General features: G+C 38.7%; 1 protein-coding gene across 1 annotated transcript; it reads left to right on the forward strand.

Moving 5' to 3' along the window:
- Positions 1–18,809: 18,809 nt before the first annotated feature.
- Positions 18,810–19,705, forward strand: LOC145813297 (uncharacterized). The gene is made up of 2 exons (XM_082908589.1): positions 18,810–19,036; positions 19,105–19,705. The coding sequence occupies exons 1-2, from the start codon at positions 18,810–18,812 to the stop codon at positions 19,703–19,705; spliced, it is 828 nt and encodes a 275-aa protein (XP_082764715.1).
- Positions 19,706–72,089: the final 52,384 nt, after the last annotated feature.

Genomic DNA, 72,089 nt, shown 5'->3' on the forward strand with positions numbered 1-72,089 from the left:
TGCCATGTGATTATTTGGATGGTGTTATTATGGACAGATAGGTTAGAGTGAAAATTAAACGGGTCTGATTCGTTAACTTTAACAAGTTAGAATTAAGAATTTGGATAGGAATTAGAGCCTAATTCACCTTAGTATAATTTAATCCCATGTTTGTAGATGATAGCTTATTATTAAGTTATTTCTGACTAATTCTTCTCATTTCCTTCTCTGTAATTTAATTCAATTCAAGCCTTCTTTATTCTTCTGAACTTATCGTTGTTTTCCACTTTGCCAGTAACCACCCAACTTTAGTCCCGCATCTTCTGTAAGACCTCAAGTTAGGCAGTAAACAGATATAAGGGTTCCCAGAAAGGGTATGAGTGAACACATAGTATGTGCAAATATGTTAAGTCATCTAAGAATTTAGAATTTCAAATTACTCTATAGAATCATAATAAGTCGATTATTCCGAAATAACTTGTCAGTTAGCTCTAGATCTACAACTTTAGCTCCCATACCCGATACAGTCATAAACAGAGAAGAACATGAATTTCAAGATTTAAAAATGTATTTAAGTTGGAATATCCCAAAAATGCCAATTAAGGAAATTTATAAAACCAATTTTTTAAAGTCATCTTTTAACATTGATTTACGTATTAAAACTATTGAACAAGTTTATGCTTTAACCAAAATCCAAGAAACATGTCACTTACTTAGTAAAGAATCAATTAGAAAACATACATCTACTGGACATAATTTTATTCATATAGGATTAATCCAAGTTGGAATCAAACCTTTAACTCCAGCAAATCGTAATTCTTCTGTTTTATTGTGTTTACAAGATGCTCGATTCATCAATTATCATGTTAGTCTAATGGGAATGATGGAATCTGGACTTCATAAAGGGCATGTCCATTTTAATTGTTTTCCTGATTTTACTTTAAGTTTATGAGTGTAGACGCGCCCGCGTGAGGCCTTCGTGCTACAGTTCGGACTCAATTTGTGTCACGGTTCTAAATCTGAATGAAAGAGTCCAAATCTGGCAAATCGTTTTGAGAAAACAAATTTTGAAAAGAAGTGCCAAACATGGACTGCTTTCCCAGATACAGAGTCGCCACCTAAATATTTTATTTTTGGGAAATTTAGGAAACCCTGACTCAGTGCCAAAGGCCACGTGTCCGTCATCACCAAAGTTGCCTCGGCTCGGGAGTTTGGGTACGATTGGGGAAGGTCAGCTATGAGCACCCCCTCTCGCCCGATCCGAAGATCGGCCTCTACTAATTATGATATCCAGTTTTGAAAATGTTATGCGTTCTTATACCGATTATTAGCCTAGAATTACTATGTTATGCGCACAGCAAACAAGTATAGACCAAATCGCTTAAATTAGAACAAAACATTACATGTTTGTTTTGAAAATGGTTTGCTACTCGCAAGTAGGCTAAAATGCAAGTTTTGCCACCCTCAAGTAGGCTTTAGAAAAGATGGTTTTTGCCACTGTCTAGTGGGCTTAAAACTCACAGTTTTAATGCATTATTCCAATTTAGGTAATTCAACCTCCATCCACAGGCATTCAAGCAGTTATATCACATAAGCAGCTAGCCTCATGGTAATCATGCTGTCCTGGCAACACTCACACGCATGCAAGGATGCTAAAGCATAGAACTTACAGAGTACTCTAAGCCAAAACAGAAACTAGTTAGTAATCACATGCATGATCCTAGTTCATGTTAAAAATGGCTAGTGCAACACATGCAAAGATGCAATCTAGACAGGCTCGGCTATTCTAAGATGGCATATGATGATGATACAACTAACACGTATTCCACTTGGAATTGAAATACAATGCAGTTAGTATGATGCGCCGAGCCCGATACATGCAAGAAAAATGTATGGATGCACGCATGCATAGCATAAGGTATGCTAAATTAAATATGCCCTAATACTAACCATCGAAAGCAGGTAAGTAAAAGGGAGAAAGAAGTGGGGATTGGAAGACATGCACACACGCACCCACACTTATTACAAATTCGCCCTCGCTCGGAGGGACCAAAAGAATAATACAATTAATTAACTACGAGCTAGCTAATTATTATAGTCTGTTAACTAGTTAAGCAAATTAACTAATCTAGGAAAGCAGTAAACAGCCTTGGGAAGAGGGCCCCATGCAATGTATGCATGGTTTCGCTCGGAAAGTCGCAGCCATGCACAAGTTGCCTCTACTTTGACTGTTATCCTCCTCTGGAGACTGCACAAGTCCCAGGGTTGCTTCTCTGAATGCTTCGGAACATCACTGGCTAAGGGGATTTGCCACCGGCCATGGAGAAAGACCATCGGCCTTTGATTGAGATATCGGCCATGGATGGATGGCCGGTCAGCACTGCATATGGCCGGTTGGCCAAATCTTCCTGCAGAACCTGTTTTGACAGCAACAGAGGGCAAAACATGGCATGGCAATGCATTTCAAGCAATGTTTGCACTAACCACACTCTTTATCATGTTTATGGCTCAAAGGAGCATGGTACTTGATTCTCGGACCACCAATCGTGCATTTCAATGCGTGATGGCCCAACGAACCAAAGTGTGCAATTTCAATGTGGAATGAAATGCACATAAACAAACAATGAACTCAACCTCTATCATACTCAATTCAAGAGGCAAAGTATGCATGCCAATGTAATGCAACCTAGGCATGTGAGCTAAGTGTGCAACATGATCATGCAAACAACAAAACCATGTGTAATGGGCCATGAACTAAACAAGTAAGCATGCAAGGCATATAACATCAATGTTAATGACACACATGCAACAACATGAAAGGCATAACACATGTAAATATGCAAAGCAACTCAACACAAGAAGCATGCCAAATGTAATGGCACTTAAACATACAACATGTTAATAGACTAAGTACCTAAACATACAAACATGTATAGCATGCAACAACATGCCAAAGGGATGGTCTTAAACTAATTTGGATAGCTCTCTACTAGGTCCAAAACAGTGGCCACAATGATGCAAGTGAGGCAACAAAATACATGGAATGCATGCACAATGCATTAACCAAGCTTAAGGCACAAAAATGCAACTCTACCAAAGCATGGCAAGGAGGAAATATGGCATACAATGGTGCATGTTCCAGATCTGAAATGGCATACCAAATGACTCCAAAATGACCCCAAAACATGAAAACACTACCATTTAAGCATGCAAGAAGCTTCAAAACTTAAAGCTAGGCATGGGCATTGCACTACAAGCATGCATAACAAGCGTTATTCGACCATGAGGCATGAAAACAGTGCTAAGGCAGTCCAAAACATTCATGAAATCAGTTCAAGGCAGGGCCAAAAAGTGCTAACATGAAGGGCCAAAACAACATGCAACATAGGCTAGTAAACATGGTTTACACTACATGTCTATGAAGCACAAGAGAGGTCACCAAACCAGCTCAAAACAGTAACATGGTATGTCAAATAAGCCCCAAAAACCCATGGAAACAAGGTCCACACATGCTAGAATAGGGTGTTCCTTTGAAAGGCCAACAAGAGGGTTACTCTACACATGCAAAAAGGACATTCAACAAGACCAAACCAATTCTGGAAATGGCTTATGGGGGTCCTAAAATCCACTGAAAAATTCTTGAAACAAGGCTTGGAAGCATGCAAATAGGAGCCCCTTTGGAAGGCCAAAAAGGGCAACGAACAAGGCAACAAGGGAGAGGGTCACCCCTCTCCTTCTTAGGACCTCAAACCACTATCCTCACCACTGAAATCCCTCAAGATTTCAGTGGTGAGGAGGCCCAAACAAGGTGGTCCCGGAGCTCACCAAAATCACACAAAAATGGGGCCAAACAAGGCCTAAGAGGGGATAAACGACCCCAAACACAAAAGTAATCTTAAACAAACTTCAAAAGGAGCTCAAAATAAGACTTTTTTCAGTTTATGACAAAGCCCAAAACAGCTTGCAAGACAGGCTAAAAGTGTGTGCAAAAACGGAGAATAAAGAGGGTAAGAAGTTACCTTTGAAGACCAGCAAGAACCAGCAGCCTTTAGGTCTCAAAAACCAGTCCCTTGGCCTCTGAAAATGAGCTCCAAGAACCTCCAAGTGATGATGGAAGTGTGTGGCTATGAAGTGGTGTGCAATTGGCCAAGAACAAGACCCTTTTGGACCCTCTAACCCACCCAAATGTAGAGAGAGAGGGAGATATATAGAGAGAGTGATATATATATATCTTATATATCAGATTTTCTAACCCTCTAAAGGAGAGGAGAGGCCCTCTTTTTATAGAGAAACCAAGGGGGCAAAGCTTCTCTTAGAAGCTTTGAGCAAAAAGGCCAAGCTTCTCTTAGAAGCGTGGAGCAAAAAGGCTAAGCTTCTTGGAGAAGCTAGACAAAGGGGTCAAGAGGTTCAAGCTTCTTCAAGAAGCTAAAAAAAAAGGGGTCAAGCTTCTTGGAGAAGCTAAAAAAGGGTCAAGCTTCTTGGAGAAGCTAAAAAGGTTCAAGCTTCCTCAAGAAGGTAAAAAAAAGGTTCAAAAGGGTCAAGCTCCCTCAAGAAAAGGTCTCGACCAGGAAAAGTGGCCGATTGATCAAAAACAGTGGCCGGCCGACCAAACACAATGCAGACCGACCATCAATAGTGCCGACCGGCCATCACCAATGGCCGGTGGCAAGGAAACAAGGCCGGTGGCCTCAAGCCATGGCCGGTGAGGTGTGGGGATGGCCTACAAGCTATTTCCCACCCTCAGAAGCAAAACAATAAGTGTTTGATGTAAGACCAAACACAAAACAAACAAGTCGAGAGGTCTTGAGGCAAGGCGCGTAGCCGAAACCTCTGAGAACTCAAGACGAACACGAATAGGGATGATCATCAAGTGTTCAAACGATGACGTCCAAGTCTTGAGGACGGTCAAAAATGGGGTGTCTACAATGAGATCCTCACATATTAAAAGATTTAACATTAAATATACAAGTCTCTGGTGAATTTACCAAAATGTTACGTGGTGCACATTCTATAGTTTTAATTTATCGTCTTTATTACAAATGTATTAAAACCAATCTTAATGTTCATGCTTTAGTAAAAAGTCCAAAAGATAAAACCTTACTCACCCAAGGCAGTACTAGTGAAACCAACATCGAAGTCCCTAAAACCATTTGCTGGGATGAAATCACTTTTCGTGATAATTGGGTTATAGTTAATGAAAATTATATCCATCCACACCAATCCGATAGTAATGATGTCTGACAAATCCAACAACATGATGATGGCTCTGTTCACATACGTTTTAATCACCCAAGTTATAGTCAATCCTCCAGACATAGTATCTCTAGTATCCCTACTAATGACGATAAAATTTTTAGTACCCCTTTATTTACTTGCAAAGATCGAAAACTTCTTATTGGTCAACCCCCACATACTGCTAATAGTAAATTAAAAGGAATCGATAATTCCTCTACATCTCAAATTAGTAAACCAGTTTATTCAACACGCACACATCTTCATGAAGAAGATACCACATCTCAAGATTCACCCACTGAAACAGACTTTGAAGTTATTCCTGCTGTTAATCCACAATTATTAACCCTTAGTAAACCTTTTACTCCATATCTTAATAAACTTAATTCTAAATTTAAATCTAAAGAAAATAAATTCAAATGACAAATTTATAGGAATACTTATAGTGAACGACAACAATCCAAAATAATTAAGACATGGTATAAATTTATGAATGAAATCAGTACTGAAGTCAATTTCTTTGATTATCTTGAAAATTATTATCAAAAATTAAATACTATTACAAAAACTAAATGGAAAACTTCCCCTAATACTACTATTTATTCTAGTCATCCTCCTTTAGAAACCATCCTCATTGAATATAAAGGATCGCTTGTACATGTTTCTCCTTTTAAACTTTCTAGTGATAAATCTAAAATTAAAAAAGTAATTGAACAAAATAATTATACAAATCAATGTTTAAAAACTATTGGTAAACAATTAGATAAAATTGAAACTTATTTTGATGATTACTCAATTAGCCATACACATCAACTAGTAAACCTTTAAACAAACCTCTTATTAATCTTCCTAGCACTAGGAAAATGTTAAGTCTAGTTACTCAAGATACTAATACAATTGAAGCTATTGAACATTTATTTACTAAGTTGTCTACCCATTCTAACAAAAAAGGAATTATTGTCTTAACACAACAGTCACCTTTAGAATTTACTAGTGACTCCGATACATCTACTAATGAAATTAGTCAATTAACACAACAATTTCAAACCACTCATCTTAATCGAATCGTACATCCGAAAGTTAATCCTATTACTCTTACAAAAAATTGGTATAATAAACCAACCCCACCTGATCTTCAATTTGAATAAACCAATATAAGTAATCAATTTTCTATTTCTGACAAAAAATTATATGAATGGAATATAGATGGTCTTAGTGAAAATCAAATTCTTCAAAAGTTAAATCACATGTCTGTGGTAGCTAATAGTTATTTTAGTAATTATCCAGACTACACTCAACCTGAAATAGTCTCTTTACTTACCTCTGGTTTTACTAGTATGCTTAAATCTTGGTGGGACAAATATCTCACTCAGGATATGCGTGAAGACATTAAAATGCAGTCCAAGTTGATGAAAACGACTTCCCCATATTTGATGAAGACATAAGAACAAGTAAACCTGATGGTATTAATACTTTAATATTTACCATAATCAAACATTTTATTGGAACACCTACTAATATTTATTCTCTCATCCATGGTTAACTTAGAAATTTAACTTGCCTTACATTGAGTGATTTTCGTTGGTATAAAGATGTCTTTACTTCTAGAGTTATGCTTAGAGATGATTGTACTAAATCATTTTGGAAAAAAAAAATTTATTAATGGGTTACCTAGTCTTTTTGCCCATAAAATTAGGAATGTCCTTAGTCAACCTACTGGTATTATTGAATATGATAACCTAACTTATGGCTATTCAGAAGGAAGGATTAAATATGTGTATTGACATAAAACTTAGTCAAAAAGCAGCTAGAGATAAACATAAGGCTACATATGTATTAGGTAACTTCTATGAACAATATGGTCTGCCCCCTATAGTACCATCGCGTAAAAAACATAAGAAAAATAAAACTTTCCCCCGAACCATATAAGAAATATCGTAAAAAACATTCATCCTCTAAATCACCTGATCAATATTATACTAAACCTCACAAGAAATATCACCAGAAAACTAAAAACTTTAAAAAGTCAAAATCTACTCAAGATGTTACTTGTTACAATTGTGGTAAAAATGGCCATTATTCTAACAAATGTAAAGCTAAAGCCAACCTAAAGGACAAACTTAACCAATTACACATTACTGAAGAAAATCAACGTCAAATATTTGAAATATTCAACTTAAATAATACCCCGAATCACTCTTCTCTTCTATCTAGTACCTCATCAAGTGATCCTAATCTATCTTGTAGTACTTCTGACTATTATTCTCCCACTGATAATACTGATGATGATCCAATTGAACTAGGATATAAAGATACCTGCTGTAAACAAATCATTATACTTAGTAAATCCCAGTAAGAAGAAGATTCATTAATTGAATTAATTAGTAAGCTAGACAATCCTGACTTAAAAAGAAAATATACTAATAAATTAAAATCTTTACTAATGATCAAAGATAAAAAAAAAAACCTCATCAAGATAAACCAATTATCAGTTTAACTTCTACTTTAGAAAGATTAAAAAAAGCTCACTATAAAGAAGTCACCTTACAAGATTTACAGAAAGAAATTAACCAAATTAAATTAACAATTAAAGAATTACAAACTAAAGACAAATCATTAGAAGATTAAATTGCAATATTAAAAGTCAATAAAAGTCTTAATTATTTCCAAAATAATAACGATACTTCCTCTGATAAATCTAGTTTTAGTCACGATCCCAACCGTGTCGCCTTTGGTAATCGATCAACTAAATCTGATCATGACAATGATAATCACGACGACAGTAATCGTTTAAATATTATTAATAGAATTAATATTCAAAAATGACATTCGAAAGTCAAATTAGTTGTTAATGATTTTGAGATAGAAGTCATAGCCCTAATTGATACCGGCGCTGATTTAAATTGTATCCAAGAAGGTTTAATCCCCACAAAATATTATCATAAAACTAGTGAACAATTAAGTTCTGCTAATGGAAGTCAAATGTCTATTAAATATAAATTACCTAAAGTATATATTTGTCAAAATAATATTTGTTTTAAAACATCATTTGTTTTAGTTCGAAATATGACAGATAAAGTAATTTTAGGAACTCCATTTATCTTTTTATTATACCCATTCACCACCACTAATCATGGAATAACAACACAAGCTTTTGGTCAAATAGTAACCTTTAAATTCTTATCTCCTTCTGAAATCAAAGAATTAAATCAATTAAAAGAATGTTCCATATCCCAATCTATCTACCGATTAACAAAACAACTTAAGTTTCTTAAGGAAGAAGTCAAATATAAAAGAGTTGAATTTCAATTAACAAATCTCATTCTTGTTTCTAAAATTGAACAATTCCAAACCCATTTAGAAACTACTGTCTACTCTACTTTACCTAGTACTTTCTGGCATAGGAAAAAACATGTAGGTATACTTCCTTATATTAAAATTTTTGATGAAAGGCAAATTCCTACTAAATCTCATCCAATTCAAATGAATAATGAATTAGTCGAAACGTGTAAAAAAGAAATCAATGAATTATTTAAAAATAATATCATTAATAAAAGTAAGTCATCTTAGTCTTGTCTTACTTTTTATGTTAATAAAAATGCTTAACTTGAATGCGGTGTTCCACGATTAATCATCAATTATAAACCTTTAAATAAAGTTTTAGAATAGATACGTTATCCATTTGTAATAAAAAAGATTTAATTAAACGTCTTAGTCAAGTCGTCATTTTTAGTAAATTTGATCTTAAAAGTAGATTTTGGCAAATACAATTTCACCCTAAAGATAGGTATACAACTGCTTTAACTACACCCTTTGGTCATTACGAATGGAATGTTATGCCTTTTGGTTTAAGAAATACACGTAGTGAATTTCAAAACATCATGAATGAAATATTCAATCCCTTTAGTCAAATTTTCTATCGTTTATATTGATGACATTATTATTTTCTCTAAATCCATAGATGAATATTGGAAACATTTTCACCCTTTCCTCCAGATTATTAAACATAATGGTTTAGTCATATTTGCCTCTAAAATTAAGTTATTTCAAACCAAAGTCAGATTTTTAGATTATGATATATATCGAAGTACTATTCTTCCAATTAGCCGATTGATGTAGGCTGAAAGGTACCACATTGAGGTCGCTTAAGTTACATTTATAGTTTTTTAATTATGTTTATTTGGCGGAGATGATGTGTTCGTGCACTTGTATAGATTTGACAGGAAATATGAAAACAGATTCTCCATGCGAGAAGTGAAAAATCTGAGCCAGCCATCTCATCGCACGTGCGGCCCAGCTCCACCGCACGTGCGGGCCCACCACTGCTCGAGCAGCCCACATAGGCGCTCAAGTGGCCCACCTAGGAACGGGTGTGCAGAATTTTGGGTGTGTTCTACTGAGAATAAAGGAAGGAAGAATAGGCTTACCTAGGGTTCGAAATTTATTCTAAGAAAAGGGAGGCTAGGGTTTAGAGAAGGTGATTTTTCCTTACGCTTGAGAAGCAATTTTTATGGGTGCTTCCATCTCTTCCAACTTTTCCCACTCCTCCATGAGTGGCTAGGTTATTCTTTTTTAGGGTTTTGATGAAACCCTAGCCATGTAATAGGATTTTTCATAAGCTTTGATTGTGATTCGGTTTGAATCAATGTATGGATGATTTAGAAGTTTTTAATAATTGTTCCATTCACCTCTTCAAGTATTTTACTATCTGTGATTATTTAATGCTTTCCATACATTAGTTTTCTTTGTGTTTGTGTTCAAAGTATGAAACGAGTCATGCTACGAGAGATGGGTTGTGTTGCTACCATAGTTTATAGCAAACGCCTCGTGCTACTCGGGATGATTTGTGCCTGTACGTTGAATGTAACAACCCTCTTGATCAATATTTCAAACTTATAGTTGTGAAATATTGGCTATTTCAAATCGGATTGCAATTATTGGCCGATATTAAATCTCATTTATATGGTTAGTGGTGAATTCTTTGCCCTAGGATTTTTCTCAAAAATTAATATCTCGAACCCCAATTTTAATTGCCAATTTAATTATTCAATTTCATTTAATTCTTGTTCAGTCATAATATCCATCAATCTTTTTAATCAAAATTAATTTAGGAATCTAGTAATTAAATTAGTTTAATCTCACAATTATTTCTGTAAATTGATACTTGGACTTACTATTATTCTAAAGAATTTGGTATAGTTTAATATTTATTTTTAGTGTGTGAAACGACCCATCAAATTTTGGCGCCGCTCCATTTTGAATTCGCCTCTAAGTTTCCTGATGAAATTTTAGGAAAATCTGTCAACCACTTTTTGATCGGTTGAAGGATAATCCTCCTCCATGGCCCCTAGTCATACTGCTAATGTGCAACAAGTCAAAAAATATATCAAAACTTTGCCTTGTCTTGGTATTCCTACTAAAAATTCATTCAAAATTATTTAAACTGATGTCTCTGATGTTGGTTATGGTGGCGTTTTCCTTCAGAAGATCACTCATAAGTCATCTGAACAAATTGTTCGTTTTCATTCTGGTGTTTGGAACAAAGCACAAAAAAATTATAGTACTATTAAAAAAGAAATTTTATCTATTGTATTACGTATTACTAAATTTCAAGATGATATTTTAAATCAAAAATTTTTTTATTACGAGTTGATTGTAAAAGTGCTAAATATGTTTTACAAAAAGATGTTCAAAATTTGTTAATAAACATATTTTTTCCCGTTGACAATCTATTTTAAGTATCTTTGATTTTGATATTGAATATATTCCTAGTAGTCAAAATTCTATCCCTAATTTTTTTACCCGATAATTTTTACAGGAGGGATAGTGCGCATCATGCCTACTCCTTATTGTTCTACACACAAGTTAGTAGTCACTCGATATCGCAAATTGATTTGTTGTTGTTCCTTCAAATAACTTGTTTAAAAATGATTGACCAAGATCCTTATTTACAATTCCAACAAATTCGCAGTCAACACAATTTGATTTCCCGTTACACTAATCTTCTTAATTCCCATATTGATAAGCTATATCTTATTAGTAGATGCTAATCAACTTCTATTTGTTCAACTATAGATGTTAAGTCAAAAGCTTCCTTCTAAACTTGCCATTGTTCCAACCAGTCAACCTATTGTTGCTCCTCCAATTGATCTAGTCAACAGATACCAAATGCTTGCTAACATTCTTAAACCTAGTTACACTTCTGCCCTTGCTTCAGATCCCTTTACTTGTCAGTCCAATACTCCAATGCCTCCTAATAATCCATACAGATTTACAAGAACAAATTATGTTCTTACACCCCCAACAGTCTATCTTTTCTACAAAGAACCAGTTTATAAAAATATTCACAATGTCAATGAACTAGTTACATCCTATTTCCCTTCTGGATGGCATTTCATTCCTTCCCATCCAAAAAAGTCAATTACTTTTTATAAAGACATCATTTTTCATCACTAGTCTATTGTCATCAAACCCATCTATGACCGTGTCAATGCTAGTAAAATTGTTCACCATTCTTTATACATACACAATATTGTATACATGGATGAATGGGGTCTCCCTTTTCTTCTTCGTGACCTTCCCAATCATAAGATACAATATAGTTACTATGATCATATTAATATCTGGTTTAAGATCCTTTTCTACCAAAATGAGTCATACAGTCACTCCTGATTTTTCTCTTTTGACCATAAATTCAAGTCAAAATTTCTTTCATGGTTTCTGAGATGGTGGTCTCAACATGGTGCTATCCCAAAAATTATTCCTACTAATTTAATGGAACAAGTCAATTATTTCTCTTCAGTTTATAAATTGAGTCAACATAAAAGTCAATTTCCTATATTGCTCCATTTTATGTCCAAATATAAAGTCCCCTAGATAGTTAAATGGCAATACAATATTTCCAATAACCTAGTCAGTAGCTAGCATTTTGTCAAATGGTGGGATGCTTTCAAAGCCCAACGCATTATTGAACAAGTCCAGTAAGAATTTCCAATCAATATTTATGCTCTTACTCCTGCAATGGTTAAATCTTCTCAGTAGAACCCAATTACTTCAGTCATTCTAGGAAGCCCACTTCCTCTTAGCACAGTCAGACTTGGGAGCCCAATAGCTAGTTCTGGGCCTTCAAAATCCAAGTCAAAGCCCAAGTCTAAGACCAGTAATGAAGAACTTATTCAGATTGCAAAGTTACTATTGGCCCAAGCCAAGTCACAAGATGAAGATGATGCTTTAGATGGATTAGCCTCATCCGAAGCCTCTACTAGCCATGATCCATATGGTCCACAATTCCAAGATGCTCAGGACACATATGCCTAAAAATAGTCATTAGATTTCATATATACATCAGCTTCAGTTACTACTCTTATTTTGAGAAAAGTTGCTGATATATATATTGATTCCCCATCAGTCAATTGTGTTATTGATTCCCCATCAGTCAACTGTGCAGGTAATTTAATTATTGTATAAAAGAATAGTTAGGAATTTTATTTTTTCAGTTAATTCTGTTAAATAAAAATTTTTAACAAAGGAATATTTGTAATTTTTCCAGCTATAGGGGTAATCTTTATTTTAAACAAATCTCAAGAGGTGCATTTCTAATTTATCTTATAATATTATAACAAGTGTATTGAATTTGTTATAAAATGTGTTCATAACTCTATTATTAAGGGTGTGTTTGGTAACGTTTACGTTTTCAGTTTATATTTACAAAAATTTTATAAACTGGTTTTTGTTTATTTTTTGTTTATTTTTAGAAAAACATAAACTACAAGCGCGTTTGGTAATTGACAAAATGTTTAAAAAAATTTAAAAATATAAAAAAGAGTGAGAAATAGCAAGTGGCGGCGGAAGACGATGGTGGAAAGTGGTGACGGTGGGTGGTGGGTAACTGTTGGTGGTAGGTGGTGGCGGGCGGGCGGGTGGGTGGGTGGTGGTAGGTGGGTGGGTGACGGTGGCGAGTGGTGGGTGGTAGCAAGTGGGTGGTGGTGGTGGCAGGTGGATGGCGGATGGCGAATAGCGGGTGGTGGTGGCGGGTGGGTGGTGGTGGCGGATAGGTGGCGGGTGGTGGTGGTGGGTGGGTGGATGGGTGGGTGATAGCGAGTAGGTGGTGGTGACGGGTGGTGGGTGGTGGTGGCGGGTGGATGGCGGATGGCTAGTGGTGATGGGTGGTGGCGGGTAGGTGGTGGGTGGTGATGGTGGGTGGGTAGGTGGGTGACGGTGACGGGTGGTGGGTGGTAGCGAGTGGGTGGTCGTGGTGGTGGTGGCAGGTGGGTGGCGGATTGCGGGTGGTGGCAGGTGGTGGCGGGTGGTGGCGGGTAGGTAGCGGGTGGTGGTGGTGGTGGGTAAGTGGGTGACGGTGGCTGGTGATAGGTAGTAACAAGTGGGTAGTGATGAGTGGTGGCGGATAGGTAGGGGGTGGTGGTGGGTGGGTGGGTAGGTGGGTGGGTGACGGTGGCGGGTAGTAGGTGGTAGCAAGTGAGTGGTGGTGGTGGTAGTGCATGGTGGTGGCAGGTGGGTGGTTGGTGGTGGTGGGTGGCTAAGGTGGCAGGTGGTGGCAGGTGGGTGGTAAGTGGTGGTGGCAAGTAGGTGACGGATGGTGGTGGTGGTGGGCAGTGGATGGTAGTGGCGGGTGGTGAGTGGTAGCGGGTGGATGGCAGGTGGTTGGTGGTAGTGGTAGCGAGGGGTAGATGGTGGTGGCGAGTGGCTGGTGGTGGGTGGTAGGTGGTGGTGGCGGAAGGCGGTGGTGAAAAATGGTGGCGGGTAGTGGCTAGTGTTGGGTGGTAAAAAAAAAACTGAAAACTGAAAATGGAAACACATTTTTGTATTTTCATTTTTTGGCCAAATTTATAAACTGAGACCATTGATTTATAAATCAAAAATTTTAACAAACAAGTTTTTATTTGAGTTTTTAAAATTTTTGTAAATATAAATAGAAAATTAAAAACGTAAGTGTTACCAAACGACACCTAACCTTTTGTAACTCCAACATTAAAACTCATTATTTATAATAACAATAGAATTAAATTATACTTTTATTTTCCACATTCAAATCATATTTCAAAACTCACAAACTCAAAATACAACTCTATTATCAAATTATAATTCTAAAATTCTACCAAAGCAACCTATATATATACACATAGATTATAAATATATATATATTTTCTGGAAGAAACATAGGTTTAAGAAAAACGAAAATGGGCTTAGATGTGAATTGACAATATTTCATAGTGTTTTGAATTTGATTTAATGCTATACGAACCCCAGTCCAGCCCAGCACCAATTAGTGAAAAATTGACTATTGGATTTACTATTGGGCTTATTTAGACAGTCAGGTTTCTCTAAAGTCGCTTGGGTTGAAAGCATTTCATCAGTAGGCCTGTTTGTGATTTTAAATAGCGGACTGCTATAACCTACGTGTTTTTCGGGAGATTCTATTCACACTCAAAAATATCATTAAGTATTTTTAAGTTTTTCGGGAGATTCTATTCACACTCAAAAATATCATTAAGTATTTTTAAGTTGGCTCCGGAGGTGAGTTAGTTTTTTAATTTTTTTAGTTATTTTAGTTTAGAGTTAAAAAATTTCATTTAGAAAGGATTTTTTGATTTTTTTTAAATTTTTGTGACAGAAAGAATATAATGATTATGGGTTAGATGTGATGTTTTGTCTTATTGGGTTAAAAAATCTATTTTGTCTTTTTGTGGCTAAAATATACCCAAACCAAACCCAACCCTTCTTCCCAAACGAAGCCTTAATTTCTCAATATATTTTATTAAATTATTTAAAATTATAATTTACTCTTAATATATATAATGTTTTTTCAAAAATTATTCTCTAAAGTACACCAAAATACAAACCAATCAAAAATCTCAAATTACATCACTTTAGTTTTTTTTTATTTTTTATTTTTCCTTTCTCTCTCTCAATGCTAGAATCCTAACCCATGCGAAACGAAGAGGATAGACGAGCAGACACAAAATAGAAAATCCATCAACCAACCCTAAGCCCACCACCATATCTATATCTATATATACACACACACTTTATCATCCATTAACGCAAAGAATATGTATTCAAATCTAATCAATTTCCATCTCTGCATATCACTCTCATAGTCTCCAGCAAACAACAACAACAATAGCAAAAGATGGAAGGTGAGATTAAGAACTTGATTCAAGTATGGTTCTCAATCACAGCCTCTCTTTGTTGCTCAACCAAAGACGGTTATTTCTTGAATGTCATAGGATGCAAAGCGAGATAATCTTCTAAAAATCTATACTGCGAAGTTTAGGATACAACTACCTAAAAGGACAAAAATAAAATATCTATATAATAACGATGTTGATGATAAGGGGGATGTTACCATATGCATCATTAAAAAAGTGCATAGGATATGCCTTTCATAATTTTTTCACAAAATTTCGCAACTTGAACATGAAATATTATAACTTTTTCACTATAAAAATCATAACTTTTTATTCACTATAAAATGTCATAACAAAAACACAAAGTGTCATAACAAAATATTATTCTAAACTTTACGGTACACATCATAAATTTATTATTTATAACTTTACCACAAAATATCATAACACATATTACAAATAATCATAACTTTTATCAATAGAAATTATAACTTTCTTACCATGTGTACCATTTTAAAAAGTGCACGTTGTAGATTTCTCCTAATAATAATGGTGAATTTTGGTGAGATAGATTAGAGCTTTAAAGTGAAGAGAAAAATGAAGAGAAAATAATTGAAAATTGAGGAAGAAGATGAAGAGAGTTGAATCTGAGTGTACCATGAGGGGGAAAAAAAAGATTTAATATGTATTGTCCTTATTAGTAAATTTACATTAAGGTATAATAGAAACTAAAATTTTAAAATTTTAATTGCGTGTACTAAATTATTATTTGAGCAAAAATGTTAAAGACTTTAAAAATTCTACTAAATATCTCACATGGATATGGTGTGGGTCCCACACCCATGTGAGGCATTTGATAGCTATTTTGAGATTTTTAGCATTACTCTTATTTGAGTGCCAAATAGAATCACTCATATTTTTTTACTTTTATAGAAACCGAACACAACTTTTCACACCGGTGTGAAGTCCATACAAAATGAAACTCACTTTATATGAGATGATTGGATTCAATTTTATTATTAATTTTTGTACCCTAAACTTTTTTTATTACCTAATAGGAATACTTTTTATTATTACCATATGGATTTTTCTTCATCTTTTCATGTAGATTCACATAATAAGTGTCATGTTTAATGTTGGATTCACTATCTCTACAACAATAATGGCAGTCAATTACTTTATAATTATGATGGGCTTTACTTGTACACAGAATGATTGTTGAGTGAATCTTGTTTGGCAATGGGATTTTTGACTAATTTAACTACTAAAAGGTAAAATAAATTAAAAAATTAATAAAATAAAATATCACATATAAATTATAGTCATTTCACTTTTTTTTTTTTTTTTTTTTTTACAAAAGTTTAAATAAAAAAATCTTTCCAAACGAACTTTTTAGTTTCAAATTAAAATAGTCAAAAAATAAAAAATCTAACTAAAAAAATAATTGCCAAACGCTGACTATGTAGAAAGCAAAAAAATTAGATAATATTCACCTCTAGTCATTCATGCTTCAATTTTCACTCAATTTTAGATGATTGTTGATAAAAGGATTACATCGATACACAAGTTCAAGTATCAGTTCTTTTTATGAAGGGATTATTAAAATAATTAAAAATTGTAATAATAACAATTTTTTTTTTTTATTTTATAAAAGGTAAATAATTCAAATGCCAAAACTTAAACTTAGACACTCCAAGGGTTATACTATGGTATTTTACAGTTGACTGTCAACCTATGTAATGGTACGTTGTAGACTCGTATAGCTTTCGAGATTCATACCCATACTTTAAACATTGGGTATAGTTCAATCAAAGCCTGGAAGGCATGTCCTTCGTACCAACTAATTATGTTGACACCCAAAACCTTATGATTTCGAGTGGTGCACTAGTAATACCAAGAATGATATAAGCAATCCTATAAATACACCATGTTATTCTCGAAGCCTGGGCTAAAGCTTTTGTTGAAAATATTGGTTTATAGGCTTATTTTTTGGTAATTTTGAGCTAAAAAATAAGTAGGACTTACACGCCTTTTGAGGTGGGTTCAAGTGGTGACATGTTCCTTGCCGCATGATAAGTCACACCTCAAAGTCAGTTTATCAAAACCATTTCTGAGTAAATGAGAAGCTGACGTTATTTTCAACTTCATGAAATTTAGAAAAGTTGAGGAAACTATGTCGGTTAGTCAAATTGGTTGTCCCATGTTGCAACAGAGAGGGAGTTTACATGAAGATATAAACTCTAGATTGGCACCCTTGAGTTGGGCCCCAAGGGGCACCCAAGTTTTGTGAAGGGGAGAGTTATGGACCAAGGATGGTTCAAATCAAATACCACAAACGCACACCGTCTGTCCAGGCTAGGCATGGGTGTGGGTCAACCATTAAGTTTTTGGGCAAAATTCATTTAAATTTTTTAAAAAATTTTTGATCGGAATTTTTAATTTCAAATTTGAAAATTCAAACTCCAACTAATATGACCTTTCACACCAATCCGAAATTCTCTTCTTTTTTCCAGTAGATTCAAATTGTTTTCAACAGATTTAATCTTGCACCTGTTCAGTTCAAATTCAGACTTGTTTGGACCTTCCGAACAGTCACCACCTTGTCTATAAGTACAGGCCTTTCTAGTAGTCCAAAAGGAATTCAATTGTTTTTTTTTCTTCCCAATTTTTTTTTTCTATTTTCTTGCATTATTCTTCATATTAGTTCATAGAGATATTTCTAAGAATGCAGAACACAAGTTCTGGTTTGCTGAACAGATTGTTTGTAGTGCCACTACAATCTATGTAAGATCACTGTATTGTAGGAGATAGACTCCGTTATTCTGCAAGCACCTAAGCGGGGTGAATCTGTTTTAAGGATAGAATGTCACACACTCAACTTGATCATCCTTGTTCGTAATCTGTTTCGATAAATAAATTATGTAAGTAATTTAGTTTAGTTGTTTGATTTGTTTCAAGTTATTTTATTATGCACAAAAGATTATTCTAACAATCTTAAGACAGTTTCGGATTATTCTGTTTATACAGAATTTTCATTTGTTTCATTTTCATAGTTTTTTACAGAATTTATTTTCTATGTGGGTTTTTTCAAAATTGAAATTCCGGTTTTTTCGAAAATAAAATTCTAAGTTTTTCAATAATTAAAATTCTAGTTTTTAGTTTTCTAAATTATTGACATTGGATTTGGTTTTACAGAATTTATATTCTGTGCTTATACAAAGTAATATTCTTGTTGGAAAATTTAAATAGTAATAATATACTGTTTATCATTGAATTTTTCAGAATATTAATTTGTGATCATAATTTTCTATGTTGAATTAATTTGTTTAAATAAAATTTATTTTCAAATTAATTTGAAATATAAGATTCAATTTGTTTCTTTTGTTTTTTACAGAATTAAATTCTGTGTTTTATGATTTAATTTTTTGTGTAGTATTAAAATTCTAATTCATGGCTGTTGAAACTGCTCATACCTCAAATCCGACTGGTGTTGCGACTACCCTTATCCTTGATGCTGTTGTGACAGTCCCAATAAATCACAGGGAAAAGTCAGAAAAGTTTCTAGGAACTAACTTTAAAAGATGGCAGCAGAAAATGCTATTCTATCTTATTACATTGAATCTGATGCTTTTCCTTCGTGAGGATGCTCCTGTGCTAAAAAATGATGAAACCAATTGGCAAGTGGTTGTTGTGGTCAATGCTTGGAAATGTGTGGATTTCCTTATATCTTGAATGGGCTTGATAGTACTTTGTACAACGTTTATAGCCCTATCAAGACGACAAAGGAATTATGGGAGTCGTTGGAGAAAGAATACAAAACAGAAGATGTTGGCTCGAAGAAATTCGTGGTGGGCAAATTTTTGGATTTTATAATGGTTGATTCAAAAACTATGATCAGCCAAGTTCAAGATCTTCAACTCATTTTGCATGACATCCATTTAGAAGGCATGTCACTAAGTGAGTCCTTCCAAGTCGCTGATCTAATGAAAAAATTATCACAAGGATGGAAGGAATTAAAAAACCATCTCAAGCACAAAGAAATGACTTTGGAAGAGTTGATTGTGCGATTGAGAATTAAGGAAGACAACTGGACTTCTGAAAAGTGGGTTAGAAAGCATCCTATGGAGTCTAAGACAAATATAGTAGAACATGCACCAAAAGCAAAGAAACGAAAATTCTTCGGAGAAAATTCCTCACAAGGCTCTAAGAGAGGGGACACCACGAAATTCAAGTTTAATGGCAAATGCTATATTTGTGACAAAGATGGACACTTGGCCAAAGATTATCGTAGCAAGTGCAAAGGTAAAGGAAAGTCAAGTAAGAAACCTGCTCAAGCCAATGTGTAGCGATCCCAGTTTTGCCACTTCGCTTAGTATGTCGAGAGTCGAGCTGCCCGGTTAGCTCGCGGGGGTCCAGGGGGCAGTGCCCTGGCGGGATTGAGGGGCATCGCCCCCAAAACAAAAATGCAAAATGCATTAGAAGTTGCTTATCCGCTCGAGCGGCCGTTTATGTGCTCGAGCGGAGAATGTTTGGTTTCAGAAGTTTGACCTGTCTGTAAAAGTATTGGGAAAGTGTATTTGACGCTCGAGCGGGGATTTCCAAGCTCGAGTGGACCATGTTATATCAGTTCATGAATCTGATATTTCAAATCACTTTTGTATATATATCCCTCTCTCGAAAAACCCTTTCCTCTCCATTCTCTCTACATTTTCCTACGCCAAATTGGATCAAAACCTTGATTTCTCCAGATCCATTAGAGTTCTGCCATAAGTTCTTTATCAAAGTTGGTTAACTTCTCGAGGGCTTCATTGTGTGCGGTGAAGATCGAGTTTCGACACCATTGATTTTGAGGGTTTTATCTCATTTCTTCTTCAAAACCTGAGGTATGGATTTTCTTAGAGTTATATATATATTTTTGCAAGATCTGTATGATTTTCGGAATCATCTTTTGATAGCTTTGAAAATTGATTGTTAATTCAAGAAGTTGAGCGATTTTGAAAGTGGGTTTGTCTCTTGTTCTTTTAAAATGATCTTATGGGTTTTGATCTTCGTTGATTAAAAAAAAGATGATTTGAAAAGTTTTTTTTCAAAAGATTTGAGTTGCATAGTTTTGGTAAGAAAATCTAGAATTTGGAGATTTTTTTAAAAGAGACTGAAAATTCATGAATGATATTGTTATATTTATTTTGTGTGTCAAAATAAATGGATGTTTGGAAAATTTCTTATTTATATTTATATAAATCATGAATTTCAGGGAATATGAGAATTGTTGTTCATTTTGGAAATTATTGTTCAAAACGTTGAAATAGTCTTGAAATGACTAATTGTTGAGGATACTTGAGAAGAGAGAATTTTGTTATTCCTTGGATGATGAATTGGAATAAAAGTATTTATATTCATCTTGTGTTATTGACATATCAATTCATTTGATTACATTAAACTTTAAAAGTTGATTTGAAAACTTGCATTGAAAAAAGAATGTTGAGAAACAAGTTTTTATGGAATGATTTTGGGGTAAATATGTTGGTAAGTCTTGATAGGTGGTATAGATGATATTGAATAAGTTGCCCTGAGAGTCTGGGGTGAAAGACCGAAAACTCGCGCGGATAGGTGTCAAGCCTTCCGGTTAATACCGGTAAAAATGACAAATTGGCAGTACTTGTATAGTCTACTTGCAGACACCGACCTAGGGATTACCAGAGTCGTATTTACCACCCTTAAAATAAATTGTTAAGTTTTGAATAATTGAAATTGCATGATATCATTGTGCATGATGGTTTTCAAAAGATGAAAATGTGATTTATCTTCAAAAAGGGCATAGCATGGCATGTGCATTTCATCTCTTAAGACTTGTATAAAATGTATATACTTTGTTAAGAATTTCTTACTGGGCTTTATGCTCACCCTACGGGATTTTTGTGCAGAAAACGATGTGGTGATCCCACCTAACTAGGGGCGTGGAAGTATGTGTATTGGGAGTACAATGCTCTCATTTTGCTGTGATTTTGTGTGTAAGCCAAGGGTTGTATTTGTGTAGGTTTGAATAACCATTTTGTGTAACCAGGCTCAAGCCTTGGAAACTTGTAAACCCTTGGGGGTATTTATTTGTTTATTTACTTGTTGTTGGATTAATGTATTGTTGCATGAAGAATTATTGTATCATGTAATGTAATTTTGGATATTTATATTCAGTTTTTCTTGAAAGAGCCATGATTGTTGTTTTATCATTTGGGCTAAAAATTTAGGGCATTACACAATGTCATTGAAATGGACAGAATCTTTAATGGTGTTGATGACATAAACCTTTCAGCCGTTGTCTCTGAGGTCAATCTTGTTGGAAATCCCAAAGAATGGTGGGTGGACACTGGAGCGAAGGACAAGGAAAAGTGATTCTGAAGATGACATCTGGAACGGAACTTACCCTCAATAATGTGTTGCATGTATCGGATATTCGTAAGAATCTTGTTTCCGGATCTCTGTTTAGCAGAAATGAGTTTAGGCTAATTTTTTAAAGTGACAAATTTGTACTTACCAAAAATAAGATAAATGTAGGAAAAAGGTTACATGAATGATGACCTTTTCAAAATGAATGTAATGACTATTGTCTCTCCTATGATTAATAAAAATCCATCTTCTTCTTACTTGCTTGAGTCTTCTAATTTATGGCATGGTAGATTAGGACATGTTAATTATGGATCTTTGCGTAAATTAATTAATATGAAATGTTTACGTAAATTTGAAATTGATTCAAATCATAAATGTGAAATTTGTGTTGAGACAAAATTAACTAAAACTCATTTTCATTCAATTGAAAGAAATACGGTATCACTTAAATTAATTCATAGTGATATTTGTGATTTTAAATCAATTCAAACTAGACGTGGGAAAACATATTTTATCACTTTCATAGATGACTATGCTAGATATAGTTATGTTTATTTAATTCGAACCAATGATGAAATTTTGGAAACTTTCATTCAATATAAGAATGAAATTAAAAATCAACTTGGTAAGAAAATTAAAATTCTAAGAAGTAATAAATGTGGTGAATATGAATCACCTTTTGGTGAGTTTTGCAAAGAATATGGAATAATTTATCAAACCACCGCTCCTTACTCACTTCAGCAAAATGGAATTGTTAAAAAGAAAAATAAGACTTTAAAATAAATGATGAATGCCATGTTAGTAAGTTCTGGATTACCTCAGAAATTGTGGAAGGAAACAATACTTTCTGCTAATTATATTTTTAATAAAGTACCACGAAAGAAAGTGAATCAAATACCTTATGAAATGTGGCATGGGAGAGTACCATCTTACAAATACTTACAAGTGTGGGAGCATTTGGCTAAAGTGCCTATTCCTAGTCCTAAAAAGACTAAGACAGGTCTGAAGACTGTTGATTGCGTATTCGTCGATTATGCCAAGAATAGTAGTGCATATTGGTTTTTGATTTATAAGTCAAAACACTCAGAAATACATGTAAATATTATTATTTAATTTAGGAATGTATCGTTCTTTGAACATGTTACTACAACAAAATGCACTTTTGGCGACTAAAAAAAATTTAGTCGCCAAAAGTTGTGGAATTGGCGACCAAAAATAATATTAGTCAGCAAAAGTCAAATATTTAGCTACTAAGTTTTTTTAGTTGTGGAATATTGATTATTGGTGACTAAAAAAAAATTTAGTCGCTAAAAATATCACAATTGGCGACTAAAATTTTTTTTAGTAGTCGTATAGCTAGTTTTGACTACTAAAATTGTTTAGTAGCAGAATGAAAAAAAAATAATTATTATATTTTATATTTGAAAACCAAAAGTTTGGTCGCCAAAAGTATATTTTCAGCGACAAAAGAATATTTTAGTAGCCGTATAGTGAGTTTTAACTACTAAATTTGTTTAGTAGCCGAATGAAAAGAAAAAAAAAATTTTTTTTTATCTATATTTTCAGTGACAAAAGAATATTTTAGTAGCTGTATAGTTAGTTTTAGCTACTAAAATTGTTTAGTAGCCGAATGAAAAGAAAAAAAATTATTTTTTGTCTTTGGCGACCAAAATTTTGGTCGCCAAAAGTATATTTTCAGCGACAAAAGAATATTTTAGTAGTTGTATAGTTAGTTTTAACTACTAAAATTGTTTAGTAGCCGAATTAAAAGAAAAAAATTATTTTATCTTTGGTGATCAAAAGTTTGGTTGCCAAAAATATATTACAAAAGAATATTTTAGTCGCTAAAAAACTAAAATATTTGGAGGGAGATTTCAAATTTTGGAGGGATTAAAAAAGTAATTAGCTATTCAAATATTTAGTTGCGAATTGTTATTAATTATATATGTATTTTGTTTCCAACCCAAACCATAACAAACCAGCAACTCTCTCTCTCTCTCTATTTCTGCGTTTCTCTCCCTCTCCCTCTCTCTCTCCGTTGCTCTGCTTCCCTCCCTTTCTCACTGCCGCTCCTCCTCGCATTCGCTAGCAACCGGAGCACCTCCTCCTCTACCATCGCTATCGTGAAGAGGGAAGATTGTAAACTCACCAAACATGACTTTGTTTTCTCCAAATGGAAGGTCTCTCTCTCTCTCTCTCTCTCTCTCTCTCTCTCTCTCTCAATTTCGCAAAAATAATTATCATTATGAGGGACCCTTGTTCAAATGTCCCAAAAACAATGAATGAAATTTGGATTTCTAAGATTTTGGATGTTCTTTTTCTTCTTTTTTTTAATTATTTATTTATTTATTTATAGAATTGAAGTCATCTAAGTTAGCATCCTATTTATGCAACTTTTAGTGGGTTGGAAGAGAGATCTGTCATTCATTCACGCCTCATGTGCTAGTGTTTATAAAAATGGGTTTGTCTATTTTCCTATGTTGGTGAGCTAACTAATCTTTTTGATTTATGCTCACCAAGTGTATGTAAAATGTCATAGAGAGGTTTTGAGGACTGGTTTGTTAGTTCAGTAATTAAGTTGACTACATACTTTATTGTTCGTTATAGAATGAATTTATTTTTGTTTTTGCTAGGATTATCTGTTGAAATTTTGTTATTTTATAGAATGTTGTTATTAATCCTCATAACATAATTGTAGAATCTGAGCAAAATGAATTGTGATGAGATATTCTTGTTTCCATGAGTTATGCTACTGTTAGAATTTTCATATGTCCAATGCTCCTAACATCCTGCTATAGTTTTTAATGTGCAAAGGACTAGGTTGGATAAGAATTGGGGGAGTATTATCTGTTGTCCTTGATTGTTTTTCTTCCTTTAATTTTTATTGGGCAATGCTAATCAATAGCTGTCCTTAATGTTTGAATTTAAAAATTAAGCTCTTTGTAACCCCCACATTTAGTTTGTGGGCAAGGAGCCCCTTGCCTTGGATTATTATTTTTTAATTATTAAATCTTTGAAGTAATGATAAAAAAGTAAAAACTGAAGTATCATACTTGTCTATTATAATGTCATATAATCAATTGAAACACATCAAGTTGACTTAGCTATTGCCAGAGAACTAATTGATGATATGACTTTTGGATTTTCAGTTTTAGTTTTCACAATATCCATTCTTCTGCACTAGTTAAAGAGGGAGGTTCTTATAAAATGTAATAAAGTTTCATGATGAAGTTTGTTATGGATGTGAATTGGCAGCTTTGGTTGAAGAACAATCAATCTTCCCCTACTTTTTCATAGTTCTTTATGCTAATGACAAGCTTTTAGATACTCATTTTAGGCTATGGTTTCTTTTTTATTAGCATTTTAGGCTATGGCTTTGTCATGCAGTTGATAATTCTTCTACATATATAGCTTCAGAATATGCCTCATCTTTTTTTTTCTTCTTGTCATTAAGTTTTGCAAGCATGATTTCATGGCAGAATCTTCTAATATACTTGGTTACTTGATGATTGTGGCTCTACTGAGCTTGATTTTAATTTGTTTTGTTGGATTGATGATTAGTGAAAATTTGCACAAGTCTCATTCACTCATAGTGGAAATAAGAGTACTTTTGCTCATCTTGGTGTCCATTTGTTACTTTGGGTGTTAGTTCACGTTTTTTATTCGAAATTTATGTTCATCTTTGTGTCACTAGATTCCTTCTTAATCTTTTTCCACATTTGGATTCTTTGCTTAAAAAAATCCCGTTAGATGAGAAATTAACAGATAGACGAGAACGACAAAGAGTTGCTTGATTTTTGCAAATTCTATGAGAAGTCTCACAAGACGAATGATTGGATTGATTCTTGATGCGGTGACCTACATGTAAGAATTTAACAATAGAATGAGATTGAGACCCTCTTCTACCATATTCGAAGCTGCATCAAGAACACGTGATAAGAAGATGGAGACCCTGATATGTTTTGTTATTAAGATTTTCTTTACTTTGAATTTTAATTGTTGGTTTGGATAGTATATGTATTTGTTGGATTATACTATATTTATGGGTTCTTATTTGCTTTGATATGTACGGTTAATAGTTAAGTTTTGTATGTGATTGAAAATTGAATGGTATAAGTTGTGGAGAAATATTTTTATTGAATGGTTGAGAATTGAATAAATGAATGAATGGATGAATAATTTTGTATATGTACAAGTTATAGGTGGCGCGAAAAATATTACATAACAAATTATAAAAAATAATTGAGACCTTTTGGTAACTAAACAAATATCACAGGTTGGCTTTTGGCTACTAAAACTTTAGTCGCCAATTGTAAAAAAGTGAAACTTTTGGCTACTAAACTATTAGTCGCCAATTGTAAAAAAGAAACTTTTGGCTGTTAAATTTTTAGTCGCCAATTCTAAAAAAGTGAAACTTTTGGCTACCAAATAATTAGTCGCCAAACATACACGTTTAATTGGCTACTAAATAATTTAGTCGCTAAAAGTAAAAATATACATATTTAATTATTTTTAAACAATATATAGGTCACTTTTGGCTACCAAAAAAATTTTAATCGCCGATTGTTTTCCTAACAAACTATTGGCAACCAAACGGGCGACCAAATATATTAGACGGCAAAAGTGATTGGCGACTAAAAACAAGGCTATTGGCAACTAAAATTTTAGTCACCAAAAGTGAAATTTCTTGTAGTGTGTGTTTCCAAATAAAACTGGACAAAAGACTAGTACTAACAAAATATCTTTTGGTCTAGAATAAGATCAAGTACAAGAGCTAGAGATAGATCAAAATGAGAAAGAGGAATCTAGGCGTAGTAAATGTATTAGAACCTTAAAATCTTTTGGTCTAGATTTTCTAACTTTTTTGTTAAAAAATGAGCATTTAACTTTTAAAGAGACTATGTTCAGTTCTGAGGCTCTTTTATGAAAAGAAGCTGTTAATAACGAAGTTGAATCCATCTTGTAAAATCACACATGGGAATTGGTGGATTTTCCTCTAGGTTGTAAACCTCTTGGATACAAGTGGATTTTCGAGAAGAAAATGAATGCAGATAGATCAATTGACAAATACAAGGCAAGACTTGTGGTCAAAGGATATAGACAAAAAAAAAAAAAAAAAAAGTCTTGATTACTTTGACACATACTCACTCGTTACTAAAATAACATCCATTAGAATGCTAATTGCCATTGCATGTTTGTACAATCTAGAAATTCATCAAATGGATGTGAAAACCGCTTTCTTAAATGGTGAGTTAAATGAAGAAATTTGCATGGATCAACCATAAGGATTTTTTGTTTCAGGAAAAGAAAAGAAAGTATGTAAATTAGTTAAATTATTATATGCTGTAAAACAAGCTTCAAAGTAGTAACATGAGAAATTTGACAAGATAATGATGTCAAATGGATTTAAAATTAATGAATGTGACAAATGTGTTTATATTAAAAACACAAACAAAGGTTATGTTATAGTATGTCTTTATGTGGATGATATGCTTATCATAGGTAGTAATACTGACATGATTAAAACTACCAAGAAAATGTTGAATAGACATTTTTTCATGAAAGATATGGGGATTGCTGATGTAATTCTTAGTATAAAAATCACCAAAACATCAAAAGGATATACTTTGTCACGATCACATTACATTGAGAAAATACTTGACAAAGTTAGCAAAGATGATGATCATCTTGCTAGAACACATATGGATGTTAATTTGTTTCTTTCTAAGAATGTACATGAAAGTATTTCTCAATTAGAGTATGTCCAGATTACTGGAAGCTTAATGTACTTGATAAACTACACTTGTCTAGATATAGCCTATGCAGTAAGTAAATTAAGTAGATATACGAGTAATCTACGAATAGAACACTAGAAGACTATTATAAGGGTTCTAAGATATCTCAGATTTACTTGTAACATTGGGCTATGCTATACTAGGTATCCAACGATACTTGAAGGATATTGTGATGCAAACTGGATATCGGATACTAGAGACTCAAAATCCACCAGTGGGTATGTCTTTACTCTTGGTGGTGCGGTTATATCTTGAAAATCTTCAAAACAGACTTGCATTGCTAGGTCTACTTGAAATCAGAGTTTATAGCTTTAGATAAAGTTGGGGAAGAACCTGAATGGCTTCGTCACTTCCTTGAAGACATTCAAATGTGGTTGAAACCTGTGCCTGCTATATGTGTGCATTGTGATAGCCAATCGATAATAGGTAGAGCATAGAGTCATATGTATAATGGTAAGTCACGACACAGTTGTCGTCGACATAACACCGTGAGACAACTACTCTCTAATGGAATAATTTTCATTGAATATGTGAAGTCTAAAGATGAGATAACGGATCCACTAACCAAAGGGTTAATAAGAGAGTTAGTTGAGAATTCATCGAGGAGAATTGGACTTAAGCCTATTAAATAAGAGTTACCACAACGGCAACCCAACTTAGCAGACTGAAGATCCCAAGATCTAGGTTCAACGGGACAATCGAGTTGTGTGTGATTCATAAGAGTCATTGGGGAGTTAAACTCCTACGCATTTCTAGGATGAAATAGTGATGTTTGCAGCGTGTTAGGGTAAGCAATGCTTTTAATGATTCTTATATCTAGGAGATACCTGGTGGAGTATGGCATGATGCTTTTTTATAAGAATCACCTATATGAGTGTGAACTAGGCCGGTTCTATGAGAATTGTTAAGGCTGAAATTCTCTAGAGCACTTACGAAATACCAGGTTGTTCAAGGCCAAAATGACATAACAGTGAGAACCAAATTGTATTTAGAAATATGCTTTGTGAGTTGTATTGTCTTGGTTTACACAAACGGTTGAACAGTTCAAGACATCATGTTCACTGATTAGCCAGTAAATTCGATAGTGTCTCATAATGAAAGGTTCAAAGCCAAAAGCTACTTATCCTATGTAGAATATCTCTGATTTTTGTACTCTCTTTAGAATCATCATGTTGTTGCATTTCTATCCGTTAATTCTATTCATGTGAGGGATTATTAGAAATATGGGTTTATAGGTTTATTTTTTGGTAACTTTGATCCAAAAAATAAGTGGGACCTACACGCCTTTCAAGGTAGGTCCAAGTGGTGACGTGTTCCTTACCGCAAGATAAGTCACACCTCAAAGTTGGTTTGTCAACACTATTTCTGAGTGAATGGAAAGTTGAAGTCATTTTCAGCTTAGTGGAATTTGGAAAAGTTGAGAAAACTATGTGAGTTAGTCAAATTGATTATCCCATATTGGAACATGGAGGGAGTTTACATAAAGATATATACTCTAGATTGGCACCCTTGGGCTGGGCCCCAAGAGGCACCCAAGTTTTGTGAAAGAGGGAGTTATGGACTAAGCATGGTTCAAGTCAAATGCTACACAAGCATGTGTTGTCTGTTCGGGCTGGGCGTGGGTGTGGGTCTATTCGACCATTCATTTTTTTGAACAAAATTCATTTAATTTTTTTTCAAAATTTGACCGGAATTTTTTAATTTCAAATTTGAAAATTCAAACTCTAACTAGTGTGACCTTTTACACTAGTCCGAATTCTCTTATTTTTTTCAGTAGATTTAAACTGTTTTCAACAGATTTAGGGGTTGTTTGGGGTGTCCTAAATAAGTGCACTTTTTGTCTTTTTAGACTAAAAAGTTGAGAAAAAAAATATGGATGTTTAGGTTAACTTTTTGACTTTTTATGAAAAAATGTGTATTAAAAAATTGTATTAATAAGTGTGTAGGAGAAGATAGAATAAAGAGATGGTACAGACTGGTAGTGGAGAAAATAGTTGAGTAGATGAGGAAATATTGTCTCCTTCTCGTGCTTTGATTGGATGGTGTTGTTTGGCCCGTGGGGGCCCACCACGGGTCCTTTTTTCTAATTGGAACCGCTCAATGTATAGAACTCATCAAGTACTATAGGCTTGTAAAAAATCACATTGATTGGATATTGATAGCTATCTGATCGTGTTAGTTTTTCTTGTTAACTGTTAACTATGACACTATCCATTTTTATACAAAATTGATTTGATCATGTAGTTAGCGATACTCGATAGAAGTGATTTTTTACATGCATATAGTACTAGATGATTTCTACATATTGAACGGTTCAAATTATCAAAACAGGATCCATGGTGGGCACCCACGGGCCCAACTTTACCATCTAATTTAGTTAATATTGTACTACAATTTTTTTTTTCCTCTGTCAGCGACTGACAGATCACGGTAGCGACTCATTTGGCCCAACTCATTGATTTGTATTAATATTTATATATTAATTTTTTAATATTTTTTTTGGTGAATAGTAATAACTTTTTAACTTTTTGAATAACTTTTTGACTTTTTAAATTTTTTTAAGGTTGCGAAACTTGGCCTTAATCTTGCACCTGTTCAGTTCAAATTCAGACCTTCCGAATAGTCACTACCTTGCCTATAAATACAGGCCTTTTTAGTTGTCCAAAAGGAATTCAATTGTTTTTTCCCCCCCCCCCCGATTTTTTTCTCACTTCTTGCATTATTCTTCATATTAATTCATACAAAGATTTCTGAGAGTGCAAAACACAAGTTCTGGCTTGCTGAACAGATTCTGTGTAAGATCATTGTATCTTGGGAGATAAACGCCATTATTCCGCAAACACCTAAGCAGGGCGAATCTGTTTTAAGCACAGAGTGTCACACATTCGACTTGATTATCCTTGTTCGTAATCTGTTTCGATAAATAAATTTTATAAGTAATTTAGTTTAGTTGCTTGATTTGTTTCAAGTTATTTTATTATACACAGATGATTGTTCCAACAACTTCTTCATGATAAGAATTATTAGTATAAAAACAAAGAAAAAGAATTTATTAGTATTATAAGGATAAAGAATTTTTTAACATTTTAGAATTCATTTTCAAACCAAAATACCCTTTAGATTTTTGTTTTTATTTTTTTTTAATCCAAAATTTTTAATTTTAAAATTCTCTCATCAAAATTTATAATAAATATAAAATTTTGAAGAAAATATTAGGAATTTTTTCTATATATATATATTTGCTATTATCAAATAGTAAAATTTCACTATAACTAATTAAAATAATTTTCGTTACAAGAATTAATTTTGGCTTTTAGCATAATACAAATAGAGATAAAGAGTATCTATCTTGTTGGACCATTTTAATATCTTTTATTTATTTATTTATTTATATTGTTCATGAATCGTCTTTTGTCTTATTCATGAATCTCATCTTGTTCATGAATGGAGATTCATTGCTTCGATGATTTTTTGTGTTGTTCATAGATGGAGTTTGATTAGAATTCATGGACTTGTTAGTGAGTTAATTTTTGGTTCACTCTCCATTTTCTCTAGGTTCATGGTCATTATTGTTTTTTGATGTATTTTGTAATATCTTAGTGGCCTATAAATCATTCATCTCTTCTACTCTTTTCTATAACCAACACACTAACTATTTTCTATACAAGAGAGATTACTAGCAAAGAATGGTGTTTTTCTTGGTGGAGCTTTGGGTTCACCATCTTATGCGGAGTTGGCCTAAACCATATGACAAGTGGTCGGGCTGTTGTATCTTGGAGGGGACAAGTCGTAATTTTGTGATTGCTGCATCGGTATTTGGGTTCTTCATACCACAGTGGGCTTGATCTCCTTAAAGAAAATGAGATATCTGTGCCTTAGCCTGATCTATTTGTATCTCTTTTTCTTTGCATTATTTATCAATAAAATATATTTTTTCTAGTATTTTCACCCACAATTTTAAGGAGATCAACCATGGATCAAGTGACAGAAAAAACTAATGATGGAATTGGAGATCTCAACAAGCCTTTCAAGTTTAAGGAAGTTCATTTTAAGAGGTGGAAAGGAAAAGTTCTTTTTTACCTTAGTCTTTTGAAAGTTGCATATGTTCTTACCGAGAAGAACCCAAACAAAATCCCAACCGAGGACATGAATGATGAAGACTACGAGGCACATGAAGCAAAAGTGGCTTCCTATAATACAGATGAGTATAAATGTCATTTTTATTTCTCAAATTTTCTTGCTAATTGATTTTATGATTATTATGACACTACTTACACTTTGTCTTTTATTAATTTTTTGCATGCTCGCTTGTGTCATATTAACAGTAAATATGTGGGAATCATGAGTAGTTTAGGATTAATTCCTAAAGTGACAAAAAAATTTGAAAAATGTGAAGTTTGCAGTAAAGCAAAAATTACCAAGAGGCCTCATAAAAGTGTTGAAAAAAATATAGAATTACTAGAATTATTTCATACTGATTTGTGTAAGTTTGAAGGAATTTTAACTCGGGGTGGTAACCAATATTTTATCACTTTTATTGATGATTTTTCAAAATACACAAACGTATATTTATTAAAAAAATAAAAGCGATGCTTTTGAGAAATTTAAAGAATTCCTTCTTGAAGTGGAAAATCAATTCGGTAAAAAATTAAAAGAATTAGAAATGATAGAGGTCGGGAGTATGAATCTCTTGGATTCAACTCTTTTGTTCAGTCATTGAGAATTGTTCATGAGACTACTCCACCATATTCACCTTCATCTAATGGCGTAGCGGAAAGAAAAAATATGACGCTAATTGACTTGACGAATACAATGCTTATTGATTTAGGTGCTCCCTCAAATCTTTGGGGTGAGGCTATTTTGACAGCTTGCCATGTGATAAATAGAGTGCCATATAAAAAGACTAGAATTGTACCTTATGAGTTGTGGCGGGGCATAAACCAAATCTAGGTTATTTGAGGGTTTGGGGTTGTTAAGCTTTTGTGAGGCTTGCAGATCCTAAACGACCTAAATTGGGTGAACGAGCTACCACCTGTGCTTTTCTTGGGTATGCGTTGCATAGTACAGCTTATAAATTTTTTGATATGGAAAATAATATTATTTTTGAATAAGGTGATGCTATTTTTCATGAAAATAAATTTCCTTTCAAATCTAGAAATAGTGGGGGTCAAGTAATTTCTGAAAATATTTTATCCGTGCCTAGTTCTTCTACTCCATCTAAAGTTTTTCAAGAACAAGAAAATTCTCAAATTCAACCAAAGAGGAGTAAACGAGCTAGAGTTGAAAAAGATTTTGGCCCTGACTATTATCTTTACAATGTGAAAGAAATTCCTCTTATAGTGCAAGAAGCTTTATCATCACCTGATACTATTTTCTGGAAAGAGATTGTAAATAATGAGATAGATTCATTACTTTCAAATAAAACATGGAAGCTAGTGGATTTACCTCCAGGTTGTAAAACTATTGGGTGTAAATGGGTCCTTCATAAAAAACTTAAACCGGATAGAACTATAGATAAACATAAAGCGAGGCTTGTCGCTAAAGGTTTTAAGAAACAAGTTGATCTTGATTTCTTTTATACTTTTTCTTCGGTTACTAGAATTACATCCATTAGACTGTTAATAGCAGTGGTTGCAATTCATGATTTAAAAATTCATCAAATGGATGTGAAAATAGCATTTTTAAATGGAGATTTAGATGAAGAGATTTACATGGACCAACCCGAAGGCTTTATGGAGCCTAGCCAAGAAAGCAAGGTGTGTAACTAAATCCTTTTATGGTTTAAAATAAGCTTCTAAACAGTGGCATGAGAAATTTGATTCCTACATGCTTAAGAATGGCTATAAGACTAATGAATGTGATAAGTGCATATATTATAAAACTTGTAAGAATTCACATGTGATTATTAGCCTATATGTGGATGATTTACTTATCTTTAGCTCTAATTTGCATATTATAAATGAGACTAAAAATATGCTTAATAACTGTACGGGAAAGAAATACGCCTTCTCGTATAATCCTGTTGACTAAGTCCGTGCTCCTCCGTACGACGTCGCTTTGTCACCTGAAAACACAAACGTGAGCTAGCCGGCGGGTGTGTGCCGGAAACCTCTCCGATGCCTAAGTCAGCAAACTTGACAAATAGACAAAGCTCTTTGTATTCAGAAAGCAAAGTTGTGTGTTGTGTTACCTCCTCCAAGGTGATGTTTGTAAGCTTTCATAGGTTTCGAGTGGCATAATCCTAGTAGGACTTTTACTCCTCCATTCAAAGTCCTCCTAGGATTCATACTCCTAAAGGATAATGCTTATCCTTTTACACCCCCCCCACTGCTTAAACCAAGTGGGATGGTTTTTACCATGGCCGAACCACCATTTGACCGAAGTACCCACGGCTATGCTGAGCCACAGAATAAACCGTACTATCATTGGTTCGGTTCTGCCTCTCGTTACACCTTATCTCGGTTCTCCCTTGTATGAACCATGATGTGTTTGGGAACTACCGAGTAGCAAAGTCCTGACCGATCTATCCAGAATACGCCATGACCGGACTAACTCCAAGTTGTCCAGACCGACGTAACATAACATTTTCTGCGCCGGAGTAACTTTATCTCTCTTGAGCCGGAGTAACCTTTCGGCCCTTTTTATCCAGTCTTTCGTATTTTGGGCCATATAGTAGGCCATATAGTCCATCTCATAGCTCGGCCCAATTTTCTCAAAAATTACCCTCTCAATTGCCCCTTAATTCCATCTGCACAGCATGATTAGGATTACCTGTCTATCAGCCGAGCTGAAGTTTTTAAGCCTTTCCAGCCGAGCTAAAAACCGTTTAGCCTCTCCAGCCGAGCTTATTTCACTCCGGGCTCTACTCGTTCGGTCAAAACGTCTCTTCAATCACCGTGACTGTAATGCTTCACTTTCTAATGACACGTGGCACGCTCTGATAGGTTGTGGGCAGCTGTCACGCCGCCCTCGTACCACGAAAAATTTGAACAGTTCCCGCTTTTTTGCTTTTTCGTCCCTTCATTTATACAAAACAACCCCTCTTGTTCTTGAATCATTCATCCACACAATTCTTTGTCTTCTCTTCTTGTGCCTCTATTTCTTCAACTACCAAGCTCGTGCTCTCCATTGACGCTGCTGTTTTCATCTCCAGTCCCCTCTTCTTGACCTGGTAAGCTACGCAAATCTGTCTTGTTTTCATTGTTTTCGCATTTTGTTTACTGTATTTTTGCAAAACATTTTCTTCCATTTATGTTTTGCTTCTGTACTTTCATGGAAAAACATTAACAGAACTCACGTGTGTATGAACTATTCTGTAGAAAACCAGTCTTGGATCCAAAATCATGTAGCAACCGAACTAGGATACTGTTCGTCCTATATAGGTAGATCACTTTAGACAATAACCGAACTAAAACTTGTAGAAAATCAGTAGTTTCAGTAGGTTACCAACTCCCGAATCACTCTGGCCGAGATAAGCTCATCGAACGAAGTTTGAACTCATTAAACTAGGAACCTCGGTCTTCAACCGAGCTAAGCCTTTGGGGCTAAGCCAACTTTCCTAGTTTCTGAACCAAACTTGGAAAGCTGCCCCTAGAGGCTCAACCGAAGTAACAAAACTCATAGTTCAACCGATTTAGGCTTTTGGGGCTAAACCAGCTTTCTGAGTTTTTTAGACCGAACTCAGAAAGCTGCCCCTAGACGATGAACCGGTCTAGCAAAATTGTTTCCAAAGCCAGCATGCCGAGATGCTTGCCAAGATCTGGTTAATAAGAACCCTGCTCAAACCGAGCTATGAAGCATTTTTGCCGAACCGAGATAGAACCTGTCCACAAAACCGAAGTAGGGCTCTTTTACCTTGCTTTTAATTTGTAGCACGGTCCTATGATCTGTGCTTAACCCCTTTGTTTTCTACTTAGCAAACTTAGGTTGCCCAGGCACTCCTTCGTGCGCTCAACCGAGCTACTGAGCACAAATTTTTGCACCGATATAACTTATTCGTAAATTACACAACAAATGGGTAAGTATAGGTATCTAGTGAATACTCCAGGCGGCCTAGCCGAATTCAGAAAAGATTATAATATACCCGACGACGTCCACTTGATCTTAGCCGAAAAAGAGGTCATTCCATGGGGTAATGAAGGCTTTGTCCCCTTCACCCTTTTGTCAATTATTGAAACCGGACTACGGTTTCCGGTCCAACCTTTAATTTGCGAGTTTCTTAGGCAAACCAGACTATGCCCAACCTAACTATCTACCAACTCCTATCGTATCATTATGGGAATAGCCGAACTGAACTGCCAAGCCGGACTAAACCTTGGCCTGGCCGAAATCTTCCACCAACATTCAATTGGTTCAAAAGAAGATGGGTGGGTCTATTATCTTAGAATACGTCGCCGCCGAGAGAAGATAATAAAAAATACACCGGACAAAGACTTAAACGACGACGATTTTTTCTGGGTCTCTGGGAACTTTGAGGATTATCAAGCCCAGATCCCTGGCCGACCTATAAATTGGAAAAAAGGAGAGCCTGGTAAATTTACTTGGTCTTCTTCCTTGCATTTTTTTTGTATTTCGGTTTTTTAATTTTTCAGCCGGACTAACAGTTGTCTTCTTTTGCAAATTCTGCCCACCTTCACTCTTTATACAGCTACCCAAACCTAGCCACTTTGCGCGCCGCACTACGATATCCAGAACGTAGCTGGGCCAAATTGCTGAAGTTCGAGCCGACCTACAGATACAGTGGTCACCAAAAAGCCAGAGTGACTGATTTTCTTCTTGAAGACGCCCCAGAGCCGGACCCATCCTTGCCACAAATCAGACTAATTCCACTCACTGCTGAAGAGGAGATGGCCAAGAAGAACAGGGTAAGGGCTCTCTTGACCGAAACCAACAGGGCCGAAGTACCACCAACAAGTCAAACCCAAGAAACGGTGGTGGCCCTTCCCATTCAACAACCGTCCTCATCCCGCCGAACTAAGCGCGCCCGCACCGCCGAAACCGAACCAAGTTTGGTTGATGAAGAAGAAACTGCTCTTCCACCAAGCCTACCACCGAGCCCCCAACCGGAGCCTTCTGACCGAACTTCCACTTGCTGGGTACCAAAACTTACCTTCAACAACCGAGATATCCAAGATTCTGATTCGGTTATTGCCGAGAAGGATCACCAGTTGGCCTTCAATCTGGCCAGGAGTGTGTGCCTCCCCAAAGACATGGAGCACCACCAAAAGTAACTAAACACCGAACTGAAGGCCATCCGGTCTTCAACAAAGTCGATGATTCTGGTAAATAACTTCGGTCATTTTTCTGTATACTTTTTTCAACTTTTATTTCGGCTAAAGGGAAATCTTTGTTTTGTCAGGCCATTCAGAAAAACCACATTACTCATAGGAAAGTGCTAGAGCTCAGGAAAACAACAAGGCAAGCCGTGGCAGAAGCCGAAGTGAAGTCGGCCGAGCTAGAAGAGGCCAGAAAGCAAATGGCCGAGCTACAAGCTGAGAACAGCAGACTGACCGGACTGGTTAGTTCGGCCGAAGCAGAAAAGCAGAAGGCTGCCATTGCTCTAAAGAACAAGTACCTGCGCGAGTTGGTGAAGCTTGAAAAGAAGAAAGATTCCGAGATAAACCTGCTGAAAGAAAGCGCAAAAGGAGCCGAAAAGAAAGGCTTCAAGAAGGCAGAGGATGTATATGTCAAGCAGTGTGAAGCCGCCAAGGAACTGTTTTTTAAGTGCGGCTGGAGGGCATCCGTTGAGAAGCTCGGTCATGATCCACAGACCGAGGTTTTCAACCCTCCAGCCTACTTCATACCGAACTCCCTTGTGGAGTATGCTAATGCCATGCAACAGCAGTTTCTTGAAGGCTTAGACTCTGATGAAGACTCTACCTCTGAGGATACTCCGGTTGTCAATGTGGATCAGACAGTTTGGTTGGAGCCCATGGTGGAAGACCTGACTATTGAACTTCTTGGGGAAACCGTGGTTCTGACCGAAACCACCCTTGCGACCGTGAGCGAGCTCCCGTTTGAAACCGGTCTTCGTGTTGATGCCGATGCAGCTTTTGATGCCGAAATTGAAGACCTTTTCTCTTGATTTTGTACTTTTTCTCTTTTTTGTTACCTTTTATCTTTGTAACCGGGCTAAGCCCCTTTGTAATTGCTTTTCCATGAATGAAAATTTTGCTTGAACTCTTATTCTGGTTTTGATTTGTATGCTTGTATTTGATCTTTTCATGTCCAACATTTATCTCGGTTTTTGCTTGTTCGAACTAACTTATGCTTACCAGCCAACCACTCCTTAGCCGACATAATTACTTCGGCTGAAGAGTACACAGATTTGGTTTAATCCAGCCAACCACTCTTCGGCCACCCTTACTTCGGCTGAAGAGTACAAAGAGTTGGTTTAATCCAGCCAACCACTCTTCAGCCACCCTTACTTCGGCTGAAGAGTAATAGAAGTTGGTTTATTCCAGCCAATCACTCCTTAGCCGACATAATTACTTCGGCTGGGGAGTACAAAGAGTTGGTTTTAATCCAGCCAACCACTCTTTAGCCATACCCATGCTTCGGCTGAAAAGTGCCAAGAGTTGGTTTAATCCAGCCAACCTCTAAGTTAGTTTTTTCCAGCTAACTTAGAACAAAGTGTTTGGTTATTCCGACCAAACGTCCTGCAGCCTGGATCGTTATCCTGAGCTTAGGAGGGGTGTTGGTTTATTCCAGCCAACCACTCTTAGCCTTACACTTACTTTGGCTGAAGAGTAACAGGAGTTGGTTTATTCCAGCCAACCACTCTTCAGCCCTACACTTACTTTGGCTGAAGAGTAAAAAGTTGGTTTATTCCAGCCAACCACTCTTCAGCCTTACACTTACTTTGGCTGAAGAGTAAAAAGTTGGTTTATTCCAGCCAACTTCTAAGTTAGTTTTTCCAGCTAACTTAGAATAATGTGTTTGGTTATTCCAACCAAACGTCCTGCAGCCTGGATCCTTATCCTGGGCTTAGGAGGGGTGTTGGTTTATTCCAGCCAACCACTCTTCAGCCTTATACTTACTTTGGCTGAAGAGTAACAGGAGTTGGTTTATTCCAGCCAACCATTCTTCAGCCTTACACTTACTTTGGCTGAAGAGTAAAAAGTTGGTTTTTTCCAGCCAACCTCTAAGTTAGTTTTTCCAGCCAACTTAGAATAATAATGCTTGCAATATTCCTAACTTTACTAAAGCTAATTTTTACAAAGAACAACTCATGCTGAAAAGAATTGATTGTTTTATTGACGAAAAAGAAATTACATATGTTTGAAAGGAAAAAAGCTAAAAATAAAATAACTTGAGATTGGCCGTGTTCCATGGCCTAGGGATTGCTTTGTCGTCCTTGTCTTCTAGGTGGTATGCCCTTTTGCCTGCTAACCCAACCACTTTGTAAGGACCTTCCCAGTTTGGCCCTAACTTGCCATCTCCTGGTACCAAGGTGTTTCCCATTACTTTGCGCAGTACCCAATCGCCGATCTTGAATTGTCTTGGATGTACCTTTTTGTTGTATTTTCTAATTAACTCTCGTTGGTATGAGGCAATGTGAACCAGTGCTCTTTCTCTTCTTTCTTCTGCAAGGTCGAGTTCCAATGTTATGGCTTCTCCATTTAAGTCTGGATCAAAATTTTCGCTTCAAATTGTGGGGAGGCCAACTTCTAGTGGGATTACTACTTCCATTCCGTAGGCTAAGGAGAATGGTGTCTCTCTTGTCGATCGCCGAGGTGTGGTGCGGTAAGCCCATAAAACATGAGGAAGCTCGTCCGCCCACTTGTCTTTTGCCTTCTCTAACCTTTTCTTCAATCTATCCAAGACGACTTTATTTGATGCTTCTGCTTGGCCATTTGCTTGTGGATATGCCGGTGTAGAATTGTAAAACTCTATCTTGTATTCTTCACAAAAGCCTCTAAAGATTCTGCCGTCGAACTAAGTGCCATTGTCTGAAATTAAGGCTTTTGGTATGCCAAACCGAGTGATGATATTCTGCCAAACGAACTTCTTCACATCTTTTTCTTTGATTGATGCCAATGCTTCAGCTTCCACCCATTTTGTGAAGTAGTCTGTTGCTGCGAGAAAAAACTTCCTGTTACCGGGTGTTGTTGGAAGTGGTCCTACTATGTCCAAGCCCCATATTGCGAAAGGCCATGGGCTAGTTAAGGGTAGGAGTTCTCTTGCTGGTTGATGTATTTGGTGTGCGAATTTTTGGCATATCTTACACTTCTTCACATATTTTTCTGAGTCTGCCTGCATGTATGGCCACCAGTATCCTCGTGAAATGGCTCTGTAAGCTAGCGATCTTCCTCCTTGATGGCTTCCGCACACCCCTTCGTGTATTTCAAACAAGAATGCTTCCACTTTGCTGGGATGAACACACTTTAGGCAAGGTCCTGAGAATGATTTCTTGTATAATGCCAAGGATGGGGAGAGCCAAAATCACTGTGATTTCGCTCTTATTCTGTTGGCTTCTTTTTTCTCTTCTGGTAGGATGCCGTCTTTTAAGAACAGGATGATGGGATCCATCCAAGAGGGGCCTAGTTCTGTGCAACATACCTCTTCTGTTTTGGGGTCTTCTATGCTTGGTCTAGGTAGGTAGTCGATTAGTAGTGGATGAGGTATGGAGGAATCTGTCATTGAGGCGAAGACCGCTAGTTCGTCTGCTCTGCTGTTTTCCTCCCTGCCGATTTGCTCTATCCTTACTACTTCAAATTTCTTGATTTCTGTTCTGACCAACTCTTGGTACTTGGCCATTCTATCATCCTTTGCTTCGTAGTCGCCAGAAATTTGATTTACCACCAGCTGTGAGTCGCTGTAGACCATTAGTTCGGTGGCCTTCATGTAGTATGCTGATTTGAGTCCTGCGAGAAGCGCTTCATACTCCGCTTCGTTGTTTGATGCTGAAAAGCCAAGGTTGATTGCTTGCTCTACAACCAGGCCGTCTGGGGAGATGAGGACTATGCCAAGCCCTGCACCATGCCGGTTGGATGCTCCATCCACAAAGAGCTTCCACATCTCTCCAACGAACAATTTCCAGCAAGTGGAGGGGTCAGATGATGTCGTGGGGTCAAGAATGTTGCTGGTGTTTTCTTTAATGTCCATGTTTGCTGTCTGTTCCTCGCTATCTGATTGTACCAAGTCTTTTTTTGTCGGAGAGCTTTGGTTTGGTGTAGCTTCTGCCTTGCTGTTTTTAGTCTGGTCTGCCTTGGGGTCTGACTGCGTATTTTCTACTAGGGGTTGCGCTATTCCGGCGTCAACTTCCATCCCTAGTTCAGTTGTGTCAGTTAGATCGACTGGGCAGATATGATGACTTCCAGGAGTAAACTCTGCGACGAAGTCTGCCAAAGATTGGGCTTTTATTGGGTTGGAATTTGATGTCGAATTGTCCCAACTCTACTGCCCACTTCAAAATTCGCCCAGAAAAATTCGCCCTCTCAAACAAAGCTTTTAGTAGGAAAGCTGTGAGGACGACTATGGTGTGGGCGTGAAAGTAGTGTGCCAATTTCCTGGAGGCCATTATCAAGGCTAATGCCAGTTTTTCCAGTGGCAAATACCTTGTTTCGGCTCCCAGCAATGTCTTGCTGACATAATAGATGGGCAAGTGTTGGATTCCCTCTGCACGAACCAACACTGCGCTAACGGCGTGTTGAGAGACTGCCAGGTACAAGAAGAGTTCTTCACCAGGTACTGGGGTAACAAGCAGTGGTGGGGAAGACATATACTCCTTCAAGCTTTCCAGAGCTTGGTCGCATTCTTCATCCCACTCAAACTTAGCCTTTAAAGCATGAAAAAATGGTCGTAGTCTATCTGACGACCTGCTTATGAATCGGTTGAGTGCAGCTGCCATGCCGGTGAGATGCTGTACCTCTTTTACTGAGTTTGGTCTCTCCAGATCTTGGATTGCTTTGATCTGAGAGGGGTCTGCTTCTATACCTCGGTTTGTCACTAGGAAGCCCAAGAATTTGCCAGATCCTACTCCGAATGCACACTTGGATGCGTTGAGCCGCAACTTGTGTTTCTTCAAGATTTCAAACATCTCTCCTAAGTCCTTGAGATGGTCATTCTCATCTTTGCTTTTGACCACCATGTCGTCGATGTAAGCCTCCATTGTTCTGCCTAACAATGGTTCAAACATCTTGGTGACCATCCGCTGGAATGTCGCCCCTGCGTTCTTTAGGCCAAAGGGCATGACCTTGTAACAGTATAGTCCTCTTGGAGTCGTAAAGGATGTGACCTCCTGGTCTGGTTCATGCATGGCGATCTGGTGGTAGCCTCTGTATGCATCCAGGAAGCTAAGTCGGTTGTGCCCCGCCGTTAGGTCCACCAGTTGATCTATCCGTGGTAGAGGAAAGCTGTCTTTTGGGCATGCCTTGTTGAGTGTTTTGTAGTCGACGCAGACACGCCATTTGCCATTCTTCTTTGGCACTACGACTGTGTTGGAGATCCATCTTGGGTAGTGCACTTCTCTAATTGCTCCTGCCTCTAGCAGGTTACCTACTTCTTCCGCCACTATTTCGGCATGGTGAAGTGCCGATCGGCGAGTGCGTTGAATGACCGGCCTGGCGGATGGGTGGCCATTGAGTTGGTGACTGATGAAGTTTGGATCAATGCCTGGCATGTCGTAGAGTGTCCAGGCGAACATTTCGATGTTAGAGGTCAAGAATTCCAAGACCTCTAATCTCTCAGTGCTGGACAACGACGAGCAGATCAAGAAGAACTTATCCGGGTTCTTTTCATCTATTTTTACCTCCACCAAGTCCTCCACTGCTTTCTGATCAGCCTCTTTGCCGACGTCCGTGAATAATTCATTGCTTTCTGGTTCTTCCACTGAATGAACGTATCCTTTGGCAGCGCGGCTGCCATTCACCGTAGCGAAACATTGCTTTGACATGATCTGATCTCCATAGACTTCTTCGATTACTCCGGTGTCGTTGGGAAACCGCATTACTTGGTGGTAAGACGATGCCACCGATCGCATGGCATGCAGCCATGTTCTGCCCAAGATGATGTTGTAAGTTGAGGGGACCTTCAATACCCAAAACTCCACTTGTTTTGTCACGCTTCCTGCTTTAACTGGGAGAATTATCTTACCGACGGGCCATTCTGGCATGGAGTTGAATCCAATTAGGGGAGATACGGCAGGCGCCAAGTCTTTGTCTTGCAGCTTTAATTGTTTAAATGTCTCGTAGTACATGATTTCACATGAACTACCCTGGTCAATCAGAATCCGCTTGACGTCAAAATCCTTGACTCGGAGAGTGACGACTAGGGCATCATTGTGAGGACAGTATATTCGATCCAAGTCTTTATCTGAAAAAGACATGACGTTTGTTGACTCTGTTTTCCCCTTCTTGATGGCAGGTTGGGCACTTAGCACCTCTCTAAAGTGCTCAGCCTTTTTGATTGATCCCCTGAGCTCGCATACACGCTCAGGTTCAAAGACTCCATGTATCACATTGATAATGCCTTAAGGTAGGGCATCGATTGGCATTCCGTTAGGGTTATTGTGATCCTGGGGGGCTGGCTGCGTCCCTCCTTCAATGTATTTATCCAAGTGACCTGCCGCCACCAACTCCTCCAGGTGCTGTCTCAATGGTGTGCAATTCTCAGTTCGGTGCCCCTTTTCTTTGTGGAAGGTGCACCGCGATCTTTCGTCATAGTCCTTCTGAGCTTCTCCTAGCTTGGCTGGCCATTTGACGAAAGGCTCATCTCTTATTTCGCTCAGAATCTGATATATCGGTTTTTTGAACACCGTGGTTATGGCAGTGTGGATTCTCAACCATCTTTTATCCGGGTCTTCTCCGTTATCTCGTCTGCCACGTCCGTTTCTATTTTGACGATCCACTGTATTGACCTTTGTTGAGGTTTTCTTTTCTGGTACTGCGGTTACACAAGATTTTGCTTTGGCACGTGCGTCATCCTCCTCTACCCTGATATGCTGATGCACTCTTTCCATCAGGGCTTTCATGGTGAGAGGTGGCGTCATGGTGATCGAATCCCATAGCCTGTTCCCGACTGGAAGGCCTCTTTTATACTGTGCGATGGCGAATCTGATTGAATGTCTCCCAGTAGCAACTGTTGTAGGATCTTAAGGTCTCTTTATCGTCCATGTCGATGGAGAGTAGCTGGTTGATCTCCACCGGGGTTTTTGTGTTTGTTCGGAACCTTATCACGAAGGCTTCTGCCAATTATGCCCAAGAGGCTATGCTGCCTTCTGGTAGTTTCTCGAACCACGTCAAGCCTAGGTCGCCAAGACTTGATGGGAAGAGTATGCACATTAAGGCCTCGTTTCGCCTGTATACAGCCATGACTTGGCGAAAGTGGCTCAAGTGTGAGTAGGGATCTGTCTTCCCTTCATATGTAGTGAATTTTGGCTGAAGGAAGCCTGATGGTAGGGGCGCGTTTTCAATCGCCGGAACAAACGGTGAAGTCTGTAGCCTTGCTAATGCCTTGTCTGCTGGTTCGTAGGCAGGGCGCGGTATTGGCATTCCAACCTCGACGCTTCCATGCATCCGAGGAGCCAACTGCTGTAAGGCAGAAACTCTTTGCGGATCCCGCGCCCTAGCATCGTCCTTGCATCGTGCTTTCTCTTCGAGCACGGTTTGTAAGTCGGATGATCTGGGTAATTCCGTCTGTCTAGATCTGGTTTGGTGCGAATGCAAGGGCCAATACGTGCTTCCTTCAGTGTATGATCTTTCAGATCTCGTCCTCTCAGACCTGGAGCGACGAGTTCTGGAAGACCAGGATTGAGTGTCGCCTGTCCTGAGGCTTCTGCTCTCTCCTTGCGAGGGTGTAATATTCCTACTACGATTTTCTGAGTGGCGAGGGGGCGTCTTGTTTTTGCGCCCCTCTCCTGTCGCCACTTCTTTTTTCTTCATCTGGCGTTTCAAGGCCTCCATGTCCGCCGCCATCTTTCTTATCAATTCATCTTGCTCTTTCACGCGATCTTCCAGAGCTTGAGGGTCAATCCTCCGCCTTTGCCTGTCGAGACTTTGAGAATGAGGTCCGTCTTCCCCTAGTATCTCTCCTGGAGTTATGTCGTTGGGACTCCAAGTCCGCCATGGGAGGGATAGAAGGTAATCCTTCACGCCTTGCGCCTCCATCTGGGGTTAGCTCGTCGATGGCGGACTGCGGCAATTCTTCAATGTGTGCCATTGATTGTAAAGGGAAGAAGCTTTAATCAAGAGGTTTTGTTCTGTCTGTTATTCCCACAGACGGCGCCAATTGTACGGGAAAGAAATACGTCTTCTCGTATAATCCTGTTGACTAAGTCCGTGCTCCTCCGTACGACGTCGCTTTTCACCTGAAAACACAAACGTGAGCTAGCCGGCGGGTGTGTGCCGGAAACCTCTCCGATGCCTAAGTCAGAAAACTTGACAAATAGACAAAGCTCTTTGTATTCAGAAAGCAAAGTTGTGTGTTGTGTTACCTCCTCCAAGGTGATGTTTGTGAGCTTTCATAGGTTTCGAGTGGCATAATCCTAGTAGGACTTTTACTCCTCCATGCAGAGTCCTCCTAGGATTCATACTCCTAAAGGATAATGCTTGTCCTTTTACACCCCCCCACTGCTTAAACCAAGTGGGATGGTTTTTACCATGGCCGAACCACCATTTGACCGAAGTACCCACGGCTATGCTGAGCCACAGAATAAACCGTACTATCATTGGTTCGGTTCTGCCTCTCGTTACACCTTATCTCGGTTCTCCCTTGTATGAACCATGGTGTGTTTGGGGCCGAACTACCGAGTAGTAAGGTCCTGACCGATCTATCCAGAATACGCCATAACCGGACTAACTCTGAGACCGGACTAACTCCAAGTTGTCCAGACCGAAGTAACATAACATTTTCTGTGCCGGAGTAACTTTATCTCTCTTGGGCCGGAGTAACCTTTCGGCCCTTTTTATCCAGTCTTTCGTATTTTGGGCCATATAGTAGGCCATATAGTCCATCTCATAGCTCGGCCCAATTTTCTCAAAAATTACCCTCTCAATAACTACTTTGATATGAAAGATCTTGGTGAAGCTAATTTTATTTTGGGAATTAAAACTACCAAGACTAAGGCCTCATTTGGGAACAGGCTAATTTAGTAACTTTTTGGCTATTTGGCTAAAATATGAGTTAAAAAAACTAAGTTGTTTGGGATGAACTTTTTGACTTTTTACGAAAAAATGTGTAAGGAAATAATATAAAAAAATGAAAGTTTGAAACTTGACATTTTTGCCCTTGCATGGAAATCGAAGTGTGGGAAATCAATGGAGACAGGTGCAGATGTGCAGCTACTGTCCGTTGGAACTTTTGACAAATATTTAATTTTTTTTTTTTTTTATACAACAATGTACAACTACTGTACACTTTTTGAGTCATGTCAAAGTAATGTCAAAGTAGCACATGTGGCCACATACATGTAATTGCAAAATCACAACCGTTGTTTGTGTTGTAATGTATTGTTAATTAATTAATTAATTAATTTTTGTTTTGTTTTTTGTTTTTGTTTTTTGTTTTTTGTTTTTTTTTTTTTAATTTCAGGATTTTGACGCCAACACATATGCAACAACATGTAGGCCTTGTTTGGTTCAAACTTGGAAAAGAAATGTTGGGGAAACAATCTAAAAATATTATTTGGTTTTGTGTTTTTGAAAAAAAAAATTAAAATCATTTTCTATCTCCTACGCATAAATCAATCACTTTTTTTTTCTCCGCTTTCCTTCTGAATCACTTTTGTCTCTCATACACATCCACTCAAGTACAAACTAATATACAATCTTTTTAAATTCCCACACTCGAAAACTATTTTCAAAATATACAACCAAACAAACAAAAAAAATTGGTAAATGCTTTCTATACGGGGAGGAAATAATTCTCCTCGTATAATCCTGTTGACCAAGTCCACGCTCCTCCGTACGACGTCGCTTTAGCACCTGAAAACACAAACGTGAGCTAGCCGGCGGGTGTGTGCCGGAAACCTCTCCGATGCCTAAGTCAGAAAACTTGACAAATAGACAAAGCTCTATGTTCTCAGAAAAAATTGTGTTCATATACCTCCTCCAAGGTGATGTTTGTGAGCTTTTATAAGTTTTCTGTGGCACAATCCTAGTAGGACTTGTATTTCTCCATGCAGAGTTCTCCTAGGATTCATACTCCTAAGGATAATGCTTATCCTTTTACACCCTCCCCCACTGCTTAAACCAAGTGGGATGGTTTTCACCATGGCCGAACTACTATATGACCGAAATAAGCTTGGCTATGCAGAGCCACAGAGAAGGCCGAACTGTCCTTCGCTCGGTCTTCTCCTCCAACTCCTTATCTCGGCTTTCCCCTGTTCAACCATGGTGTGTTTAGATCAAACTTCCAAGTAGCAAGTTCTGACCGACCTAACCAAATTATGACACGACCGGACTAAATGTAAGGCCGGACTTACTTCAAATTGCCACCGGACCGGAGTTGCTTTACACATTCTTGAACCAGAGTAATCACACCTCTCCTGGGCCGGAATAACTACACTTCTCCTGGACCGGAGTATCTATGCCTCTACTGGGCCGAAATATCACTACGGCTTCTTACCGATTCCTTCACACTTTGGGCCGCAGGGCCCAATTCACAGCTCGGCCCAATTCTTTCCCAAAAATTACCCTCTCAATTGCCCCTTAATTTCATCTGCACAGCATGACTGAGATTACAAATCCTTCAACCGAGCTGAAGTTCTACAAGTCTTTCCAGCCGAGATAAAAACCCTTCAGCGTATCTAGCCGAGCTAGTTCTACTCCGAGCGCTGCTTTATCCGGTCAAAACGTCTCTTCAATTACGACTGTACCGCTTCCCATTCCCTTGCCACGTGGCGGGCTCTGATAGGCTGTGAGCTGTTATCACGCCGCCTTCGTACTTCGAACTTTTTGAACAGTCCCGCCCCTTTTTGCCGCTTTTTTCTCTCTCCTCTTTCACAAAATAACCTTTCTTTTTCTTGAATCATTCACCTTCCATTCTTCATCTTCTCTCTCTGTGTTTTTACTGTTCTTCCGTTGCTTCTGAAGACTGCTTTTGTTTCCACTCTTCCATCTCCAGTCTCCTTTTCTTCAATCTGGTAAGTAAATCCATTCTCCTCTCTCTGTTTTGCTTTTCGCATCTTGCTTTCCATGTTTTTGCAAAACATACTTATATATTTTTGTTTTTGCTTCTGCACTTTTATGAAAAAACTAGTAGAACTTCAAGTGTGTATGAACTATTATGTAGAAAACCAGTCTTAGATCCAAAATCACATAGCAACCGAACTAGGATCCTGTTTGCTTTAAACAAGTAGATCACTGCAGTCAATAACCGAACTAGAACTTGAAAGTCTCAAAGAGTCACCAACGCCTGATTCATTTTAGCCGAAATAAGATCACCGAGTTTTGAACATATCAAACTAGGAACCTCAGTTTTCAACCGAACTAAGCTTTTGGGGCCAAGCCAGCTTTCTTAGTTTCTAAACCGAACTCAGAAAGCTGCCCCTAGAGGCTTAACCGAAGCAACTTTATTCACACCACAACCGTTTTAGGCCTTGAGGGCTAAGCCAGCTTTCTTAGTTTTTTAGACCGAACTCAGAAGGCTGCCCCTAGACGATAAACCGGTCTGACGAGTAACCTGCTCAAACCGAGCTACCAAACCTCTTGATGAACCGAAGTAGAACCAGTTTATGAGGCCGAAGTAGGGCTTTTATACCTTGCTTTTGAATTGTAGCACGGTCCAACGATCAGTGCTTTAACCCCCTCTGTTTTCTACTTTGCAGACTTAGGTTACCCAGGCACTCCTGCGTGCGCTCAACCGAGCTACTGAGCACGATTTTTGCACCGATATAAATTATAAGTAAATTATACATCAGATGGGTAAGTATAGGTATCTAGTTGAGACACCTAGTGGCATGGCCGAATTTAGGAAAGATTACCATATTCCTGATGATGTTCATTTGATGTTGGCCGAAAAAGACGTTATTCCGTGGGAAAAAGAAGGCTTCGTCCCTTTTAGCCTTCAATCCATAATAGAAACCGGACTACGGTTCCCCGTCCAACCATTGATCTGTGAATTTCTTAGGCAGACTAGGTTATGCCCCACCCAACTGTCCACAAATACATACCGCATTATTATGGGAATAGCCGCACTAAACCACCAAACCGGACTAAACCTTGGCCTGGCCGAAATTTTCCACCAATACTCCATCGGCTCAAAAGATGCTGGGTGGGTCTATTACCTTAGGATTCGCCGCCGCTGAGAGAAGATAGTTAAACACACACCGGACAAAGACCTTAATGACGATGACTTTTTCTGGGTCTCTGGGAACTTTGAGGATTTTCAAGCCCAAATTCCTGGCCAGCCCATAAATTGGAAAAAGGGGGAGCCCGGTAATTTGACTTCGGTCTTCTTCCTTGTATTTTTATTATTTCGATTTTTTAGTCTATTAACCGAACTAACAGTTCTCATTTTGCAGATTTCGCCCACCTCCGTTCCCTATATAGCTATCCCAACCTCGCGATATTGCGAGCCGCACTACGGTGTAAAGAAAGAAGTTGGGCCAAGCTTCTAAACTTTGAACCGACCTACAGATATAGCGGTCGTCGAAAAGCCCGAGTGACCGATTTCCTTCTTGAGGAAGCACCAGAGCCGGACCCAACCTTACCCGAAATACGACTTGTCCCATTAACTGCTGAAGAAGAGATGGCGAAGAAAAGCAGAGTTAGGGCCCTTCTGACCGCAACAACAAGGGCCGAAGTGCAACCATCCACAGAAACGCAGCCCGCCGTTGTGGCCCTCCCTTCTCAGCAGCCTTCTTCTCGCCCCCCAAAACGCGCCCGATCTACATCGACCGAACAACAACTTGTTGATGAGGTTGAAACCATCCCCCAAAGTCCTCAACCTGCCCTCCAACCGGAGCAAACTGACCGAGCAGAATCTTCGAAATGGGCTCCGCAGCTGACCTTCAACGACCGAGACATCAAAGCTACTGATTCGGTTGTTGCCGAAAAAGATCATCTATTGGCTTTTAATCTGGCCAAAAGTGTGTGCCTCCCCAAGGACATGGAGCACCACCTCAAGCAATTGAACACCGAGATGAAGTCCATCCGGTCTACATCGAAGTCCATGATTTTGGTAAGTAGCTCTGTCCGTTTTTTCTTGTTTGAATTTTCCAACTTTTACTTCGGCTCAAGAGACTCTTCGTTTTGTCAGGCCTTACAGAAGAACAACGTAACTTACAAGAAAGTCCAGGAGCTTAGAAAAACCACAAGGCAGGCAATGGCTGAGGCCGAAGCAAAAGCGGCCGAGCTAGATGAAGCCGAAAAGAAAATGGCCGAGCTACAAGCGGAGAACGGCCGTCTTGCCGATCTGGTTAGTTCGGCCGAGGCAGAGAGGCAGAAAGCGGCTATTGCTATGAAGGACAAATATCTGCGCGAGCTGGTAAAACTTGAAAAGAGAAAAGATACCGAAATAAGCCAACTAAAAAAGAGCGTGGAGGCGGCCGAAAAGCAGGGTTACAAGCAGGGTTACAAGAAGGCGGAGGAAGCATATGTGAAATAGTGCGATGCCGCCAAGGAGTTGTTCTTCAAGTGCGGTTGGAGGGCGGCCGTTGAGAAGCTCGGCCTTGATCCACAGATCGAGGTTTTCAGCCCTCCAGCCTATTTTATACCGAGCTCTCTTGCGGACTACGCCAATGCTCTGCAACAACAGTTTCTGGAAGAGTCAGAATCCGATGACTCCATTTCTGAAGATACTCCGGTCGATAATGTGGACTAGCCAGTTCGGTCGGAGCCCATTGTGGAAGACCTAACAGTTGGTCTTCCCAGTGAAACCGTGGTTCCAGCTGAAGTGACTCTCCCTATTGTGAATGAGCTCCCTCAAGAAACCAATCTTCAAGTTGATGGTGATGCAGCTTTTGACGCCGAGATTGAAGATCTTTTTTCTTGATTTTTTCTTCTTTTCATTGTTGCTCTTTGCCGTTGTAACCGAACTATGAACCTCCTTTGTGATAGTTTCAATGAATGAAAAATTTTGCTTCAACTCTTGTTCCGGTTCTGATATGTATGTTTGTACTTTGTAATGCCTTCAGTTACTCCAACTGTTATTTCGGTTTTGGCTGGTTAAACTACGCTTACTAGCCAACCACTCCTTAGCCGATATAATTACTTCGGCTGGGGAGTACAAAGTGTTTAATCTAGCCAATCCAGCTTCAGCCTTGCACTTACTTCGGCTGAAGAGTAAGAAGTGTTGGTTTATTCCAGCCAACCACTCTTCAGCCTTGCACTTATTTCGGCTGAAGAGTAACAAGTGTTGGTTATTTCAGCCAACCACTCTTCAGCCTTGCACTTACTTCGGCTGAAGAATAACAAGTGTTGGTTTATTCCAGCCAACCACTCTTCAGCCTTGCACTTACTTCGGCTGAAGAGTAACAAGTGTTGGTTTATTCCAGCCAACCACTCTTCAGCCTTGCACTTACTTCGGCTGAAGAGTAACGAGTGTTGGTTTATTCCAGCCAACCACTCTTCAGCCTTGCACTTACTTCGGCTGAAGAGTAACGAGTGTTGGTTTATTCCAGCCAACCACTCTTCAGCCATGCACTTACTTCGGCTGAAGAGTAACAAGTGTTGGTTTATTCCAGCCAACCACTCTTCAGCCTTGCACTTACTTCGGCTGAAGAGTAACAAGTGTTGGTTTATTCCAGCCAACCACTCTTCAGCCTTGCGCTTACTTCGGCTGAAGAGTAACGAGTGTTGGTTTATTCCAGCCAACCACTCTTCAGCCTTGCACTTACTTCGGCTGAAGAGTAACGAGTGTTGGTTTATTCCAGCCAACAACTCTTCAGCCTTGCACTTACTTCGGCTGAAGAGTAACAAGTGTTGGTTTATTCCAGCCAACCACTCTTCAGCCATGCACTTACTTCGGCTGAAGAGTAACACGAGTTGGTTTATTCCAGCCAACCTCTAAGTTAGTTTTTTCCAGCTAACTTAGAACAATGCTTGCAATATACCTAATCTTTACTAAGGCTAATTTTTATAAAGAACATCTTGTGCTGAAAAGAATTGCTTGTTTTATTGAAGGAAGAAAAAATTACACATGTTTGAAAAAAGAAAAGCTAAAAGTAAAATAACTTGAGATTGGCCGTGTTCCATGGCCTAGGGATTGCTTTGCCATCCTTGTCTTCTAGGTGGTATGCCCCTTTGCCTGCTAACCCAACCATCTTATAAGGACCTTCCCAGTTTGGGCCTAACTTGCCATCTCCTGGGTTTGAGGTGTTTCCCATTACTTTGCGCAGTACCCAATCTCCAATCTTGAATTGTCTCGGGTGGACCTTTTTGCTGTATTTTCTGATTAACTCTCGTTGGTATGAGGCGATGTGAACCAGTGCTCTTTCCCTTCTTTCCTCTCCAAGGTCCAGTTCCAATGTTATGGCTTCTCCATTCAAGTCAGGATCAAAATTCTCGCTTCGAATTGTGGGGAGGCCAACTTCTAGTGGGATTACTGCTTCCATTCCGTAGGCTAAGGAGAATGGTGTTTCTCCTGTTGATCGCCGAGGTGTGGTGCGGTAAGCCCATAAAACATGAGGAAGTTCCTCCGCCCACTTGCCTTTTGCTTTCTCTAGCCTTTTCTTTAGTCCATCCAAGACAACTTTATTTGATGCTTCTGCTTGCCCATTTGCTTGAAGATATGCCGGTGTAGAATTGTAGAACTCTATCTTGTACTCTTCACAAAAGCTTCTGAAGATTCTGCCGTCGAACTGAGTACCATTGTCTGAGATCAGTGCTTTTGGTATGCCAAACCGAGTGATGATATTCTGCCAAACAAACTTCTTCACGTCTTTCTCTTTGATTGATGCCAACGCTTCTGCTTCCACCCACTTTGTGAAGTAGTCTGTTGCTGCGAGAAAGAACTTCCTGCCACCGGGCATTGTTGGAAGTGGTCCTACTATGTCCAAGCCCCACATTGCGAAAGGCCATGGGCTTGTCAGTGGTAGGAGTTCTCTTGCTGGTTGATGTATTTGGTGCGCAAATTTTTGGCATTTCTCACACTTTTTCACATATTTCTCTGAGTCTGCTTGCATATAGGGCCACCAATATCCTTGCGAAATAGCCCTGTAAGCGAGCGACCTTCCCCCTTGATGACTTCCACACACCCCTTCGTGTATTTCAAACAAGAATGCTTCTACTTTGCTGGGATGAACGCACTTGAGGTAAGGCCCAGAGAATGACTTCTTGTATAATGCCAGAGATGGAGATAACCAAAATCGCTGTGACTTTGCCCTTATTCTGTTGGCTTCTTTTTTCTCTTCCGGTAGGATGCCGTCTTTTAGGAACAGGATGATGGGATCCATCCAAGAAGGGCCTAATTCTGTGCAACATACTTCTTCTGCTTCGGGGTCTTCTATGCTTGGTCTTGGTAAGAAGTCGACGAGTAATGGATGAGGGATTGATGTATCTGCCATTGAGGCAAGGCCTGCTAGTTCGTCTGCTCGGCTGTTTTCCTCCCTGCCAATTTGTTCTATCCTTACTACATCAAATTTCTTGATCTCTGTTCTGACTAACTCTTGGTACTTGGCCATTCTGTCATCCTTTGCTTCGTATTCGCCAGAAATTTGGTTTACCACCAGCAAAGAGTCATTGTATACCATTAGTTCGGTGGCCTTCATGTAGTATGCCGACTTGAGTCCTGCGAGAAGCGCCTCATACTCCGCTTCATTGTTGGATGCTGGGAAGCCAAGGTTGATTGCTTGCTCTACAACCAGGCCGTCTGGAGAGATGAGGACTATGCCAAGCCCTGCACCATGTCGGTTGGATGCTCCATCGACAAAGAGCTTCCACATCTCTCCAACGAATAACTTCCAGCAAGTGGAAGGATCAGATGATGTCGTGGGGTCTAGAATGGTGTTTTCTTCAAGGTCCATGTTGGCTGTCTGCCCTTCGTCCTCTGTTTGAACTGCTGGTGAGCCTTTGTTTGTCTCTTCCTTGTTGTCCTTAGTATGGTCTGCCCTGGTGCTTGATTGACTACCTTCTACTAGGGGTTGCGCTATTCCGGCGTCAACTTCTGTCCCTAGTTCGGTTGTGTCAGTTAAGTCGACTGGGCAGATATGATGATTTCCGGGAGTAAACTCTGCGACGAAGTCTGCCAAAGATTGGGCTTTTATTGCGGTCTTGGGTTAGAACTTGATGTCGAATTGTCCCAACTCTACTGCCCACTTCAAAATTCGCCCACTAAAGTTCGCCCTTTCAAACAGAGCTTTTAATGGAAAGGCTGTGAGGACGACTATGGTGTGGGCGTGAAAGTAGTGCGCCAATTTTCTGGATGCCATCATTAATGCTAGTGCTAGTTTCTCCAAGGGCAAGTACCTTGTTTCGGCTCCCAACAATGTCTTGCTGACATAAAAGATGGGCAAGTGTTGTATTCCTTCTGCACGAACCAACACTGCGCTGACTGCGTGCTGAGAGACTGCCAGGTACAAAAAGAGTTCTTCACCAGGTACTGGAGTAACAAGTAGTGGTGGGGAAGACATGTACTCCTTCAAGTTTTCCAGAGCTCGGTCGCATTCTTCATCCCACTCAAATTTGGCCTTTAAAGCTTGGAAGAATGGTCGTAGTCTGTCTGATGACCTGCTTATGAACCGGTTGAGCGCAGCTGCCATACCGGTGAGATGCTGTACTTCTTTGACTGAGTTCGGTCTCTCCAACTCTTGGATTGCTTTAATTTGAGAGGGGTCTACTTCTATACCTCGGTTGGTCACCAGGAAGCCCAAGAATTTGCCCGATCCAACTCCGAATGCGCATTTGGACGCATTGAGGCGCAACTTGTGTTTCTTCAGGATCTGGAACATCTCGCCTAGATCTTTAAGATGGTCATCCTCATCCTTGCTTTTGACCACCATGTCGTCGATGTAGGCCTCCATTGTTCTGCCTAACAATGGTTCAAACATCTTGGTGACCATCCGTTGGAATGTCGCCCCTGCGTTCTTTAGGCCAAAGGGCATGACCTTGTAGCAATATAATCCCCTTGGTGTCGTGAAGGATGTGACCTCCTGGTCTGGTTCATGCATGGCGATCTGGTGGTAGCCTCTGTATGCATCCAGGAAGCTAAGTCGGTTATGCCCTGCTGTTAGGTCCACCAGTTGATCTATCCTTGGTAGAGGAAAGCTATCTTTTGGGCACGCCTTGTTGACTGTTTTGTAGTCGACGCAGACACGCCATTTACCATTCTTTTTTGGCACTACGACTATGTTGGAGATCCATCTTGGGTAGTGCACTTCTCTTATTGCTCCTGCCTCTAGCAGGTTGCCTACCTCTTCTGCCACTATTTCGGCGTGGTGGAGTGCCGATCTGCGTGTGCGTTGGATGACTGGTCTGGCGGATGGGTGGACATTGAGTTGGTGACTGATGAAGTTTGGATCAATGCCTGGCATGTCGTAGGGCGTCTAGGCAAACACTTCGATGTTAGAGGTCAAGAATTCCAAGACCTCTAATCTCTCAGTGCTGGATAACGATGAGCCAAGCAAGAAGAACTTATCCGGGTTCTTCTCATCTATTTTTACCTCCACCAATTCCTCCACCGCTTTCTGATCAGCCTCTTTACCGACGTCCGCGAATAGTTCATTACTTTCTGGTTCTTCCACCGAATGAACATATCCTTTGGCAGCGTGGCTGCCATTCACCGTGGCGAAACATTGTTTTGACATGATCTGATCTCCATAGACTTCTTCAATTATACCGGTGTCGTTGGGGAACCTCATTACCTGATGGTAGGATGACGCTACCGAACGCATGGCATGCAGCCATGTTCTGCCCAAGATGATGTTGTAAGTGGAGGGGACCTTCAATACCCAGAACTCCACTTGTTTTGTTACGCTTCCCGCTCTGACCGGAAGAATTATTTTGCCGATGGGCCATTCTGGCATGGAGTTGAATCCAATTAGGGGAGAAACTGCAGGCGCTAAGTCTTTGTCTTGTAGCTTCAACTGTTTGAATGTTTCGTAGTACATGATCTCACACGAACTACCCTGGTCAATCAGAATCCGCTTGACGTCAAAATCTTTGACTCGGAGAGTGACAACCAGAGCATCATTGTGAGGACAGTATATTCGATCCAGGTCTTTATCCGAAAAAGACATGACGTTTGTTGCCTCTGTCTTCCCTTTCTTGGTGGCTGGTTGGGCACCTAGCACTTCTCTAAAGTGCTCAGCCTTTTTAATTGATCCTCTGAGCTCGCATACGCACTCAGGTTCAAAAACTCCATGTATGACATTGATAATACCTTGAGGCGGTGCGTCGATTGGCATTCTATTGGGATGGTTATTATGGTCTTGGGGGGTCGGTTGCGTCCCTCCTTCAATGTATTTGTCCAAGTGGCCTGCTGCCACCAATTCTTCCAAGTGCTGTCTTAGTGGCGTGCAATTCTCAGTTCGGTGTCCCTTTTCTTTGTGGAAGGTGCACCGTGATCTGTCGTCGTAATTTTTCTGAGCTTCCCCTAGCTTGGCTGGCCACTTGACAAAAGGCTCGTCTTTTATTTCGCTCAGAATCCGATATATTGGTTTTTTGAACACCGTTGTTATGGCAGTGCGGATTCTCAACCATCTTTTGTCTGGGTCTTCTCCATTATCTCGTCTGCCACGCCCGTTTTTATTCTGCCGATCTACTGCATTGACCTTTGCTGAGTCCTCTTTTCTTGTACCGCGGTTACGCTAGATTTTACTTTGGCACGTGCGCCATCCTCTTCTACCCTGATGTGCTGATGCACTCTCTCCATCAGGGCTTCCATGGTAAGGGGTGGCGTCATAGTGATCGAGTCCCTCAGTCTGTTTCCGACTGGAAGGCCTCTTTTATACTGCGCAATGGCTAGATTGGTGGGGCAGTCTCCAATCTGGTTGAATGTCTCCCAGTAGCGACTGTTGTAAGATCTGAGGGTCTCTTTTTCACCCATGTCGATGGAGAGCAACTGGTCTATTTCCACCGGCGTTTTTGTGTTTGTTCGAAACCTTGTTACGAACGCTTCTGCCAATTGGGCCCAGGAGGCTATGCTGTCCTCTGGGAGCTTTTCGAACCAAGTAAAGCCTAGGTCGCCAAGGCTTGACGGGAAGAGTATACACATCAAGGCCTCGTTTCGCCTGTACACAGCCATGACTTGGCGAAAGTGGCTCAAGTGTGAATACGGGTCCGTCTTCCCTTCATATGTAGTGAATTTCGGCTGAAGGAAGCCTGATGGTAGGGTTGCGTTTTCAATTGCGGGAACAAACGGCGAGGTCTGTAGTCTTGCTAAGGCTTTGTCCGTTGGTTCATATGCTGGGTGCGGTATTGGCATTCCAACCTCGACGCTTCCATGCGTCCGAGGAGCCAACCGTTGTAAGGCAGAGACTCTGTGTGGATCGCGTGCCCTGGCATCCTCCTTGCATCGTACTTTTTCTTCGACCACGGTTCGTAAGTCGGATGACTTGGGCAGCTCTGTCTGTCTAGATCTGGTTTGGTGTGAGTGCGAAGGCCAATACGTGTTTCCTTCAGTGTATGATCTTTCGGATCTCGTCCTCTCAGACCTGGAGTAACGAGTTCTGGAGGATAAGGAATGAGTGTCGCCTGTCCTGAGGCTTCTGCTTTCTCCGTGGGAGGGTGTAGTATTCCTACTACGATTCTCTGAGTGGCGAGGGGGCGTCTTGTGCTTGCGCCCCTCTCCTGTCGCCACATCTTTAGTCTTCATCTGGCGTTTCAAAGCCTCCATGTCCGCTGCCATCTTCCGAATTAGTTCATCTTGCTCCTTCACGCGATCTTCCAGGGCTTGAGGATCAATCCTCCTCTTTTGCCTGTCAGGACTTTGAGAGTGACGAGGGTTATTATTCCGCCTTCCCTTGCCACTCCTCCTGGGGTTATGTTGTTGGGGCTCCAGATCTGCCATAGGAGGGACAGAGGGTAATCCTTCTCGCCTTGCACCCCCGTCTGGAGTTAGCCCGTCGACGGCGGACTGCGGTAGTTCTTCAATGTGTGCCATTGATTGAGAAAAGGAGAAGCTTAGTCAAGAGGTTTTTGTTCTTGTCTGTTTGTTCCCACAGACGGCGCCAATTGTACGGGGAGGAAATAATTCTCCTCGTATAATCCTGTTGACCAAGTCCACGCTCCACCGTACGACGTCGCTTTAGCACCTGAAAACACAAACGTGAGCTAGCCGGCGGGTGTGTGCCGGAAACCTCTCCGATGCTTAAGTCAGAAAACTTGACAAATAGACAAAGCTCTATGTTCTCAGAAAAAATTGTGTTCAAATACCTCCTCCAAGGTGATGTTTGTGAGCTTTTATAAGTTTCCTGTGGCACAATCCTAGTAGGACTTGTATTTCTCCATGCAGAGTCCTCCTAGGATTCATACTCCTAAGGATAATGCTTATCCTTTTACACCCTCCCCCACTGCTTAAACCAAGTGGGATGGTTTTCACCATGGCCGAACTACTATATGACCGAAATAAGCTTGGCTATGCAGAGCCACAGAGAAGGCCGAACTGTCCTTAGCTCGGTCTTCTCCTCCAACTCCTTATCTCGGCTTTCCCCTGTTCAACCATGGTGTGTTTAGATCAAACTTCCAAGTAGCAAGTTCTGACCGACCTAACCAAATTATGACACGACCGGACTAAATGTAAGGCCGGACTTACTTCAAATTGCCACCGGACCGGAGTTGCTTTACACATTCTTGAACCGGAGTAACCACACCTCTCCTGGGCCGGAATAACTACACTTCTCCTGGACCGGAGTATCTATGCCTCTACTGGGCCGAAATATCACTACGGCTTCTTACCGATTCCTTCACACTTTGGGCCGCAGGGCCCAATTCACAGCTCGGCCCAATTCTTTCCCAAAAATTACCCTCTCAATTGCCCCTTAATTTCATCTGCACAGCATGACTGAGATTACAAATCCTTCAACCGAGCTGAAGTTCTACAAGTCTTTCCAGCCGAGATAAAAACCCTTCAGCGTATCCAGCCGAGCTAGTTCTACTCCGAGCGCTGCTTTATCCGGTCAAAACGTCTCTTCAATTACGACTGTACCGCTTCCCATTCCCTTGCCACGTGGCGGGCTCTGATAGGCTGTGAGCTGTTATCACGCCGCCTTCGTACTTCGAACTTTTTGAACAGTCCCGCCCCTTTTTGCCGCTTTTTTCTCTCTCCTCTTTCACAAAATAACCTTTCTTTTTCTTGAATCATTCACCTTCCATTCTTCATCTTCTCTCTCTGTGTTTTTACTATTCTTCCGTTGCTTCTGAAGACTGCTTTTGTTTCCACTCTTCCATCTCCAGTCTCCTTTTCTTCAATCTGGTAAGTAAATCCATTCTCCTCTCTCTGTTTTGCTTTTCGCATCTTGCTTTCCATGTTTTTGCAAAACATACTTATATATTTTTGTTTTTACAAACTAATATACAATCTTTTTAAATTCCCACACTCGAAAACTATTTTCAAAATATACAACCAAACAAACAAAAAAAATTGGTAAATGCTTTCCCCAATTTTTTTTTTTTTTTTTTTTTTTATAAAAAAATTTATCTCCCAAAACCAAACCACACACACCCATACTCTTTCAAAAATTCTCAATTTTTTAAAATTGGTAAATTCTCAAATTTTGTTTTTCAAAAATTTGACATAAGTGTACGGTCCACACACATGGTAATTTCTTTGGTGTCCACAACATTTTGGAAAACAAATTTTGTAATGAATAAAATTCACCATTTTTTGGTAATGTTTGTGGTGTTATGGATGAAACTTGGAAAATAAAATTGAAATTATAGTCAATTTGCAATATTGGAAGTAGTTTATTTAAAGATTTTTCAAATAGATCTCCCTTTTTTATTTTATTTGTCAAATACTGATTTTTCAGTTTTAGTTGGTTGAAGAAAATTTTGGGCCATGTTTTTTACGTCATGTAATTGGGCACAATTACGAACTTTACAGTTAATGCATGTAATATGTGTGACGAAATTCGTTATGACAATCCGTGAAATATTGAATTTGCATTAACCATACACGCATGCAAAGTACGACAATTTCGAAAGTTTTTTTTTTAAAATTCGTACGACATCTTAAAATATGTAAACAGTTTAGTACATTATGCATATATCACTACAAAACAAGACATTAGTGATGGTTTTCACAAAACACATACTACGGAAAATATTTAAAAGCAGTCATGCTAAACAACATTGTCTGACTACCTACCATTGCGCCGAATTTGGTATAACTCTTCCCTTATCTGATGACGCACCTCCGCCATTTCAACGTCCTCGTCCGTAGGCATGACGGCTTCGTCTAGGGCAGCCAAATCTGCACGATCGGGGATATCGGCATACGTGTACTCCGCCGCATTTCTGACAGCAGCAATGGTCGCATCATCCTCGCAGTTTCTGCGTATGAAATTGTGTAATGCCATAGATGCAGCCACCAACGACACCTGCACTCTACGAAAGTCAAACCGAGACATGTTGGGCAAGAATCTCCACTGCGACTTCCAAGCGCCAAATGTTCGCTCAATCACACTCCACAATGAAGAGTGGGCACGGTTGAACAACTCATCACGATTCCTCGGCTTGTGACATTGCAAGTGTGGTTGGTGATAGTGGCTACCCTTATATGGTACAAGAAATCCCTTCTTATTATGGTATCCACTATCCGCTAGATAATAGCGACCTGTGAATGTGTACATACTAATACATATTTGTTTCACGTGTGGGCAAACAAATTTAACAAGTTATGGCATTAAACAAATCAACTATTCGTACGTACCATCCACTGCAGTTGGAAAATTATATTGCGAATCTTCGGTGACAATGTTTAAAATCCGGCTGTCATGCATGCTACCCTCCCAACCGCATGACACAAGGACGAAACACATATTGAAATCACACACTGCCAAAATATTTGGAGTGTGGCAACCCTTTCGGCTAAAATACGGGGCTGCTTCCGACTCCTTTATGCACGCTAACACGTGTGTCCCATCCAAGGCACCTAACCAATCCTACACAATTCGAACAAGTAGGCAACCTATTAGTACCATGAAGTTATGCATTATAGCCTTGCATTTTTTAAGTCACATCTTTGTAGAATTTGAAAAAAAAAAAAACTCGAATTGTTGCATTTTTTGCGCACCTTAAACGACAAATACTGTGGTTGGGTCTGCAGGTAGGGATCCCTCCTGTTTTGGAAATCTGTGGGTGGCCGACAGTGTACGATGGTAAACTTTTTCATTGCTTTCAAAACATTATGAAAATGGCGTGATATTGTTTCACCGGAGTGTTGGACTCTTTCTTGAAACTCGCGGTTAGGCAAGTTTTTTAGAATATGAATGAAGATTGCAACACTCTCCTCAATGTGCAAGCCGTGGTCCCGCTCAGGTACATGAAACCTGAAGTCGTTCACTAGTGTGGCACATAAACGGGTAAAAACGACTTTGGGCATGCACAGTTCATAGCGAAATCTGCCACTGTGTCCATTATACATTTCCAAAATCCATGCCCTCAAGATGGACGTGTGACATGGGACTTTAAGCACGTGCGCCTTGTAGTAGTCGGAGGCAATTCTGTACGCTTCAACATAAGTATTATTCATTTCAGTCTGCCACTCGATCAAGCGTCGCGACATCATCACACATTTCCTGCATCCATGCATCGGTGTCATCGTCGCTTTCCTTGTCTAAATCACATAACTTCAAATAAAATCAGAAGCATAACATGACAGACTACTACTCTGGCAAAATTAAACATGCGAAAATTAAACAGCAGTCAAAAGTAAGGCTGTCAATAACAGAAATATTATGCATAAATAATCAATTGATTTCATTTGCCATCCTTCTGAGAGCTTCTATTGTATAGTGTTGTTCTATTACCAATGGTGAAATCTTCAATACATTTATTTGAAGTTTCCCAACAGACGTTAACACATTATATTTTTTTTTTACTACCTTACAAAAGGTGTAACTTATAGTAAATTTTTTTTCCTTTTTTCTGACTAATAAGCAATATAGAAATTGCAATGACATATACAAACAACAATGTTCAAATAAAATATACAAAAATAATAACTTCAATTATTTTGTTTTTTTTAGTACCTTATAAAGGGTCTAACTTCCACTTTTTAAGTTGAAGCCTTCAGTAAACTTCACATGTCTCTCTACAAGTAGCAACGCTTTTGTTCAAATGGTTGAGTATAGCTGATTTACAACCACTGTTTACATAACTATAAAGCTGCAAATTGGAAGAGTGTAATCAGATTCAGGGTTTATTGAAATTTAAAATTTTAAAATCCAACCATAGCCAGTACCCAACCAATGCACATCCATAATTTTAAAGCCAGGCAAATGAAAGGAATAGCATAACCATCTCCCTACCAATTCTCCTTACAAAGCATAGTTAAAAACATCATGTCCTTAGCAAATACAAAACCAACATAAGCGAAAAGAAGTCGAACACAAAGCATTTCATAAAAAGGCAGGTCTTTAGCAAATATAAACGAAGTCCAACACATAAGCATAGTTAGAAACGAAGTCCAACGCATAAGCGAAAAGAAGTCCAACACATAACAGAAAAGAAGTCCAACACAAAGCATAGTTAGAAACGAAGTCCTTGATTGCGCAATATGCTTGCAAGAGTTGGAACTGTTGTCATCCTCTGTTTGTCTTGTTGCTTCACCTGGAGCCAGCCGATAATGTCTTCATCGGAAGGAATACTCATAACCATCTCCCTATTATTGGGCACCTCCATAAGGGAAATACCGAAATGAAGCAGTGGATTAGTTTGGTCAAGTCCCTGAATTTCATAAAGACGTCTAATTGTTTCGGCCATAGTGACACTTTGGCCACTGACAACATGGTTTACAGTGAGTTCCTTGCTTTGTGTCTTCACCGAATTCACCAAATCATCCATGCTTGTTGCCAATGCATCTGCCCCGGTGATTCACTTTTTTGGCACGGCTGTGACAGCTGAGTGCCTCCTTTTGGTGCCACTACCCGATGCGTTAATGGTTGCAGATTTCATCAAGTTTGCCGTTTCAGAGGCACCAAACTCGTTGTTGTCCATAGAGAAGTCGGCACTGTCGGACTCCCTTTCTACCTCCAGCTGGTTCCGCATCTCGCCAGGCGTCCAAGCATTTTTACCCGTTGCCGCAGCCCCCGTGAATACACGACGCATCAACTCCTCGTGATCCAACCGCTTTGTTCTGAACTTGCAACACTCTTTGTCAACCTGTAATACAATACAATGGGAGTACACCATTAGCAACATGAATAACTTATGTTCATGGAGTATGCACATTAGTAATGAACAGTTTAAGCATGCATAGTTGATGTGCACATCAGTAATGAACAGTTTAAGTATGCACATAGTTGACGTGCTTATATATGGAAAAAAAAAAAAAAAAGCCACAATATTTCCTTATTGTCATGGCATGTTTCATGTTTATTTGAATGTTGTAGGCATGAACAGTATACTTTAAATGAAATATATGTTTATGGAGTTTGACATCTGTTTATGGCATAGTTGGGTTAACTGTCTTAACATCAAATTAACTCATGCATTAAAGATGCTCTGAGGAACCCAAGTCCTAAAAGAAGTCTACAACTCTTGAGAGATAAAAGGTAAGATTTCCTAGTCCAATCCAAATAGGGCCAGATACCAAATAACATGCAATGTTATTCATATGGAAATTTCACAATACTCCCTTCTTCACTCCCACCATATTCAAAACTCTTTCTATAAAAGAAAAAGTGACTCAGTTTTTTGCAAGTAGTCCCTAAACATCCCTTTGTTCTTTGCTTGAACATGAAACAAGGGTGGTGTTCACAAAGTGAATTGCGCACCACTCTCCCACATGGTATTCATCCCTTTTTTGAGAAACAACAAACCTTACAACCAAAAAAGTTCTTAAGGCTACTATAGATAGCATGCCTAATTTGCAATTTTCATTACCTCTCAATCTTTACATATATATATGTGTGTGTGTGTATATTGGTAACAAGGGTACACACCGGCGCTGCAGTCCCCTGGATCTTTACAGAGCATCCACTGATTACCTCTTAAATAACATTTTTTTTTTGGGTAAATAGTTCCCCAAGTATATGCACTCCCGGAGGGTCAAGCACTTTAGTGAGATTTAAACTCGTAATCTACACTTCATGAGACGCTTGTCATGGATCAATTTATCACTCAGCTAAACCCTTGAAGTTAATCTTTAAAGGATAATTATGTGTAAAAAATCAGGAAGTGGTAGTTTTCTTAATATCAACAGGTCACTTTACACTGCATGCACAAATCATTAGGTCATATGATGTTTTGCAACCAAGGTATATTCAGTTGTAGAACTTTTTGAACCAGCAACTTACAGCTTTGATGAGTCTCAGTGAGGCTACGTTTTGATAGACGTTGATTTCAAATCCAACTGATTTGATCTTGATCTCAAATCCAAATATAATAATTTACTTGTGAATTTCAAGATTGAATTATATAACATAATCATTAGGAATTTGAAACTAGTTATTTGAAATTATGCTAAGGATTCTCTTTCTAACTATGAGGATTCTGGTAAAATGTATCAATCTTTTATCTCAACTTATCATCTTCCATTGTTTCTCTATATAACCTCAAATCCCTTGATTTGAAATCTAAAATTATCTCAATGGACCCTAATAGCTATCTATCAGACATGTTCATATTTTGATTTTTCAGTATGTAGATTCATTGGAAACCCTATTACTGCAAAACACTCGAAAATCAAATCTAACAAATTGACATGTAAATATATCTGTTAGGAGCTTCCACAAATTATTCAGTTTAGCACTCAGGCTTGTTTGGTATGCCTACTTGATATTTATAATCAAATGTATTTTAACTCAACATGTGTCTCTATTTAATTTAAATCAATAGTTTACAAAGTCACTTGAATTATAGCAGATTCAATTTCAACGACATTATGAAACACAAAATTATGTAAACATAAGTTCAAATCGTTACCTTCTCCATTCTAGCCCACCATTCATCTGACGCATTGATCAACCCCGTCTCTTGGTCGAACCCAATTCCAGTGGGGCCTTTGTGGCTATCCATTAGCTTCGACCATGCATGCCACTCCGCCTTTAGTTGATTGTACCTATTTTTAAGTTTTTTGATGCTATGCGTCAACCCAGTTGTTGCCTCATAAGTCTTAGCCAAAGACCGGTACCCATTCGGATTGATTGACATGTGCGGCCTGTTACCTGCGTCTATTTCCTTAACAACAAGTTCCAAATAGATACGTGTGTTCGCCCAGTCCCAATTGGCTTTGTGATAAGGTTTTGGGCCTTTTCCTTTCTCGGAAGGGGTACGAGAGCCGGATCGAGTTGAAGCCATGCGACTATAGAACATTATAATTTGCATTACTTATTAATTGATCAGTGCATTACTTATAGTTGTGTTAACCATATATTATTATGTTTGTACATTACGTATCGCAATAGTAAAATCACATGGATAAGTAATATATTACATACGGAAAGCATAGTATGGTAACCAGCTACACACAGATACATATATTACATACGGAAACCATAGTATAATAACCATCTAAACACGAATACATATATTACATATGGAACAACAAAATAACGACGATGATGGACAAAAAACATGTCACAACTTTAAGTGTTGGAAAAATGGTTTAATATAGGCTTATTTTGGGCCAACTTTGAGCCCAAAATTGAGTAGGCCCCGAACGTCTTTTGGGACGGGTCCGAAGAGGTGATGTGTTCCTTGCCGCGTGGCAAGTCACACGGTGAAGACGGTTCGTCAAAACCATTTATGAGTGAATGGGAACATGACGTCGTTTTTGGGTTCGTGGAATGGACATTTAAATTTTTTAATGTGGGTTTCCTTGTGAGGCTTGTCCCACATTGAAACTTTAAGGGAGTTTTGTTGAATATATAAGCTCTAGCATACAACACTTGGGTTGGGCCACAAAGGGCACCCCAAGTTTGTAGAAGGGAGGAGTAATGGACAAAGTGAACCTTAGCCTAAACCACCACACACGCGCGTGCCGCCGCTGCCCATCCGTTCGACCGAGCCGGGCACGGGTGTGGGTTGTGGGTCGGGTCGGTTCTTGTATTAAGTTTTTGGACAAAATTCTTTTGAATTTTTTAAAAAAATTATTGCGGGAAAATTTAATTCAATTCCAAAATTGAATTTAAATTGTATATGTCCTTGTTTGATGCCTTTTCTGTCCAAAATTTTGAATTGTTTGAACAGTGTTATAACTGCCCAGCAGTTACACATTTGTAACTGCCGAACAGGTTCAAGATCTGGACAAACTGTAGCAGTTAGTCTGTTAAGGCAGTTTGCAGATCTGTTTGAATTAAAGGCAGCACCTGTTCAATTCAAAATCCCACCTATTCACTTCAAATTAGTACCTATTCGGGTCAGATATTTTGCCTTTAAATACAGCCATGTTCCAGCAGTCTTTACATCCGAAAAATCAGTCTGAAAAACTTTGTTCTTGCTGTCCAGATTTCATTTGTTTACATTATTCTTCATATTAGTCATTTAGAGAAATATTTAGAGAGTATAAGAACACAAGGTTCTAGTTCGCCGAAAAATTTGTTTTGGAGTGCTATTACAAATTGGTTAAGATCATTGTATCCTGGGAGATAAACGCCACTCAACCGTAAGCACCGTAGCGGGGCAAATCTGTCTTAAGGACAGAGTGTTACACACTCGACTTGGTCTTTAATTATTTATTCGGTTCAACAAAATAAATTCTGTAAGTTTTATTTTATTTTGTTTGAATTATTTCAATTTATTTTATTTACACAGAAGATTGTTCCAACAATCTTAAGACAGATTCGAATTATTCTATTTATAGAATTTTTCGTTTGTTTCCCTTTTTCTTCCCTTGTTTAAGAAAATTATTTTCTGTGAATTTACAAATTAATATTTTGGTTGGAAAAACAAATAGTGGTTATATGCTATTTGACAGATAGTAGTAATATACTGTCTATTTTCTTTGACAACTAGTAGTAATATACTGGTGTTATTAACAATTCAGAATATATATTTGTGGAATTTTGTCAGAAATTAATTTTGATTTTTTAAATTTATTTCTGAGTATTCATTAATTAAAAAATATTTTTTTAGTTTTTTTTTAATTATTGAAGTGTTACAGAAATTTAATTTTCTGTGTAGAATTAATTTGGTTAAATAAAATTTTATTTTATTTCCAAATTAATTGGAAAATAAAAGTTACATTCTTGTTTTTTTTATTTTTACGGAATTTAATTCTGTAAATTTGGATTAATTTTCTGTGTAGTATAAATTCTAATTATAATTTTGTGTTATAAATTAGAATCAATGGCTATTGAAACAAATGCTCAAACAAGTAGGGTGTGTTTGGTAACGTTTACGTTTTCAGTTTATATTTACAAAAATTTTATAAACTGGTTTTTGTTTATTTTTTGTTTATTTTTAGAAAAACATAAACTGCAAACGCGTTTGGTAATTGACAAAATGTTTAAAAAATTTTAAAAATATAAAAAGAGTGAGAAATAGCAAGTGGTGGCAAGTGGCGACAAGTGGCGGCGAAAGACGGTGATGAAAAGTGATGACGGTGGGTGGTGGGTAGCTGGTGGTGGCGGGTGGTGGTGGTGGTGGTGGGTGGGTGGGTAACGGTGGCGGGTGGTGGGTGGTAGCAAGTGGGCGGTGGTGGTGGTGGTGGTGATGGGTGGCAGGTGGGTGGCAGATGGCGGGTGGTGGTAGCGAGTAGATAGCGGGTGGTGGTGGTGGTGGGTGGGTGACAGTGGTGGGTGGTAGCGAGTGGATGGTTGTGGCGGGTGGTGGTGGCAGGGTGGTGACGGGTGGTAGTGGGTGGTGATGGTGGGTGGGTAGGTGACAGTGGCGAGTGATGGGTGGTAGCAAGTGGGTGGTGGTGGTGGTGGCGGCGGCGGCGGCGGTTGGGGGGTGATGGTGGCAGGTGGCGGGTGGTGATGGGTGGTAGCAAGTGGTGGTGGTGGTGGTGGTGGTGGGTGGGTGGGTGACGGTGGCGGGTGGTAGGTGGTAGCGAGTGGATGGTGGTGGTAGTAGTGGTGGGTGGTGGCAGGTGGATGGCGGGTGGGTGGTAGGTGGGTGGTGAGTGGTGGTGGCAAGTAGGTGGCGGGTGGTGGTGGCGGGTGGTGGGTGGTAGCGGGTGGATGACAGGTGGGTGGTGGTGGTGACGAGGGGTGGCTGGTAGTGGCGAGTGGGTGGGTGGTGGGTGGTGGGTGGTGATGGTAGGTGGGTGGTGAGTGGTGAGTGGTGAGTGGTGGTGGCAGGTGGTGGTAGGGGGTGGGTGGTGGTGACGGAAGACGGTGGTGGAAAATTGTGGCGGGTGGTGGCTAGTGTTGGGTGGTAAAAAAAAAACTGAAAACTCAAAATGAAAACACATTTTTTGTGTTTTCATTTTTTGGCCAAATTTATAAACTGAGACCACTGATTTATAAATCAAAAATTTTACCAAACAAGTTTTTATTTGAGTTTTTAAAATTTTTGTAAATATAAACAGAAAACGTAAGTGTTACCAAACGGCACCGTACTATTGTGGTGGCTACAATGACGCCAACCCCCTCTCCTGTTGTGACAGTACCGGTAAATCACGGTGAAAAGCCAGAGAAGTTCTCAGGAACTAATTTTAAAAGATGGCAACAGAAAATGTTGTTCTATCTTACAACTCTGAACCTGGCTCATTTTCTCCGTGAGGATGCTCCTATTTTGAAAAAAGATGAAACCGACCGGCAAGTGGCTGTTGCGGTTGATGCCTAAAAACATGCTGATTTCCTTTGCCGGAACTACATCTTAAACGGACTTGACAACACATTATACAACGTCTAATGTCCTATCAAGACAACAAAGGAACTTTGGGAGTCTTTGGAGAAAAAATACAAAACGAAAGATGCTGGCTCAAAGAAATTTGTGGTTGGCAGATTCTTGGATTTTGTAATGGTTGATTCAAAATTGTGATCAGCCAAGTTCAAGATTTCCAACTCATTCTACATGACATTCACGCAGAAAGAATGTCTCTCAGTGAATCCTTTCAAGTTGCAGTCTTAATTGAGAAATTACCACAAGGCTGGAAAGAATTCAAGAACTACCTCAAACACAAGCGCAAAGAAATGTCTACGGAAGAATTAATTGTGTGTTTGAGGATTGAGGACAACCGCAATTCTGAAAAGCGGGCTGGTAAGCATCCTATGGAGTCTAAATAAAATGTGGTGAAACATGCTACAAAGACCAAGAAACGAAAGTCTTCTGGAGAAAGTTCATCACAAGGCTCTAAAGGGAGGAAAAATAAAAAGTACAAGTTTAATGGCAAATGTTACATCTGTGACAAAGAGGAACATCGGACCGAAGATTGCTGTAGCAAAGGTAAAAGCAAAAGCAAAAGAAGAACAAGCAAGAAGCCTACTCAAGCCCATATGACCGAAGTGGACAATATTTCCAATGGTGTAGATGACATCAAACTTTCTGCAATTGTTTCCGAAGTAAATCTTGTCAGAAATCCTAAAGAATGGTGGGTGGACACTGGTGCTACTCGCCATATCTGTGCCCAAAAAAAGATGTTCACATCTTATTCTTCAGTGGACAATGGTGAACAACTTTTTATGGGCAACTCCTCAACTTCCAAAGTTGACAGACAAGGGAAAATTGTTCTCAAGATGACATCTAGAAATGAACTCACTCTCAACAATGTGCTGCATGTACCGGACATTCACAAGAATCTTGTTTCCGGATCTTTGTTGAGTAAGAATGGGTTTAGGCTAGTGCTTGAAAGTGATAAATTTGTACTTACTAAGAATGAGATGTATGTAGGAAAATATTACATGTCTGATGGCCTTTTCAAGTTAAATGTAATGACCATTGTACCCTCAGTTATTAATAATAATACATCTTCTTCTTACTTGCTTGAGTCTTTAAATTTATGTCATGGTAGACTAGGACATGTTAATCATGGATCTTTGCGTAGATTAATTAATATGGAATGTTTACCTAAATTTGACATTGATTTAAATCATAAATGTGAAATTTGCGTTGAGGCAAAATTATCCAAAACTCCTTTTCATTCAATTGAAAGAAGTTCGGAACCACTTGAATTAATTCATAGTGACATTTGTGATTTTAAGTCAATTCAAACAAGAGGTGGGAAAAAATATTTTATCACTTTTATAGATGATTATACTAGATATAGTTATGTTTATTTAATTCGAACCAAGGATGAAGCTTTGGAAACTTTCATTCAATATAAGAATGAAGTTGAAAATCAACTTGGTAAGAAAATCAAGAAAATTAGGAGTGATAGAGGTGGTGAATATGAATCACCTTTTGGTGAATTTTCTAAAGAACATGGAATAATTCATCAAACCACCGCTCCTTACTCACCTCAGCAAAATGGAATTACTGAAAGAAAAAATAGGACTTTAAAAGAAATGATGAATGCCATGTTAATAAGTTCTGGATTACCTCAGAACTTGTGGGGGGAAGCAATACTTTCTGCTAATTATATACTTAATAAAGTACCCCGAAAGAAAGTGAATCAAACACCTTATGAATTGTGACATGGAAGAGTACCATCCCACAAATACTTAAAAGTGTGGGGGTGTTTGGCTAAAGTGGTTATGCCTAGTCCTAAAAAGACTAAGATAGGTCCTAAGACTATTGATTGCATTTCATTGGTTATGCCAAGAATAGTAGTGCATATCAGTTTTTGATTCATAAATCAGAACATTCCGAAATGCATGTAAATACTATTATTGAATCTCAGAATGCATCTTTCTTTGAACATATATTTCCAAATAAGGCTGGACAAGAGACTAGTAACAATAGAAGATCTCATGATGCCATTACTAGTCAGGATCAAGAACATGATCAAGAACAAGAGCAAGAGCAAGAGTTAAACCAAAATAAGGAAGAGGAACCTAGACATAGTAAACGTGCTAGAACCTCAAAATCTTTTGGTCCAGATTTTCTAGCATTTTTGTTAGAAAATGAGCCTTTAACTTTTAAAGAGGCTATGTCCAGTCCTGAAGCTCCTTTATGGAAGGAAGCTATCAGTAGTGAAGTTGAATCCATCTTGCAAAATTACACTTGGGAATTGGTGGATTTGCCACCAGGTTGTAAACCTCTTGGGTACAAGTGGATTTTCAAAACAAAATTGAAAGCGGATGGATCAATAGACAAATATAAGGCAAGACTTGTGGTCAAAGGTTTTAGACAAAAGAAGGTCTTGATTACTTTGACACATACTCACAGGTTACTAGAATAACATCCACTAGAATGCTAATTGCCATTGCATTTCTATACAATCTAGAAATTCATCAAATGGATGTGAAAACCGCTTTCTTAAATGGTGAGTTAGATGAAGAAATTTACATGGAACAACCAGAAGGTTTTTCAGTTCCAGGAAAAGATAAGAAAGTGTGTAAATTGGTTAAATCATTATATGGTTTAAAACAAGCGCCAAAGCAATGGCATGAGAAATTTGACAAGGCAATGATGTCAAATGGATTCAAAATTAATGAGTATGACAAATGTGTTTATATTAAAAACACAGACAAATGTTATGTCATTGTATGTCTTTATGTAGATGATATGCTCATCATAGGTAGTAATAATGAAATGATTAAAAATACCAAGAAAATGTTGAATAAACATTTTGACATGAAGAATATGGGCATTGCTGATGTAATTCTTGGTATGAAAATTACTAAAACATCAGAAAGTTATGCTTTGTCACAATCTCATTACATTGAGAAAATACTTGACAAATTCAGCAAAGATGATGATCATCTTGCTAGAACACCTGTAGATGTTAATTTGTTTCTATCTAAGAATGTACAAGAAAGTATTTCTCAAATAGAGTATGCCCAAATTATTGGAAGCTTAATGTACTTGATGAACTGCACTCGCCCAGATATAGCTTATGCAGTAAGTAAATTAAGTAAATATACGAGTAATCCGGCAGTAGAACACTGGAAAGCAATTATAAGGGTTCTAAGATATCTTCGATTTACTCGTAACATTGGGCTGAATTATACTAGATATCCAGCAGTACTTAAAGGTTACTGTGATGCAAATTGGATATCGGATACTAGAGACTCAAAGTCCACCAGTGGGTATGTCTTTACTCTTGGTGGGGCGGCTGTATCTTGGAAATCTTCCAAACAGACTTGCATTGCTAGGTCTACTATGGAATCAGAATTCATAGCTTTAGACAAAGCAGGGGAAGAGGCAAAATGGCTTCGCTACTTCCTTGAAGATATTCCAATATGGCCAAAACCAGTGCCTGCTATATGTATACATTGCGATAGTCAATCAGTAATGGGTAGAGCATAGAGTCATATGTATAACGGTAAGTCTAGACACATTCGTCGTCGACATAATACCGTAAGACAACTACTCTCTAATGGAATTATTTCCATTGAATATGTGAAGTCTAAAGACAACATAGCGGATCCACTAACCAAAGGGTTAGCAAGAGAGTTAGTTGAGAATTCATCAAGGGGAATGGGACTAAAGCCTATTAAATAAGAGTTACCACAACG

The sequence above is a fragment of the Camellia sinensis genome, chromosome 15 (assembly GCF_055761805.1).
Source record: "Camellia sinensis isolate YWXY chromosome 15, ASM5576180v1, whole genome shotgun sequence".
Classification (NCBI taxonomy): Eukaryota; Viridiplantae; Streptophyta; class Magnoliopsida; order Ericales; family Theaceae; genus Camellia; species Camellia sinensis.

Coding starts and splice junctions, on each gene's coding strand:
- LOC145813297 (XM_082908589.1), top strand. CDS start 18,810: ATGGCTGTTGAAACTGCTCATACCTCAAATCCGACTGGTGTTGCGACT. Junction 19,037..19,104: donor AAAAATGATGAAACCAATTG/GCAAGTGGTTGT, acceptor TGGGCTTGATAG/TACTTTGTACAACGTTTATA.